Source organism: Pleurodeles waltl, chromosome 1_1 (assembly GCF_031143425.1).
Source record: "Pleurodeles waltl isolate 20211129_DDA chromosome 1_1, aPleWal1.hap1.20221129, whole genome shotgun sequence".
NCBI classification, from domain to species: Eukaryota; Metazoa; Chordata; class Amphibia; order Caudata; family Salamandridae; genus Pleurodeles; species Pleurodeles waltl.
In genome coordinates, this window is record NC_090436.1 from 262794638 (window position 1) to 262866726 (window position 72089).

Here is a 72089-nt window from a genome sequence, read left to right on the forward strand (position 1 = left end):
AGCCTTGCCAACTGTGACGAAGGCAAAAGGATGTGTATAAGAAGACTTATTATGGTGTAAAGACATGCACACTAAAAATATCCTCAGTAGCCTCACCCACCAGTCATGTCATGGCCTTGGCATGGGAACAACATTCATCCTAGTTATCTATGTTCAATGAAAGCTGACTTTGTGTGAAGAGAAAGCCCTAGTAGACATCCATGTCACTAAACCATGTGGCATACCTGACACTGTACTTGAGACTTCTATGTTATGAGCAGTAAAACATATCCGGTATGCCAGAACTGATGACACCAGGAGCACGGCAGCACAAATTCACGCCACCAAGGGATAACAACCTTGCACCTTACAGCCTGTTTGTGCCTCAATATCAAATTATTTCGACTTGCGTACTTGTGAAATAGACAGGACCTGGATTGTGTTCAGGTCCTCTGTTGTAGTAGTCCAGGCAGCAAAATATGTATACTAGTGCCCATCACTATCTTCAGTCAAGCATCAGGCTCCTATCGCCTTACTCAAGATTGTGCTCCTCAGTTTCCCATTGAGTTCAAAAAATATATGATTGACCTTTTGTTAACTATATCTTTTCGCACTGGCAGCTTATTAGGGATCATTCCTCAGTACATATGTATGAGCCTCATAAACCCCATCTGCAACATTACCGAACTTAGTCGGTGGCACGTCTACTACAGAGGATAAGGAAGAAGTGAATGGTGTCCCCAGGCAAGGGAAATGCCGGTGTAATTGTAAACCAGGAGAATTGTCGGTACACTTTATTTGATTTAAAACTTTTATTTAATTGTGCAACCATGTAAACTTGATCTCAAATCATTTCAGTTATGATTTCGAAGAAAAGTCAATAATACTCCATTTTACTAATTTGATTTGAGCATTTAAAAAAAGCGAATACGACGCTTTGTTCCAAGTCAAGAGGGACGATCGCACAAAATAACTAGAACTCATTGTTTTGAAAGGATCTGACATTTGTGACTGTTGTAAAATGAGTTATGATACGGTTGAGGGTTTTAAAACTCCTTGATGCCGTGTAAATGTTTTATAATTCATCGCCATAGTTACAAATAGACGAGTAAAAAATATTTCTGGCAAAAATACAGTCGAAACAGTGCGAAGGCTAATAGGTCTGGCGTTTTGTATATTTCTGGCATAGATAACTTCCATGCAAACATGGACATGTATCCTAAAGGAAGTAGGTGGTTAATGTCACTTCATGTGTTGTAAAGGGACAAAATAACGTAGGTGTCCAAACTGTGACCAAAATGAGTGCCACTTTCATTGGTGAGGTTGTAGAAGGAAGGTCATGCACATATGTGGATAGGGAAAGCATGTAGGCATCCATGTACAATAAACAAATAAAAAGGTTATCTGGGAGCCCAGCAGGACTAACTCAGACGTTACCTAAATAGGAGGACCCCCTACACTTCACAATCTGTGTGTAGTCAGGAATTAAGTATAATTTTATAAAAAGACAGAGCCTTTACCGCCAACCTAGGTGGCATGCTTCCTCATTGGGTTGTCTCATCTGCCCGACACTTTTTAGGGCGACAAATGGGATGCCTGAAGGTTCAGAAGTGTTTTTATTGGAAGTGGACGAGTGTCAATTGGTTGTGAGATGTCGGATCCTGAAAAAATATATATTAAAAATCCCTTTCGATCAATCATGAACCCTATTTATTGAAGATTTCTAGAGGGATATTAAAAATACAGAAGTCAGGAATATTGAACATAACTATTGTTCCCGTATTCTGGTGGTCCACATGTTTCAACCAGTAACTGTGGCTCCCTAAAAGGTCCGGGGCTCTGTTCCAGACTGGGATCCCTACGTAAGGCAGTCACTCATACATGACATGCAAGCACACAAATTAATGCGTAGTGCGTCTAATACTTGCTGTATTACTCAATGTCCTCTGGGGAGTTCCTTTGGGGATATGATAAAACATTTGAAACACACAGACAAATATGATGTGAGGCAAACAATGAAGCTCACTTCACTCCATGTGTACATCATTGTGCCATACTAACTGATTGGTAAGATCCCACAATTGAGATATCTTTTAGTTAGGAAAAAGATATACAAACTGAGTCACTTAGGTCCAATTCAGCACACTTTTATTTTAGGAGAAGTGATATGATCCAATAATTAGGTTTCAAATTTGAGGCTGAAACTTTGTTGAACTCTGTTAGTAGTGCTCTTCGTCAAAGGAGGACTAGGGCCCACGTCCTCCGGTTTCAAGCTCCCACAGCCTAGGCAAATTGGCATTTTACACAGGAAGTTAACCCGTTTGGACCCTCCTTTCTCTTTGGACACATCATTCTGCCATAATCAGGCTAAAGAGAAGACTCAGAAGACAGAGCAAGATCAAATGTCTCTTTTTTACACATCAAACACATGCATCAGAGGGATGACGGTAGTCTAAAACACACACACACATTGCACACTGTGATATATATATATATATATATATACATTCTCTGAAAAAGCCAAAAGTTACAGGGACGTTGTAGCTAGGTTCAGAATTTACTTGTACACAACCATAGAATCTCAGCATTCATAGTTACAGTTATTTCAAGAAACTACAACTCGCACCCTAAGGTAACCATAACTCGTGCCCTTGCCACGCACAGCTTTTTCTTCAAAAATTCGACTGCTAATGTTTCATTTATAGTTTTAAGGATGTGATAGAAGTTGTCATGATTGCTGTAATATCTGGTGTTATTAGCAATGAATGGAGAGGGCCCGAGTTACAGTTACCTTAGGACACATGTTATAATTACTTTAAAGACCTCTAACTACAACTGCTGAATTTCTGTGGTTTTGTACAAGTAATATTAGAACCTAATTATAAAGCCCCTGTAACTTGTGTTTTTTTCAGTGCATTTCTGAGGTTTTTCAAAAATTCTATTTCCTAACTATAACATCCCTGTAACCTTTGTTTTTTTCAGTGAATTTCTAAAGTTTTTCTAATGTAAAGTAATTTTCATTACTGTGCATTAATCCAACCACTGACATGTGCAGAGGCAGTTGGCACAGAACGTGGCCTGCGCCAGACCCTGCAGCTGACCCATGTAAAAAACCAACCACGCACTGCGCACAGTCAAAAGATGTGTGCGGCAGGGGTTGGCCGCAGGGCCCTGTGGCCAAGCCTATAACAACCCAACCCGCATGGCCCCACACCCCAGGCTGATCTCAGCTCTGGGGACCCCATCCCCCAGGGCCCAGCCTAAATATTTATGTTTTTTGGGGGTGGGGGCCATGCAGCCCCCTAGGCCGATCTTGGCCCCAGGGATCTCCTCCCCTGGGGCCCAGTCTAAACATATTTTTTTTGGTTGGAGGAGTGGGGCTGTGTGGCCCGCCTCCCCAGGCCAATCTCGGTGGGATTTTAGATATCAAAAGTGTATCAACTGCAAATAGTAGGGCCGGAATTTTATGTGTGCCTAATGATGGTACATCAGCCTCCACTCTGACTAAAGAGGAAACAATGTCATTATATTCCCAAATACATCCCAGCTAACACGTGCATAGTTGTCCTCGTGAAGCCGTATTAGTAATGCAAGAATATGCTTGGGGATTGCCATCAGAGAAAGAATTTCCCACAGCTTATTACGAGGCACTAGATCAAAAGCGGATTTCAAGTCCACAAAGGCGACATACAGATTCCCTTTGCAAATTAAAACTGTCCAATTTAAAAGCAGGAATCTGAAGGCTTGTCCAAGAGTGTATATTTTCTTCCAAAACCCAGCCTGTAGTGGACTAAGTGCAACACCTTCTGTCATCCAATCTTGAATCTTGCCCAGAAGGCAGAGACAAAACACTTTCTGCACACAGTCTAATAGGCTAATTGGCCTATAATTACTTGGGAGGGCTATAGCACCCTTTTTTAAAATTAGGGCTACAATAGCACCCTTCCAAGACTCACAGATAGGTGACCCAGTCTCTATTGCATTTGATATGATAGTAATATATTGTGACCAGACTTCAATGTTAGTTAAGAATAGGCCTGCCGGAACACCATGAGGACCAGGCGCCCTACGACGCTTTAGAGTACCCAATGAATATAATATATCCGCGTAGGAGAACAATTGCATCAATGGAGGGGTGGTGATTGGGTTAATAGTTGAGCAAGAAACCTTATGCTGAAGAGCCATGCTACAGTGATTAGGAGAGTATAATCTGCTAAAATGGTCTATTGAAATTCAATAGTCAAAGACTTTGCCTGAACAGCAACTTGCGACCACCTTTTGATTGTCGGAATGTCCAAGGCGGGAATAGACCATGCTCGATCCTCCTCATGAGTAAACCTTAGATCATCCCAATCGAGAGGTTCAAACGTGACATTGAAATGGCATGGCACAATGATTTTATAATGCCGGGGACAATTCCACAGAAATGTCTCCAGGGCACAAGGGGTTTTGGAAGGCCGGCCCCCGATCCCTCTAACGTAGATGTTAAAAATGATCATAACTGCGTTTGTCCCAAATGACAGTCGAAGACCTAATAAATCGGGGGAATTGATGGATGGCTGAGATATACGACAATTTAGTGGTGTTCTGGCCCAAATAGTTAAGCCACCAGAAGGCCTACCCCTGGTGCTAGGAAGAGCAGGAATATAGAAATTTAAGTAACCAGTCCGAAAGAGTTGATCAATTGACCATGTCTCCTGGAGGGGACATAGGTCATGTTCCTGGATAAAAGAAGTTAAGGTTGGGAGGGGGGGGGGACAGATCTCAAACCAGTCATGTTCCAAGAGACATATCGCACCCCAACGCTTTGGGGAACAGCCCTGACTACGAATGTGATATTCAGATTATTGGCTACCAGATTTTGATTTGGCAGGTGGCGTTGGTGGGAAGGAGGTGCATTACTATCACAATTGCCCAGTAGGTCCTGGGTTGGCGCGTGGAGTCTATCTAGGGGAGCTGACTTGACCACAGATTTAATGTTCTCACACTCAGCTGCCTGATCCTGGACTGACAGGTGTAATTCATGATCAAATGAGAGTACAATGTTATTACAGTTGAGCAATTGATCCTGAGTAGACTGATGAGGTCTGTCAAAAACAGGAGTGTGAGGGCTTGTGGCGTCAATGTCAGAAGAAGCAGCCAGACCAGAGACGATTGTTTCGTGTGAGTCAGAGGGTGGTTCAACAAGGGTTTTTGGTGATGCTCCAAGTCAATCATTCTCATTGAGAACAGATAAGTTACCTGCTGAATAGTGGGCAAATCCGGCCCCAGGGTGCAAGGGAAGCCTAGAATATTTAAACTGAATACAAGATTTCCTAGGAGCACTTTTCCTTGTGTACAGGGCTACCAAATTATCCACCATGCTCCTGTCCCTAAATGTCAGCATTATCATATCATAGGGTGTTTCAGGATCGGGCCTTCTGACTGCTCCAATTATATCTTCACTTATTACAGAACAGCAACCTTTCACATGGCGAATCCAATGGATTGCCTTGTTTCTGACAGAATCTTCCCCTTCCCTTTGGACCAATGGATGTAATTTAGGGACATTAACCATTACAACAGTGTTGTTAAGCTGGGGTCTGTCAGTGACAGGCTGTACAGCGCGATTTGGAACAGTGTCATTCGTAGGTTTAGAAATTTGACAACAGAGCTTTGGTACCTCGCCTACGCCTAAGCTGTTATGTGGGGAAGGATGATAAGAGTTCTCAGTCTTGTCACCTGCTGGAGGTTGGCCAGCACAAGGTGCTGAGCCAAAGGCAGTAGGACAGGAAACACTAATATGACCATTATTGCAACTGGTCACTGGCATTTTGGGCAACTTCACTGTGGGTCCCGGAAGATTGAGCATAGGACTGCAAATATGATTCATGATGGTCGTGGCATCTGAAGGGATTAACTGCTTGACTATTGAGATTAAAGAATTTACCATAGAACTTACCATGGATTTAAGTATTGTTGTGTGGGTCTAAAATGTTGATTAGGGGCGCTGAAGCGGTTGGTACATTGAAGAATGTCCTTAATAGCGAAGGCTCATTCGCTGATATTAAGGGAACATGAGTGATGACATTTTTGCTGTCCCCCTGCCCTGTAGTAGCTGAAACCTGTAGACCAATTTTTTTAACATATCTGGAATTTTCTTGTGATACGCCTCCTTCCTAACTGGGGTGCGTTCTCACTCAGTATCATTCAGGATGCTATCCGGGGAAAAGGTTAAAATTTCTTCACAGTCACCCAAGAGATTATCAGTTCTATCCATAACATAATTGCTAGCTGCATGCTTTTGCCTTTTCCATTACTTTTTTTTAGTGCCACCCCTGTGCTCAATCGCTTTTCTTTTGCCCATCAAAAATACTTTGATCGATGTATGAGTACTTATTAGTCAGTTAGATCAATAGACCAGCCTGCAAGTGGTTAAAACAGTAAAGGAAAATACCAGCAAGGCCTACATGATAGTAAATGTTAGGGGGGTAGCCTAGCCTAGCCCTCTTCGGGCTCCAAAGGGCGTGAATGGGCCTGCCCTTGGCCCGGACGTGTCCCCCGCACGTCCCACGCTGCAGAGAGCTCCCTAGTGCTTTATAGCGCTTGTTGGTGTGGCAAGTGGGAGCAGCTGTGGCAGAAAATGGCCGCCTCCTGGGGCCAAAGAGCAGTCTGGGATATATAGTCCTCCTCCTGGATTTATTCTTTTTCTCTGGGTTTGGGTTTCAGCCTAGTTCTAAGATGGCTGCCAACACTTCAACAGCTTCCTTGTTGAAGTTTTGGCAGCCAATCAGATCTCAGCACAAGATCGGGAGGGGTTGCAAATCTTTTGTGTCCCTAGGTATACAAATTTGGATTTTCTTTCATTCCTCGAAATCTACTGAACGGATTTACACCTAGGGTGATAGCTCAGTGAAGTACACATTTACAACAGACTTATCTCTCTGCTCACACCTTTCCCCAGGATGGAGAATAATTTTACTAGTGGTTTGTGACAAAGTAGCCAGTCTGGTAAGACCTCTCTACTGGTTGTATGTTGGAGTGGTTTGTATAAATCTGACATGAACACTAAAACCTCTTTCCAGGTTAACAAATGGTATTGTTGTGGTTTGCAATAGACTAGCCTATACAGATAGACATTTTACTTTGGTCATTAGTGTTTAGAGTAGTGGTTTCGAAAAAAGACAGGACTATCTGCTGGGAATTGTCTCCTACATGATAAGTGAGTATAGCAGTAAGATCTGTGCTGTACATCTCTCGCCTCTGTCTTCTTCTGGCTTTAAAAAAATCAATCAGTGATGTAATTTGAGATTTCATCATTGATGCCACTGACAATGTCATGAGTGATGTAATATGTAAAGTCATAAGCAGTACATAATTAGGAAACAGAATTAAAACAACCATAGAAATTCACTTAAAAAAACAAAGGTTACAGGGACATTATAGTTAGGCTCATATTTTATGCGAACAAAACCATAGCAATTCAGCTGCTAGAGTTATTTCAAGTAACTATAACTCATCCCCTATAGTAACTATAACTCGCACTCTCACCATGCACAGTTTTCTCATCAATAATGTTACTGCAAATGTTACAGAGACATTATCAATGTTGTTATAAAAGATGTCATGAATGCTGTAATGTCTGGGGGCAATTCTCAGTGCATGGTGGCTTTGAAGTTTAATTTCTGTGAAATGAGCATCATCCCAGAATGAATCCTGCACTGCATATTTATCCAAGAAGAGGCCAACATTTTGAACAGAATGTCTACCCAACTGGAGTACTTTCCAGTGGCTAATAAGTAAGTGCTACTTCATTAGGTAAATGTATAGTGTGTCTCCTGCACTACAGCTGGGTAAAGGAAGCTGAGGTAATGTCTCCAGTGACTTTGTGTGTCTGTAACTTTGCCAATGTGATTGTTTCACCCGCATTTTCATTAGATAACTTTACAGGGTGGAACTGCAGAGAAAACACTAAAATATGCTTTCTCTGCAGATGCACCTTAAAAAGTTTTCTTTTTATTTATCAAAGGAACCGCAGGGGGAGTCTCAAGGCCCCAGCGACCCCAGCCAACTCCCCGTCTCCTGCTGGAGACAGCATTGCTCCTACACACAGTGAGCTGCTGGAATAACATCTTCCTGCATGTAGGAGCAATACTTTCATCTTTTTCCCTGCCCGCATTCATGCAGGCAGGGAAGGAGAAGAAATCTCTGCTTCCAGCAAGCAGAAGCATTTTGACAGCTCACAATTGCTTGAAATGGAGTGTTTGCTTTTGCTTGTTGGGAGCTGACAGAGTTCCCACCAAGCAAAAGTAAACAGCTATCTCCCGATGTTGGGTATATCAGGAGATAGCTGAGTTGACCCTGGGGGGGGTGCCGGTCCCAGGGTCGTATAGGGCTGAAGAAGGGGGGCCACGCTGGGGAGATGGTGGTCTCTAGGGCCATGCCTGGCCTGAGAAGGAGGGCCATGTGCCCTCCCTCATTTTATTTTAAACATGAAGTCGCCCTGGGGAGGTGGTGGTTCCTTGTGACTTGGACAGTTATATTTACCATTGATGGTTCAGGTGAAAGAATCTAGGACGTTCTAGACTTTTTAAGTCAAAGCAATTAAATGTTCAGAGATTCAAACTGAGGATGGAAGAACAAGTTTCAATGTGACACATTTCTCACTGTATAATAATATTGTCACTTATGTTTGTCATATTTATGAAGTTAGATAACTTCACAGTCCACTTATTGCTCCTGACCTTTTTGTTGAAGGGAATTGTTTGTATGTGGTATCTTCTTTTTCTTTTATCACTATTCCCTGATGTCCTGATGTGCCTGGTGCATTAACTGTCCTGTCTACAGAAACCAACTTCTGAATTACTATTTCAACTCAAGCCACTATATACATCCAGGTGGCTGCATAATGTTTTCAGGTTAAAAGCTGCTCAACCTGCAAGGTTATGCTCAATGTACCAGTGACACTGCTTCTGTGTCAGGGAAATCTGATTGTTCAACAATCCCCACAGGCCGACGTGAAGTTCATGGAACCAAGTGTAATGCTTTCTATCAGTGTACCAAGGGCTGCTCCTTGAGTCAATGTGTACTGGGACAGGTGCACTTCTAAATATGACATGAAATGGTCATTGTTTCAAATGCCTGCTCAAAGTGTCAAAATGGTGATCAAAGAACATAGGAGTGTCTCAATTATTGCATGGGTGTACTACTTCTTTCTGGATGCCAAGGATTTGGAGATTTATGGGTGAGCTAAGTCCTGTTCACTCTTTGTTAAAGGTCTTTCCTTCACTCTTGATGGTGCCCATTTTGCAATGAACTGCCCACCTGACGTTGTACCAGGCAACCAGGCTAATATTCCGGAAAGTCAAACATTAATACCTGAAACATATGCCATCTGCAGTAGGCTTGTCCTATCAGACCTATCTCGCCTTATTTAATTATTAATCCTTTTTTTCTTAAAATTACTTACCTATTGAGTTTGGATTTAGAGTTCAAATTTTAAATTAGAAACAATAGATGTCATTGTTTTTCAATTTATGAGAGATGCAATATATTATCCTTATTCTAGAGATTTAATTAGATAATTTCAGGTTCTGGAAATAACTCAAGTACATTAAAATAATTGCTCTGCTGAACTAGATTCTCTCTATCAGTTTCAAAGAATTCCTAAACAAAGATAAAAGATTAGGTAGTGGTACTAGCCTGGCCAAGTTTTTCATGCCAGCAAAGTTTTAAGTTTTCACCTCATGATATCCAATTGTGGGATTTTTCTAGACCAAGGATTCACTCCTTGACAGAGTTGCTGCCTGACAATCTTTTTCCACTTCTGCTACAATGATCTCTTTCGAAATGATAAACTACATCACATTGCTGGAAAGATTGAAGTGGTTACTATGGCCCAGATTCACAAACAATGCACGGAACGCAGCACAGAAAGACCAAAAAGGCTGTACTGCATTGTGTGACAGGGAGGGAGCAGAAGAGCACCATATTTACAAACATATGGCACTCTCCTTCCCTCTCCCTAGCACTGGTGCTGATTTCAGCTACCATGTGTCACGCACACACATTAGCGCCATAGTGCTATGGTGTGTGTGTGAGTCTAGCATAGGTTTTGTACTGGAGGGAATAGCACAAAATACTATGCTTAGACACACTTTAAAACTTTTTATGTGTGCTGCATAGTGCAGCACGGATCAGTGCAGCACGGATGCAAAGTCATAAAAGAAAGGAGAAACAAAAAACATTCAACCCTGCTTTCAAATGGAGTAAACTTTTGATGCAAAACCCTGTCTACTATTGTTTGTAGATATGGATTTGCATTGAAAGGCATGAGTGGTTGCATGGGAATTCCCATGGTCCACTCATGTAACGCCCTGTCAGTGCTAAGTAATACAAAGCAATACTTTGTGTTACTTTTAGGGTACATTCAGTGTTACTTTTAGGGTACTTTCAGCGCAAAATAAGTTTTGCGCTGGAAAGTAAATGAGGAAAAAAACATTTTTGGGCTGGTTAGCGTCACTTTTCCTGATGCTAACCCAGTGTAAAATGTTTTTAAACCTCCCCTATAAGTGTCAGTTAAGCATTACTGTAGGGCTGTGTATTTTTTCAATTAAAGAGCACACATTTAGCCCTGTGGGCTTTCAGATCAGCACTTGAAGCAGGGAATAGAGGAATAATCAGTGCCTGCTAAATTGAAAAATATCTGCTTTAACACAACTAAGATATTCTCAAGGTATAAAGTTGAGGTTAAACTAAATAATTTATTTCAGATACCTACTGTGCTAATAACAAACTCTCATTACTACCTCAACAATTTTAGCTATTCACACATTGTAAATGACCTTCTTTCCGCAGCATCCATGCTGTAGAGTGCACCCATAGGAAGGGAGTAGGTCTTGCTGCCATCCATACGTTCTTTTGGTTCTGCATCCTATTCAAGGGAGTTATACCCAACTCCATGGGGCTGCTGACATGCTGTTTCCCTGTCTCTGAAACTCAGATCTCCATCTTTCACCTCATTTACAGGCCTCCCTTGCAGAACAAGAACTTAATTGATTAATTCACAGATCTTCTCAAACACTCTCGTCCATCTGGCATGCACAGACCACCCTCTTGGTGATCTCCAATTTCTCAGACAACACAAGCTCAAAACAAGAGAGACACCCCCTTCAACATCACTGATACACTCAATGTGGTATAGCATTCATAGAACCAACACAATCTAAAGGCCACATCCTCCACATTGCCTTCTCAGCCTCACACACAATTCAATGCTTAGCATCCATACACTGGGACTAGACTGACCACTTTGCCATCCCTATCTTCATGCTGAGCCTTCACCAAACCAAGGTTACACACTAGAGAAGACTACATCTTCAGATTCTTCTAACAATTCTCTATGGACTTGTGAAATAAGGCTGCGCCCTGGGAGCAAAGACTGAGTCCGGGGAAGCATCATACAAATGTTATGCCTCATCAGAGAGGTGTTCACATATCTTTACTGATTTTTCCTGTCAAGTGTCAATGCAATTTGATAGTGCCAACAATTCTTTGGAAAGCTGTGTGAATATCTACGTCCCAGTTGCAACATGCAAGTGCAAGCTAATGTCTTCATCGCTGTAATATCTTAGAGACCTTGCTGACAATAAACTATCTCTCTTCAGACAGGAAAGGAAATGGAAGACAAACAGAACTCTAGAGGCCCTCTTGATACTGACGTTCCACTGATCAACAAGCAAACAGCTCATTACATCTGCCAAAGCAAAGTACTATGCCAACCCCACTAATAAAGCCTCCAGCAGAAGCAGTATGGTGTTTATTCTAATGAAGCACTGCATCAACCCTCCTGCTGGACCCATTTATTACTCAGAGAAATAATACAGAGGATGCAACAGCACATCAACAACACCAATCCTACTTCAATTCTTCCAGCCACCTGTTCCCATAGAATTCTGCAATTGTCAGCCTTCAAAGCCATATCTCTCCCTGATTTCACTGACAGACTCAACTCTCTCAGTCACATCTAATGAAGATGGTGTCTTACCAATATATTTCAGTAAAGCTCTCTCTGGAGATACTACCTTAACCCTACTCAGCACTTTCAACTCCATCACTGAAGGCATCTTCCCAGAAGCTTTTGAGACAAGCCATATCCTCCCACTCCCAAAGAAACCTACACTAGTCTATCTCCTGCACAACTACTAGTCTGGATTTAGATTACACTCTAGCATGGAAACCACTACTGTAACCTTATGCAGAGTAGATGATGACCTCTTGATCACAGATCTTGAGATCTTGCTAAGCCTAATTGTTGCCTTCGCCACAGTGAACCATTGTACTCCTGGATCTACAATGGGCTTCATTGATTCTCCTTCTGCTTTTCCAACTCATACCAGTTTATTCGTGTGAGCTAGCTTAGGACATAAAAGATCCCTATTACTCATGGAGTCTCGCAGAGCTTCATTCTGTCTCCTATGATCTTCAGTCTAAACATGGAGTCGCTTGGTGCTCTGTTCACTGATAACAGCATCAGAATTCACCCATATGCTGATAATACACAACTCAGGAAGTCTCCTCTGCTTCTGACATCCAGCACCTTAAACAGTGCTTGCACATCATTCAAACTGGATGTCCAGCATCTACCTGAAGATTAGCACAACCAAGAAAGAACTCTTATTAGTTGCTAAGAACAATAAATAAGACTACATAACTGCTGTTTAAGCCCTTGTACTCTTGTATCTGGATGGTTGTGATGCTCTACTCCATTGCCTCCCAGAGCCGTCACTGTGATCCCTCAAGGGCATCCTTCATGTTGCAGCACCTTCTTTCAGAGCTTGAAAAAATGTGATCTTATTATCACCCTCCAGTCTGATGGAATTACATTGGCTCCAGTTTCCATACCACACCATCCTCAAAGCCGACTGCATCATTTAGAAAGCTATCACAATCAGCACTCCTGCTTATCCTGCAGACAAGATTACCATTTCTGGTGGATCTCGGTACATCTGCAGTGAGGACACCATTAGACTGCAGACTAAGATGAGTAAAAAGCAAAAACTAGACAGCAGGCATTTTACTTTTATGCAACCAGCATCTGGAACGGTATCACCGTACCCATCAGGACAGTCCAAGTGCTATTCCACTTTGGGAAAGCATTGAAGACTCACCTCTTAAAAGAGCATTAAATCACGAAGCATTAACCACTCACAACCCAGCTTCCTCTCCTCTTATTCATTGACTTTATGCTTGTCTTTGACCATGTACAGCACTCTGCTGCATTTTAGATAGGTTCACACCACAGAAATATCATATACATGCATGCATCAGAGGATACAGTCCTTAATTAAAAGTCAAGGAAGTTGTCAGGAATCATAAGACTCATCCAGGCAGTTTCTTCAACATTTGATCGTGGTCTGGTAAACATGATTTTAATTATTGTAGATGCGGAGGAACATTTGTAGAATTGTTGTGAGTGGCGTATAGTTTGGGCAATTCCTATTGTCTTTTTAGAATATAAAGAATGTCTCTTTAGCTGAGAATGAACACTGTCTGTGACTCAATAATTTTGTGTGAAGAACAGAAATGATTAATCTCTGAACTAGTTCTGGAGTTGCACCTACCGCAGTACAAATGGTCTCTGGAAAGCGCTTAGCTCGCCCCTGAAGCTAGATTCATGCTGTACCAAATACCTTGAATAAACGTTGAATTTCAGGACTACCAGGCTTTCTATTGTGGCCCCAAACAGGACTAAATTGCATCAAAATGTTCACCAAGTTTAGGGACTGAGAGACTTTGCCCTCAGGGCTGTCGGTCAATGGTTTCCCTCAGCAGAGCAATCTTAGGTTCTGCCATACAGAACATGGTGGTTCTCTAGACTTAACCAGAGCAGGGAAACTGCAGGTTTGGCAGACCAGGTATTTGGCTACGCCTTTAGCAGAGTACTCTCTCCAACACACTCCATATAAGCTTTAGAGTTCAGAGCTACAATCCTGATTCACTAAACATTTAGTAACAACAATGTAGTTGTGCAAAAAGTGTCAATGGCAAGTGCAAATGACAGTCACAGAAGAAGGATCCTTTGACTATTTAAAGTGGGTCTGACTACCTTTTAAAATACACCAATGTTCTACGTTCTTCGCAGCTGAGATTTAGAATTAAAGGTGACAATTCTGGTGTTCACGGGGGGGCTACAGAATATCATGCAACATCCAAAGTTGTAAGTCAAGTGGTATTCACAGACATTCCCAATGGATTTCCATACTCAATTTATACTTTAATTTTAGTGCCAAAAAGGTTGGAGGTAATTCTGCAAATTGGGTGATAAAGCATATATCCCAAAGTGCATTTACGTATGCACATATTTGTTTATTTATTTATGTATTTATTTATTTAATACGGTGGTAATGTTGTGCTTTGAAATGAAACAAAGGATGAGAGTACAGAGAAAACAACTGTAATATTGCACACGACTTGAATAGACACCTTTCAGAATAGAATCAGAAACTGCTTTAGAGCTTGCCAGAGCATCCTGTATGCCAAACTGACTGTCCACTTGCTCTGTTTGCCAACAGCAGTGCCCCCACTGGTTCCGTCGTCAGAAACCCGATTCTGACAGCCCGATGGAGTTGGGGCTGTAGGTGAAGATACATCAGACTGTCCACCCTATTTAGAGCACAAGGCCTGATGTATACTTTTTTAGTTTAGGACTGCCAGGGAAATCTTGGTATTCGGGATCTGAAAAATGAATGTAATAATCCAAAGATCATGGGAGAAAACTCCCAGGGTGTCACAGTCATTTATTTTGTAGTGTATTGTTTATAAATGCAAAACCAAAACAGCATTTGCAATCCAATGGGTCTCATATTTGCTCGAGTTAGAGCTATTAGCGCTGTAAATTCCTAACTGGACTTTTCTTGGCGCTTAAATTGAAAATGAAAAGTAAAAATGTTGACATAAGCGAGCCGATTCAAAGAGCCATAGCCGCCATGAACAAGAGCGCGAAGGAGAGACAACGAGTCTTTTTAAAGTGTGCGTGCAAGTCGAATTACCTTTATTAAAGTGGACCGTGCAGTTATTATTCATGCCAGTGGAACCTCTTTACAGATGTCAGTATGTTGCATACGCAGCAGTGATGCTGTCACGTGGATGTTGCTTTAAAGCAGTTTCCATGGATTATATTGTAATGGAAGCAGAATGCACATGAAAGCAATAGAAGAGAAACAGCAACCAGTTTTTGGCTTAAGATTAGTAGTATTTTTATCCAGACGGCACTACGCAAAGTACAATATGGCCACATGCTATGTGATCTACTGACTGTGCTATAAATCTTCTTCTACAGTGCAGCAGTAAATAATGTGTGTAGTTTATAGCCTCATTAAAGTGCACTGTGTAGCTAGTAACTGTGTGACTGGAGCCTCTTTACAAAAGTAAATATGTTGCTGGAAACTGGATGGTGCATTTAAAGCGCTTCCCATGAATTATATTCTCATAGAGGAGGAGTCAATCTGAAAGTACTTTAGGAGGAACCTCGAATGAATTTTCGATACCACAGGAGTATTTTAATCCAGATGACACTGGTCACCATTTTACAAAGAACTTGGGGCAAAAAGAGAAATGTGGTGACCATAATCAGCATATTTTATTACATTAATTATAATAATGTGATTTAGAAGTACATGGAGATTTCTCCAAATTCAAGGACAATGACGCCCACTAACTTCAAGCCAGTAGTCTATCAGCCAACTTGTTATCAGCTTTGAAAAAACGCAGCCTATACCGCGATATAGAGTGCTTTAATAGTTGAAACCCGGCCTGAAGCATGTAACTGGACTGCTTGTGCATAGGAAAACAAATGAACTAAGTTAAGATTCAAAGTGCTAGACACAGTGTAGTCTTGCTAGCTATTAAAGTGACTTTGAATTTGTTAAGTGTTGCATATGTGTGAATGTGTTAGAATGTGGGTTGCATATCAAACCACATGTCCTAAAAGTACGTGGTTTCACTTGTTAATAGTGTGTTAATGGGAAAATGGCCCTGTAGTGTGAAAATATATTAATATAATGCGCCTCAGAGACTGTGTGATGAAGGGTGAGTCTTTAATGGCAGCCTTAACTGCAAATGTACTTGATTTTTTCTTGTTGAACAACTGCTGTTTTCGATTACCTATAAGGCAATTGGGTTGATATGCTTGCTTGTCTAATAGTATTTATTTTATTTTCTCAATTAAGTTTATAAATCAGGTGTAAGGATGTATTAGGAGTGTAACAAAGAGTTATGTTTTAAATATTCATGTAGTTTTAAATTTACCATATTGTAATGAAGACACAATTTATTGCAAAGTACTTATGGAAGTAAATTTTTAATTCTCTTAGTAAAGTGCATCGTGCAAGGAGAATTAATTTTATTAATGCCACCGTGCACACAGTAGCCACATTAAATGACCCATGTTTAGTAATAAAAAAAACATATTGCAAATGCAGTAGTGGGACTGTCATTGGGATGCTGTGTTAAGGCTTTTCATGGATTACATTGCCACAGACGCAGAGTACATCTGAAAGCAGTTTACAATGAAGTGCAAGTGTTTTGCCGATCTGAAAATAGTGTCAGCTGACTGCCGCTTTCAAGCTCTTTTGCATGGACTATATTAACCCTTTTACTGCCAGGCATTTTCCCCCTCAGATGCCAAGACTTTTTTTGGCTGTTTGGGGCAGTTCGCACTTAGGCCCTCATAACTTTTTGTCCACATAAGCTAGCCGTGCCAAATTTGCATCTTTTTTTCCCAACATCCTAGAGAGTCTAGAGGTAACCATACTTTGTGGGTTCCCCTGAAGGAGACAGAGAAAACAGGCAAAATACAATAAAAATTTCGTTTTTTTCAAAGAAATGAGAAAAAAGGGCTGCAGAAGAAGGCTTGTGTTTTTTTTCCCTGAAAATGGCATCAACAAAGGGTTTGCAGTGCTCAAATCACCATCTTCCCAGCTTTCAGGAACAGGTACACTTGAATCAGAAAACCCAATTTTTCAACACAATTTTGGCATTTTACTGGGACATACCCCATTTTTACTATTTTTTGTGCTTTCAGCCTCTTTCCAGTTAGTGATAGAAATTGGTATGAAACCAATGCTGGATCGATCCCAGAAAGATAAACATTTCTGAAAAGTAGACAAAATTCTGAATTCAGCAAGGGTTAATTTGTGTAGATCCTACAATGGTTTCCTACAGAAAATAACAGGTGAAATAAAAAAAATATTGAAATTGAGGTAAAAAACACCGATTTTTCTCAATGTTTTACTCTGTATCTTTTTCCTCTGATGTCAGATTTTTTAAAGCAATTTACCGTTATGTCTGCTGGACTCTTCTAGGTACCCAGAGCCAATAAATGAGCTAGCTGCACCTTGCAATGGGTTTCATTCTATACCAGGTATACAGCAATTCATTTGCTGAAATATAAAGATTGAAAAAAGGTATCAAGAAACCCTTAGTATTTCCAAACTGGGGACAAGATAAGGTGTTGAGAAGCAGTGGTTGTTTGCACATCTCTGAATTCCAGGGTGCCCATACTAGCATGTGAATTACAGGGCATTTCTCAAATAGATGTATTTTTTACACACTGTCTTACATTTAGAAGGAAAGAATGTGGAGAAAGTTTTATATTGAAATCTGATGTGTTTTTTGCAAAGTGCCTAGCTGGAGATTTTGGCCCCTAGTTCAGCTGGCACCTAGGGAAACCTACCAAACCTCACATTTTTTAAAACTTGACACCTAGGGACTCTCACCAGGTTCTGTTACCCAGAATCCTTTGCAAACCTCAAAATTTGGCCAACAAAAACACTTTTTCCTCACATAACGGTGACAAGAAATTCTGGAATCTGAGAGGAGCCACAAATTTCCTCCCACCTAGCATTCCCTCAAGTCTTCCAATAAAAATGGTACCTCACTTGTGTGGGCAGGCTTAGCTCCCGCAACAGGAAAGGCCCCAAACCACAATGTGGACACATCACATTTTCCCAAAGGAAACAGAGCTGTTTTCTGCAAAGTGCCTAGCGGTGGATTGTGGCCTCTAGATCAGCCGGCACCTGGGGAAACCTACCAAACCTGCACATTTTTGAAAACTAGACACCTAGGGGAATCCAAGATGGGATGGCTTGTGGGGTTCTCACCAGGTTCTGTTACCCAGAATCCTTTGCAAACCTCAAAATTTGGCCAAAAAAACACCTTTTCCTCACATTTCGGTGACAGAAAGCTCTGGAATCTAAGAGGAGCCACAAATTTCCTTCCACCCAGAGTTCCCCCAAGTCTCCAGATAAAAATGCTACCTCACTTATGTGGGCAGGCCTAGCGCTTGCGGCAGGAAATGCCCCAAAACAATATCTGGACACATCAAAATTATCAAATACAAAACTACCTGCTTTTGCAGGGGGGAGGGGCACCTGTGTTTTTGGTCCTGGGCTCAGCAGCCATCTAGGGAAACCTACCAAACCCAGACATTTCTGAAAACTATGCACTCGAGGTAGTCCAGAGAGGTGTGACTTGCGTGGATACCCCAATGTTTTCCAGAATCCTCACCAAACCTCAAATTTAGCTAAAAAATCAAATTGTTCCCACATTTCTGTGTGGGATCACCGCATCAGGGCAAATTTTCTACCACCTAATGTTCCCCTCAGTCTCCCAGTAAAAATGATATCTCACTTGTGTAAGTGGCCAAGTGCCTGTGACGAGCCAAAAACATGTTGAAATTGAGGGGGAACCGAAGTGGGTCCAGAAGGGCAGTATGAAATAAAAACATTTTGAGGCTGACAAGTGCAGCAGAATTTTTATTGGTATAGATGAGACAATGTTGGGTGGTAGGAATTTTGTGTATTCCTGCAGATTCTGGAAGGTTTCATCACAAAAATGTGGGAATAATGTGGGATTTCCAGGAAAGATGGAGGTTTGCTGGGGATTGTGGGTAAGAAAATGGTGCGGGGTGCATGTGAAGCACACCACCCTGGAATCAACCAGATGGTTAGTTTTCAGATGTGTCTAGGTCTTGTGGATTTTTCTACATGGCAGTATCCCAAAGTCCCAAAAATGCAGCCCTCACCCTTCCAAGTGGGACGATTTTGAGAGTTAGCCAAGCTCTCATGGCCCAGATGTAAAACCAAAATCCCAAAAAATCAAATGTCCTCTTGCTTGCCATGAGATAATATGTTTTAGTGTGCGGGGGAGAGCTGAAAGACTATTACCCCCTTCAGTTGGGGTGGGGGAATAACCAGGCCCATACTGGTTGGTAGCCACCACCCCACTATTTTTATTTGTTGAATTCCCTGGCATCTAGTAGACTTTTAGCCCCCTCCTGGGTGTGGATTGGGGGTAGTTGCCCAATTTGCCCACTGGTGGGCAGAACAGCTTTGACCCCATTTATTTGGGGTGGGGGTATGGCCATACCCATGCCCTCTTATTTTGAAAAAAAAATCTTCCCTGGTCTCTGATGGGCTTACTGCCCCCCTTTGGGGGCTGATGGGCCTTCTAAAAATAGGTTCATCTGCCCCCCAAGGGCGGAAGATATGGCCAACAGTAATGTGCCCCATGGGGAGTGACCCTTGTCCAAGGGGCTGCCCCCCAATAAAACACACACACTCCAATCCCTGGTTTCTGGCCCTCTTAGGGGCAGACTGGCCTAACAAAAATAGGCCGATCTGCCCCAAAGGGGGGCAGAAATGGCCTAAATACAATTTGCCCCCCATGGGAGCGACCCTTGCCTAAGTTGTCGCTCCCCATACATAAAAACGCAAAGAAAAACGTAAATACAAAAATATATATTCCTGGTGTCTAGAGGTTTCTGCCCATCGGCCTAATTACATTAGGTCGCTCTGCCTCCAGGGGGGCAGAAATGGCCTAAAAATACTTTGCCCCCCCTGGAGAGCAGCCCTTACCCAAGAAGGCCGCTCTCCTTATGCGTAAGCTTAAAAAAAAAATTCCCTGGTGTCATGTGGTTTCTGCCCCCAGGGGGTGCAGAAATGACCTAAAAATAATTTGGCTACCCAGGGAGCGACCCTTGCCTAAGTCGCTCCCCATATTTAAAAAAAAAAAAATATATATATATATATATATATATATATATCCTTAGTCTGGGGGCAGATCGGCTTAATTGTATTAGGGCGATCTGCCCCCAGGGGAGGTAGAGATGGTCTAAAAATATTTTGCCGCTCCCCTTATGCATAAGTATAAACAAAAAAAAAAAAATCCTTGGTTGTTGGGGGTGCGGGGGGGCAGAAATGGCCTAAAAATAGTTTGCCCCCCCCCCAAGGGAGCGACCCTTGCCTAAGGGGTCGCTCCCCACATAAAAAAAAAAAATGAACAAATGACATTAGGCTGATCTGCTCCCAGGGAGGGGGGACAGAAATGGCCTAAAAATAATTTGGTCCCCTGGGGAGCGGCCCTTACCCAAGGGACCGCTCCCCTTATGACAATTACAAAAGAAAAAAAAATCCCTGGAGTCTAGTGGGCATTTCTGCTGCCCAATCGCATCGCGATCGGGCAACAGAAATGCTGAGAGAGACATGAAAGGAGAGGAAGCGATTTTCCTTCCAACCCTGACCTGGGAGAGTGGGGGGACGGCCCTCGGGGGGAGCACTAGCGCTTCCCCCGAGGGCCGGTACACAGACGTAATGGTTATATCCGTGGCGCCTTAGAGGCTCAGCCACGGACATAACCATAACATCCGTGGCTTACAAGGGGTTAAAGCTGTTTGATTTATCTGTGCCATGTAAAAAAGTCACATAGAGGAAAATGGTGTTCCGAAAAAAAAAAGCTGAGACGAAGAAAGCTAAAAAACAAATGCATGCAGCCACACATGCTGCTTCACCAATCCATGTAATTGAAAGAAACTGAGGTACAACAAAGTGAAATAGGTAAAGATTTGAAATAGCGAAGCAATGACGATGCTAAAAAACGCCTATTCAATACAAACTTAAAACTATGTGAAATTTATGTGTAAGCATTCATCTATATGGTGATACAATGCAGATTCGAAAAGCAATTGCGATGTGAACAAAAATCCCATTTGAAACACTAAAAACAAAGGCCCACATTTATACTTTTTTAGCGCTGCATTTGCGTCATTTTTTGATGCAGAATCAGCGCAAACTAACAAAATACAATTGTATTCTGGAAGTTTGAGCCATTTTTGCGTCAGAAAATGACGCAAATGTGGTGCTAAAAAAAAGTATAAATAGGGACAAAAGTGTTGCTAAATGTTCTTGGCCCCAAAAAGTTCTCAAAAGCACAAGTATGGGGCCAGTAAGAGGAACACAAGTTAAACAACATTATTCCGATCCCAGTGGCAGCTGGCTGCTGATTTGAAGCACTTTGCATAGATCACATTGTAACCGCTTGAACAGTCCATTCGATGTAAGAATGTGACATCAAACAAAATGCAAAATGGAGATCTGAAAAACAAGCTGAGGTGAAGACTGCTAGGAAAACAAATGCATGCAGTCAGAAGGACTGCTTTACTAATCCATGCAATTAAAAGAAAGTGAGATACAATAAACTGAAATATGTAAACATTAAAAATGCTGAAGCAATGCCCATGCAAAAAAATGCAGATCCATACTAACTTACAACTAAGTGACATTTATGTGCAAACATTAATAAATAGCAAAAGTCAGTGAAACAGAAGAAGGAAGGGTTGTTTTTCTGATGCACAATTTAGGAAGTGTAGAATGACAGGAGGAAGCCTCACCTGGCGTGTTTGTTACACACACAAAGACCTGTTCCACCTAGTGTTTTGAAGGGTGTGTTAAGACCAAACACAACAAGCCCATTCATAGTGCAACGCCCACCACGAGCTACAGCACGAAAGAGACACACAAAAGGAAAAATGTAAAGTGAAACAGTTGACATAAGTGAGCCAGATCACAGCGCCTCGGCCGCCATTAGCGCGAAGGAGTGACACAAAAACAAAGAAAAGTTTGCTCATAGCCAAACATATCGACAGCGCTATAATTATCTATGTAACAGGGTTGGTTCCCAAAAGGGTAACAAAACCGCCCCAAGTAGGGACAAATGTAAAGCATTTACCAATGATAATAAAGGATTTTTTAAAGGCAAGCCCACAAATGAGTGAAAGTGATGGGCGTGAGGTGGGAATGGTTAAAAGCCCACATAGATACCAAGACGTCATAAAAGCAGCACTTGCGCACTGCTGTGCTCAGCCTAATAGGTTTGTTGAGTAGCTGCATGAAACATGAGGGCCGCTCACCAAACTTTCAGTGTCTTCAGAAAAACCATTGTGACAACAGATCCTCTGAAGGCACAGAGATCTCAGACATGCCGGCAGAGATCTCAAAACATGCTAGGCGCCAGTTCAGCCAGGGTGGTGCATGAAATTACCCATGCCACCTGATTGTTAGAGGACCTCTGCAATAGTCTATGAGAAGCCCTTCAAAGGAAAAATTATAAGCCCGATTGTGAAGGTGGTCGGTTTTTAGTTACTTACGAAATGCTTAGATCTGCTGAAAATTCTAGTAGGTTGTAGAGTTGCCAGATAAATTTTGGTTCAGTCACAGTTCTTGTGATGTGTGGCCTCTGTGTCTCCAGGAGTAGAGAGATTTGCTCTGTAGATCTTAATTAATCTCACCAGATAAGACAGTCAGTTTAGGTGAATGGCTTTATAAATGAAGCAACAGGTCTTGAAATTCACTCTAGCTTAGATGAGAATTCAGTGTATTGTCTCAGAATGGATGATAGAAATTTTAAATTGACAATAAATGAAGAACTGCTTTCATAAGTTCAAGTAATGACTGTGATACCTCAATGAGATGGGTGCTGCCATAGTCTAGCCAAGATGTACAGATGTTTTCCATGTTAAAGTAGGTGTTTGATCTTCATTGATAAAATGCAGATGAAAATTGGTTGATGTTGCAACTCCCTTAACATGTGGAATAACTGACTGTGTGGTGTTAAAGATGTTCCATTAACCAAACTGATGTAGGCAGTAATAGAAACCTTCCAACTTGAGTTATTCAATCACTACTTGTTCAAATGTTTTTTTTATGTTTGGAAGAGATGAGAAAGAGTTCAATTTTCAAGGTACTAAGAAATAAAGCAGCAACATCATTGTCTGACATCCAAACCTGTAGCTTGGTGGGGAGTGTTGGATGGAGTAAAGTTTGTGAATGCATGATGTTTGGATATACAATTAGGTGGCGTCTTAATACTGGTGGGCAAATTCGTGTTTTATTGAGCTCTGAACTTAGATGCTCAATGTGCAGACTGAATAAAGTGGGGCAAAGATGGAGTCCTAGGAAACACTATACATTGTTTTGCCTCATCAGAGAGGTATTTACTTATCTTTACTGATTTTTTCTTGTCAAGTGCCAATGCAATTTAAAATGTAATGATAGGTAGAGCTTTCTAATACCTTATAGCCTTGGAGAGTGAAGTGTTGTAGAGTGTAGTAGGAGGGAGTAGAGTTCAGTGGTTTGGTAACAGAGAGTGTAATGGCATGGCATGGGGTGGCATGGGTTGGAATAGGATATTGTGGCTTGGGGTGGATTGATCTAGTGAGCTGGATTGGAGTAGAGTATGGTGGATTGGATTGAAAAAGAGTGGGTGGATGGGAGCAGGGTGGATTCAAATGGATGTGGTGGATGTGAGTGGAGTATGGTATTAGGCTGGATTGGGGTGGGTGGTTTGAACAGAAGTGATAGGACTATGGTGGGGTGTTTTTGAGTGGGTTGAAGTGGAATGGGGTGCATTGGAGTGGACTGAAGTGGGGTGGATTGGACCAGAGTGGATGGATTTGAGTGGGGTAGGGTGGGTGGATTGAACTGGGTTGGGTTGGAGTGGGGTTGACTGGATTGAATTGGGGTGGGGTGGACTGGAGTTGGGTGGTTCGTCTAGCAGGGGATGGATTGAATTGAGGTGGAGTGGGTGGATTGTAGTGAGGTGGGGCGGGTTGTAATGGGTGGATTGCAATGAGGTGGGGTGTATTAGAGTGGGGTGAATTGGACCAGAGTGGGGTAGATTGGCTGGAGTGGGGTGGATTCGTCTGGAGTGGACTGGATTGGTTGGAGTGGGGTGGATTCATCTGGAGTGGACTCGATTGGGGTGAAAATGAGTGGGGTAGAATGAGGTGGGGTGGATTGGATTGGGGTGGACTGTATTGGGGTGGACTGGATTTGAGTGGGTTGGATTGGATTGAGGTGAATTGGATTGGGGTGGCATGAATTGGGGTGGCATGGATTGAAGTGGATTGGGTGGGGGGTTGAGTGGAATGGGTTTTTGGAGTGGGTGGAGTGGGTGGAGTGGGTGGATTGGGTTAGATTGAACTGAAAGTGAGTAGAGTGGATAGGACTGGAGTTGAGTGGGGTGGACTGGACTGGAGTGGGTTGAATTGAAGTGGGTGGATTGGAATGGATTAGATAGAGTGGGGTAGATTGGTTTGGGGGTGGATGTCATTGGTGTGGGTGGATTGAATTGGTGTGGGGTGGATTGGATTTGTGTGGGTTGTCTTGAGGTTGTTTGGAGTGGATTGCAGTGGGTTGGATAGAAGTGGGGTGGTTAACCTCTTGGGTGCCTTGGACGAGATGATCTCGTCCAAGGCTACAGTTCCCCTGTGCCTTGGACGAGATCATCTCGTCCATGGCACAGGGGAACTTGGGGGCGCGCTAGCGCGCCCCCCGTGCACTCCCCTTCCCCCCCCAAGTCGGGGATGGAAGGGGAAGACCTTCCCCTTCCACCCCGACCCCCCCCACCCCCCCTGTGACGTTAGCGCGCGCGTGCGCGCTGATGTGTCACAGGGGCCTCCCTCGTCGCGCTGGAAGCTCTGCTTCCAGCGCGATTGAAAAAGAAATGCAAAAGCATTTCTTTTTCAATCACTTGGGAGGCCCGGAGGGGCTTCAAGGGGAAGGAAAAGTATTTCCTTCCCTTTGAAGTCCCTCCGAGGGTTTCAAAAGCCGGATTGCTTGCAATCCGGCTTTTGAAACCCCACTAGACACCAGGGATTTTTTTTTTTTTCTTTGAAATTGACAAAAGGGAGCGTCCCCTTGGGCAAGGGTCGCTCCCAGGGGGGCATTTTTTAGAAAAGGCCTTTTCTGCCCCTAGGGGGGGCAGAAACCTCTAGGCACCAGGGACCATTTTTTTTTTTTGATTCATTTTTTTTTATTGAGGTGGGGAGCGACCCCTTAGGCAAGGGTCGCTCCCCTTGGGGGAAAATTATATTTTGGCCATTTCTGCCCCCCTTGGGGGCAGATTGGCCTATTTTGATGAGGCCAATCTGCCCCCAAGGGGGGTAGAAACCACTAGACACCAGGGATTATTATTTTTTTTTATTGTTATTGACAAAAGGGAGCGACCCCTTGGGCAAGGGTCGCTCCCAGGGGGGGCATATTTTCGGGAAGGCCTTTTCTGCCCCCCCTGGGGGCAGATCGGCCTACTATTAGGCCGATCTGCCCCCAGGGGGGGCAGAAACCTCTAGGCACCAGGGACCATTTTTTTTTTTTTTTCATTTTTTTTTTTTTGGTGGGGAGCGACCCCTTAGGCAAGGGTCGCTCCCCTTGGGGGAAAATTATATTTTGCCCATTTCTGCCCCCCTTGGGGGCAGATTGGCCTATTTTGATGAGGCCAATCTGCCCCCAAGGGGGGTAGAAACCACTAGACACCAGGGAGTTTTTTCTTTGCGTGAATTTCACGCAAAGGGAGCGACCCCTTAGGCAAGGGTCGCTCCCTGGGGGGGAGGGCAATTTATTTTAGGCCATTTCTGCCCCCCCTGGGGGCAGATCGGCCTATTATTAGGCCAATCTGCCCCCAGGGGGGGAAGAAACCTCTAGGCGCCAGGGCGAATTTTTTTTTTGTTCTTTCTTTTTTTTTTTAGAGATGGGGAGCGACCCATCAGGCAAGGGTCGCTCCCCTGGGGGGCAAATTGTATTTAGACCATTTCTGCCCCCCTGGGGGCAGATTGGCTGATTTTAGGTCAATCTGCCCCCAAGGGGGCAGAAACCACTAGGCACCGGGGATTTGTTTTTTGGCGCCAATGTCACGCAGGGGGAGCGACCCCGTAGGCAAGGGTCGCTCCCGGGGGGGGGGGGGGGGGAGGGTGGGGGTTGGGGGGGCAAATTTATTTTAGGCCATTTCTGCCCCCCCGGGGGACAGATCGGCCTATTATTAGGCCGAACTGCCCCCGGGGGGGGGGGCAGAACACTCTAGGCGCCAGGGCAATTTTTTTTTTGTGTTTTTTTTTTTTTTTGTTTCTTTTTTTAGAGATGGGGAGCGACCCATCAGGCAAGGGTCGCTCCCCTGGGGGGGCAAATTGTATTTAGACCATTTCTGCCCCCCTGGGGGCAGATTGGCCAATTTTAGGTCAATCTGCCCCCAAGGGGGCAGAAACCACTAGGCACCGGGGATTTGTTTTTTGGCGCCAATGTCACGCAGGGGGAGCGACCCCGTAGGCAAGGGTCGCTCCCGGCGGGGGAGGGTGGGGGTTGGGGGGGCAAATTTATTTTAGGGCATTTCTGCCCCCCCCCCCTGGGGCCGGCTGAGCTACAGGCCAAACACCACAGGTAGGCACCTTGCAAAAAACACCTCTGTTTTCTGTGAAAAAATATGTTGTGTCCACGTTGTGTTTTGGGCCATTTCCTTTTGTGGGCGCTAGGCCTACCCACAGAAGTGATGTACCATTTTTATCGAGAGACTTAGGGGAACGCTGGGTGGAAGGAAATTTGTGGCTCCTCTCAGATTCCAGAACTTTCTGTCACCGAAATGAGAGGAAAAAGTGTTTTTTGGGCCAAATTTTGATGTTTGCAAAGGATTCTGGGTAACATAACCTGGTCAGAGCCCCGCAAGTCACCCCATCTTGGATTCCCCTGGGTTTCTAGTTTTCAAAAATGCACTGGTGTGCTAGGTTTCCTCAGGTGTCGGCTGAGCTACAGGCCAAAATCCACAGGTAGGCACTGCTTTTTATAAAAAAATGTGATGTGTCCACGTTGTGTTTTGGGCCCTTTCCTTTCGTGGGCGCTAGTCCTACCCACACAAGTGAGGTATCATTTTTATCGGGAGACTTGGGGGAACGCTGGGTAGAAGGAAATTTGTGGCTCCTCTCAGATTCCAGAACTTTCTGCCACAGAAATGTGAGGAACAAGTGTTTTTTGGGCCAAATTTTGATGTTTGCAAAGGATTCTGGGTAACATAACCTGGTCAGAGCCCCGCAAGTCACCCCATCTTGGATTCCCCTGGGTTTCTAGTTTTCAAAAATGCACTGGTGTGCTAGGTTTCCTCAGGTGTCGGCTGAGCTACAGGCCAAAATCCACAGGTAGGCACTGCTTTTTATAAAAAAATGTGATGTGTCCACGTTGTGTTTTGGGCCCTTTCCTTTCGTGGGCGCTAGTCCTACCCACACAAGTGAGGTATCATTTTTATCGGGAGACTTGGGGGAACGCTGGGTAGAAGGAAATTTGTGGCTCCTCTCAGATTCCAGAACTTTCTGCCACAGAAATGTGAGGAACATGTGTATTTTTAGCCAAATTTTGAGGTTTGCAAAGGATTCTGGGTAACAGAACCTGGTCCGAGCCCCGCAAGTCACCCCTCCTTGGATTCCCCTAGGTCTCTAGTTTTCAGAAATGCACAGGTTTGGTAGGTTTCCCTAGGTGCCGGCTGAGCTAGATGCCAAAATCTACAGGTAGGCACTTCGCAAAAAACACCTCTGTTTTTTTCCAAAATTTAGGATGTGTCCACGTTGCGCTTTGGGGTGTTTCCTGTCGCCGGCGCTAGGCCTACCCACGCAAGTGAGGTATCATTTTTATCGGGAGACTTGGGGGAACGCTGGGTGGAAGGAAATTTGTAGCTCCTCTCAGATTCCAGAACTTTCTGCCACAGAAATGTGAGGGACATGTGTTTTTTTAGCCAAATGTTGAGGTTTGCAAAGGATTCTGGGTAACAGAACCTGGTCCGAGCCCCGCAAGTCACCCCTCCTTGGATTCCCCTAGGTCTCTAATTTTCAGAAATGCACAGGTTTGGAAGGTTTCCCTAGGTGCCGGCTGAGCTAGAGGCCAAAATCTACAGGTAGGCACTTCGCAAAAAACACCTCTGTTTTTTTCCAAAATTTAGGATGTGTCCACGTTGCGCTTTGGGGTGTTTCCTGTCGCCGGCGCTAGGCCTACCCATGCAAGTGAGGTATCATTTTTATCGGGAGACTTGGGGGAACGCTGGGTGGAAGGAAATTTGTAGCTCCTCTCAGATTCCAGAACTTTCTGCCACAGAAATGTGAGGGACATGTGTTTTTTTAGCCAAATTTTGAGGTTTGCAAAGGATTCTGGGTAACAGAACCTGGTCCGAGCCCCGCAAGTCACCCCTCCTTGGATTCCCCTAGGTCTCTAGTTTTCAGAAATGCACAGGTTTGGTAGGTTTCCCTAGGTGCCGGCTGAGCTAGAGGCCAAAATCTACAGGTAGGCACTTCGCAAAAAACACCTCTGTTTTCTCCCAAAATTGTCGATGTGTCCACGTTGCGCTTTGGGGCGTTTCCTGTCGCGGGCGCTAGGCCTACCCACGCAAGTGAGGTATCATTTTTATCGGGAGACTTGGGGGAACATAGATTAGCAAAACAAGTGCTATTGCCCCTTGTCTTTCTCTACATTTTTTCCTTCCAAATATAGGAGATTGTGTAAAAAAGACATCTATTTGAGAAATTCCCTATAATTCACATGCTTGTATGGTCACCCCGGAATTCAGAGATGTGCAAATAACCACTGCTCCTCAGCACCTTATCTTGTGCCCTTTTTGGAAATGCAAAGGTTTTCTTGATAGCAATTTTTTACTCTTTATATTTCAGCAAATGAATTGCTGTATACCCGGTATAGAATGAAAACGCACTGCAGGGTGCAGCTCATTTATTGGCTCTGGGTTCCTCGGGTTCTTGATGAACCTACAAGCCCTATATATCCCCGCAACCAGAGGAGTCCAGCAGACGTAACGGTATATTGCTTTCCATAATCTGACATTGCAGGGAAAAGTTACAGAGTAAAACATAGAGAAAAATTGATGTGTTTTTTACCTCAATTTCAATATTTTTCTTTTTCAGCTGTTATTTTCTGTAGGAAACCCTTGTAGGATCTACACAAATGACCCCTTGCTGAATTCAGAATTTTGTCTACTTTTCAGAAATGGTTAGGTTTCTGGGATCCAGCATTGGTTTCATGCCCATTCCTGTCACTGACTGGAAGGAGGCTGAAAGCACAAAAAATTGCAAAAATGGGGTATGCCCCAGTAAAATGCCAAAATTGTGTTGAAAAATTGGGTTTTCTGATTCAAGTCTGCCTGTTCCTGAAAGCTAGGAAGCTGCTGAGTTTAGCACTACAAACCCTTTGTTGATGCCATTTTCGGGGGGAAATCCACAAGCCTTCTTCTGCAGCCACTTTTTCAATTTTTTTTTTAAAAAACGAAATTTTCACTGTATTTTGGCCAATTTCTTGGCCTCCTTCAAGGGAACCCACAAAGTCTGGGTACCTCTAGAATCCCTAGGATGTTGGAAAAAAAGGACGCAAATTTGGCTTGGTTAGCTTATGTGAACAAAAAGTTATGAGGGCCTAAGCGCGAACTGCCCCAAATAGGCAAAAAAAGGCCTGGCACAGGAGGGGGAAAAGGCCTGGCAGCGAAGGGGTTAAGGTGGGCTATATTAGATTGGAGTGGGATGTATTAGGGTGAATTGCACTGGAGTGAGATTGATTGGAGTGGAGTGGATTGAGTCGGGTGGACTGAACTGGAGTGGTGCAAATTGGATTGGGGCAGAATGGGGTAGATTGGAATAGAGTGGAGTGGGCTGGATTGGAGTTGAGTGAGGAAGATTGAAGTAGAGTGGGATGAGGTGGAGTGGAGTGGATTGCAGTGGGGTGGATGGGGTCGATTGAATTTGAGTGGGGTGGATTAAAATGGGGTGGTGTGGGCTGAATGGGATGGATTGGATTGGATTGGGGTGGGGTGGGTTTGATTGGACAGTGGTACGGTAGGGTGAATTGGAGTGAGGTGGAATGCATTGAGGTCGGTGGATTGAATTGGAGTGGGGTGATCTGGATTGGGTGAGGTGAATTGGATTCAGGTGGATTTAAGTGGGATGGACAGGAATGAAGTGAGGTGGGTTGGATTGTGGTGCAGTGGACTGGACTTGAGTAGGATGAATTAGATTGGAGTGGGTTGGATTACAGTGGTATGTAGTGTGGGATTGGAATGGTGTGGAGTGGAATGGGGTGGATTGGAGTGGGGTGGGGTGAGGTGGATTAAGGTGGTGTGGGGTATATTAGTTTAGAGTGAGGTGAATTAAGGTGAACTAGATTGGACTGGGGAGGATTAAGGTGGATTGGTTTGCAGTGGGATGAACTGGAGTGAGACGGTTTATTGGAATTGGGTGGATTGGGTAGATTTGATTGGTGTGGGTTGGATTGAATTGGCGTGGGGTGGAGTGTTTTGGAATGGGTTGGATTGGAGTGGATGGGATTGGTGTAGATTGGGGTGGATTGTGGTGGATTGGCATGGGGTGAGTTGGGATGGAGTAGGTTGAATTGGGATGGAGTGGGGTGGAATGGAATGGGGTGAAGTGGAATGAATTGGAGTGGGCGGACTGGAGTGGGGTGGACTGGAGTGGGGCAGATTGTTTTAAATTGGATGGGGTAGATTGTTTTTTATTAGAATGGGGCAGATTGTTTTGGATTCATGTTGGACAGATTAGAGTGGAACAGGTTGTTTTGGATTGGAGTGGTTCAGATTGTTGTGAGTTGGAATGTGTCGTATTGTTTTGGATTTCAGTGGGTCGGATTGTTTTGGATTGGGGTGTGACAGATTCTTTTGGATTGGCATGGGCAGATTTCAGTGTGGCAGATTGTTTTGGATTGAGTGGGGCAGATTGTTTTAAATAGCAGCAAAGCAGATTGTTTTTATTGGAGTGGGGCAGAATGGTTAGTGGCAGATTGTTTTGGATTTGGGTGGAGCAGACAAGAGTAGGGTAGATTATCATGGATTGCAGTGGGGCGTATTGTTTTGGATTGGAATGGGGCAGGTTGTTTTGGATTTGAGTAGGACACATTGTCATGGATTGGAGTGGGGCACATGGTTTTGGATTGAAGTGTGGCAGATTGGAGTCTGGCAGATTGTTTTGGACTGGGTGGGGCAGATAGTTTTGGATTACAGTGGGGCAGATTGGGGTGGGGCAGATTGTTTTGGATTGTACAGGAAAAATTGGAGTGGGGCAGATTGTTTTGAATGGTGGTGGGGCAGATTGTTTTGATTATGGGGGCAGATTTTTGGGACTGTAATGGGCAGACTTGAGTGGGGCGGAATATTTTGGATTGGAGTGGGGCTGACTGTTATAGATTGAAGAGGGTGGACTGTTTTGGATTGGAGTAGGGTGGACTTTTGGATTGGAGTGAGACAAATTGAAGTGGGGCAGATTGTTTTGGATTGGAGTGTGACAGATTGTTTTGGATTGGGGTGAGGCAAAATGCTCTGGATTGGAGTGGGGTGGGTTGGGGTGGAATGGGGTGGTGTGGATTGGGGTGACGTGGACAGAATTGGAGTGGGGTGGATTGGATTAGAGTAGAGCAGATTGGGTTGCACTAGGGCAGTTTGTTTTGGATTGGAGTGGGACAGATTGTTTTTTATTGGAGTGGGGCAGATTGTTTTGGATTGGAATGGGGCAGATTATTTTTATTGAAGTGGGGCAGATTGTTTTGGATTGGAATGGGACAGCTTGTTTTTTATTAGAGTGCGGCAGATTGTTTTAGATTTATGTGGAGCAGATTGGACTGGGCAAATTGTTTTGGATTGGAGTAGGGCAGACTGTTTTTAATTGAGTGGGGCAGATTGGAGTGTGGCACATTGTTTTGGATTGGAGTAGGACAGATTGTTTTGGATTGAGGACTGGCAGACTGTTTTGGATTGGAGTGGGTCAGATTGTTTAGGATTGAGTCGGGCAGATTGTTTTGGTTTGCAGTGGGGAAGATTGATTTGGTGAGCAGTGGAGCACATTGTTTTTTGTTAAGGAGGAGGAGACTGGTTTGGGCAGATCGTTATGGAGTGGAGCAGATTGTTTTAGACTGAAGTGTGGCAGACTGTTTTGGATTGGAGCAGGGCAGAATCTTTTGAATTGGAGTGAGACAGATTGGAGGGGGCAGATTGTTTTGGGTTGGAGTGTGGCAGATTATTTTGGATTTGAGAGCGGCAAATTGTTCTGGATTGGAGTGGGACAGATTGGAGTGAGGTGAGAGGATTGGAGTGTGGTGGATTGGGATGGATTCAAGTGAACTGGGTTGGAGTGTAGAGTATAGAGGACTGGACTGGAGTGGGGCAGAATGTTTTGGATTGGAGTGGACAGATTGTTTTGGATTAGAGTGGGGCAGATTGAAGTGGGTGTAGCAAAGTGGCAGAGTTATATGGTATGACTGGGAGTCTTATTATCTAGTGCTAGCACTTTACCCAGAAGTGGACCTCAGGTTCACAATAATAAACCTTAGCTCAATCCCGGTAGAGTGGCAAAGAGCAGTCAGGCTACTATGAGGAACATGTGTAAAGTATTTCACAACACCCACATGGATGATAAGCAAATGGCACGATTTGAAAGAAATCCTACACCAATTTAGACAAATAAAGCAGATTTCTATTTTAATTTAGACACCAAAATGAATTTTATATCTTACATAGAACGGGAGTTGTGACTTTGTAAAGCTTTGAAAAATAGAGTACCTTTGATGGTCAAACGACTACCATTGCAGTCAATGGGGAAAATCACAGTGTGCAATAGGTCACTAGTGGGACGAGCTCTGGGAAACCCACTTGGAGTTAAAGTCTTGCAGGTCCCTAGACCAATTGTCAACAGTCAGTTTCTAGTTACCGTGAACAGGGAGTCTGGGTACTGAGGTGCTCTGGCTATCGTTGCTGATGAGGGGATCCACGGGAGCCGTCAAAATTGCAGCATTTGACAAAAGCACTCTTCGAGGGAACCCACATTCTACCCTCAGAAAGTAGAGGCCTTTGGGGTCCCAGGACCTGGACTCCACATCCGGAACTTCACCACCACATCAGGCAGGTCCAGGTGGACAGGTGGCCTTGCAGCTGTCAATCACTGGACTAGTTGTGCCAATGCTGCTTTGCTGCTCCTCTCAAAGTCACCTCCTTCAGGATGCATGATCTCAGGAGTGGGGTCATTGTTGACATCCGTCACTGCTCTCGAGTCGGTGATGTCTGAGAAACCGTTGGTTATTGGGCTGGTGACAGACAAGTCTTGGCAGCGGCAAAAGTTGGCTATGGTTACTTCATTGGCTGGAGGTCATCTGGAAGAGAGTAGCAGCTTGAAACTTGGTGAGAGCCTCACTACCATGCCTGGGTTGCAGGTCATTGACTTTCATTGCGCTCACTCAAGAGGAGCTCAAAGGGTTGCACTTCATGTGATGCAGCATGACAATTCTTCTGCAGGTTGCAGGTGACTGGTTCCACCAGTCAGGGGAGTCTGCTTTAGTTTCTGGTATCCACTGGAGTCCCTCTTGCTCGGAGCAATGAGTTTTCACCATGAGCACACATTGATCACACAGTTCCAGTATATGGTCTCCTTAGCGGACTTAAGTGTCCTCTCTTTACAGGGCGGTGGAGTTCCAAGTCCTGTTTTTGGTGATGGCATCTTCTGTGTGCCTCTTCTCAGATTCAAGGTCAGAATTCTGGTGTGAGATTGTGGTGGCAAGGGAGCGCTCAAAATCCTAGTTTAGGGGGCATTAAGGGTGTTGAGCTACTGGTCCAAGCGACTAGTCTGACCCTGAGGTGATGACTTTCTGTTGGAATATGCCACTTTTCTACCCAGAACCCTCTAATTTTAAGGTTTGCCAACATGGCAGAATCTTCCCTCGGCTGAACAAACCTCCTAGCCCACACTCAATATGTGGCTAGCCTCTCGAAGGTGTATGCTTTCTGCACAGCTAATTTTTTCACCTGCCAGCCTGGTCAGGACTGGAAGGACTTTGTCCTCGAGTGGGAACAAGAGATTACACATCAAGGGTGGTGAAGCCTTTGAGGCTCACCGCCTTGATTACTGTAAACCCTAGCCATCCTGGTAGAAAGGAGGTGTGACCTCCTTCCTGCCCAGGTCCTTTGTTTCCATCCAGGGGGAAGTATTAGTATGACCAGTAAAAAGGCAGACTCTTGCCTTGGGAGCAAATGTCTCAGGAGAGCCCACCAAGGAAGGAGAAAGCTGGTATCTTGATAAGCATTGTCTCTGTTGCCTTTCTTCCAGTGTTGGAGTATGGCCTTGCTGCTGCTTTGAGTCAGAGGTTTCCATCCTCTGTGTTGGTGACTGGGTCTGACGCTTTTTGTGTCCCTTCTTTTTTGGTTCAGTTCTCCTTGCCATTTTTGCTACGGCAGAGAATGCCTTCCTTCTCTGCTTCAGCAGTCTGGTCCTGTCCTTGTGAGCTTGGGCAGCAGATGTTCTGGCCTGTTCCGTAGCCTAGGGTTCTCCTTTATTATTTTCCACCTGTCCCTCTTCTCCCTTGGGTGGTTTAGATGCCAGGCTGACTTTTTGTTGATTGCCCCGGCTTGGTCAAGGCACCCTTGGTTCCCTTATCTTCTCCATTATAATGAAGCACAATAGATTTTGCCCCATTAGATTTTGCCAACCCATCCGTCCCTGCTGCGTCTACTTCTTCTGCTGGTTGCCCTTTGCTGGTTGGGGCTTGCAGTTTGGCTTTTGAGGGGTGGTCCCTCTTTTCGCCTGGGGTGTTCTTTGGCTGTTGTGCAGCTTCATCAGTTCCAATGGACGTCTGCCCTTGAGGCTTTTGGACATCCTTGTGGTGTATTTCCATCTGGTGTCCTGTTGTAGGGGTCGTCGATTTCCTCTTGTACCCCTGCAGTTGTTTTGGAGGTCCTTCAGGTTGGTTTTTCAGCTTGGTTTGGCTATATCAACCTTCTTTGGTCTGTGGAGAGATGTTCCAGCTTTTTAGCTTTTTAGGGTTTCGTCTGTTTCGTCTGTTGCTCCTTTGGTGGCTCACTTGCTACAGAGCTGTTGTCTTCTGCGTCCGGTTGTTCCCTCCCTGGCACCTCTATCGGTCCTTCCTCTGGTGTTGCAGCATGCTTCATTTGCCCTTTGGGGGACTGCTGCCTTTGAGTTTCTTTCGGCCTCAGTTGTTTTCCTGGTGACCTTTTCCTGGGGAGGCTGATGGGATTGGTTGGGGAGTTGTTATCCTCCCCTCCTTTCCTTAGTTTTTTTCTGGACGAGGTGATGCATCATTCTAGTCAGACTCTTCTCCCTAGGGTGGTGTTGCCTTTTCCTTTGGCTTCTGTTCCTGTTTTGCCTCCCTTTTTCCCATCTCCTGTGTTTTACATGGTGGAGCATTGGCATTCCCTTGTTGTACATCATGCACTTTCAGTGTATTTGCACTGTGCTGCTGTGTTTTTCACATCTGTCGCTTTGGTTTTCTCCCATGGTTTGGCACTGTAGGGTCTCAAACCTTCTCTATCGGCCTTGTCATTTCGCTTCCTATTCCTTAGCTGGCCCGCTTGTCTCATCGTCTTTCATGGGGGGTCTACTGTGGGTGTTTGTACCTCCTGCGAGGTTTTTGTGTGGGCTTCTGTTCCTGCCCTTTGCTTTGCATCACTTGGGCTTTGCCTCACGATTTTGTGACCCATTTCCGTTTCCTGCTGGGTGGCGATGTGTCCTCTGATTTTGGTTCTGCCATTTTGGGTTCTGTGGATCCTCCTCCTTGAGTCAGTGCATCTTGTATGCTTCTTTATGCTTCAATGTTGTTGGGTTTTGTTTTGAAATCATTTGCTTGGCTTGGGTACATACCCATATGTAAGGACTGCGAGAGGAAGACAGGTAATGCCCGGTTACCAGTAATTTTCATTATTCTGAGTCCATATCTTCCGGTACCCCACCTTCCTGACCTCCCCCGCTTCTCCCTGTTGTTTAACGTTTCCCTCTCAATTGAAGACTGGTGGCGAGCCATACACACTTTAGCCCTTTTGAAGTAAGACACGTTCCATGTATTTTGTTTTATTTACCACCATCCTATTTGGCGATTTGTTTCTGCAGTACCGGGTAAAGCTGGAGATTAAAAGTTACTGCCCTCTGCTAATGTAATTAATTATGCATCTATTTATGGACTGAAGATCTCTAGTTGGAAAAGAGCATTTGGCAATCACAATAATGAAATCAGTTTATTAATTGAAGTATGTCTCCCATGAAGAGGATGCAAATGGGAAATGAAACAAAGTTCGACCTGTAGAATTCAAGGTATCCACGTGGGAGCTATAGATGTACTGCTAAACTTGCAAGCACCATGACCTGCTGGTAATCTGTGATAAATGAGACCACGCCAGTCTGACCTATTGAGTTACATTGTGTCATTTTTACTTAAGAGGATGTGCTGGCAGCTTGATGTTTGGAGTATTGACAGTTCACAGAAACCTGTATTTTTAAACCAAGGGCTGACCTTTAACTATTCATACAGCTTATGGCATCTGGATCCTTAAAAAAGAGACTGAAATGATCCAAGCAAACAAATATCAACTTTCACAATAAGACACAGACTGATGATATTAATGTCCCGAAAAGTTGAAATGCCATTCTCAGTTTTTCTTTGTTTTTCACAGCAGTCATTGCTCCATAATTAGATATCAAACTATAACTGGCGCTCAGAATGAAAAGTACTGTGTTTCTCTCAGTCTCCCCATAGCTAACTGTCACTCTTGATCTTTTCCTGCATGCATTTCATTTAGAAACAACACTTTATCCTGTTTACATCGCAAATTCGCTTTACAGCAGCCCAGAGAAACAATACCAGAGAAAATAACCAATAGTTACTAGAACTTGCATATACTTTATAATTAGAAGACACACCAAATACAGTACTAAAGAAGTCGATTGGAACGGGTCCATCAGATAGAAAGCGAGCAGAATAAATACATATGTCCTGATACATCTAGATCCAGAGCTGGTGTAAGGGTTAGTCCCATGCTAGGCATAGTGGTATCTCTCGAGATGTAAAACTAACAACTCCCCAATGTCTATCACAGTGGCTCTACACCATGTCTAAAGGAAACACTGTGCCGCCTCCTACAGCTTCACCTCCACAACTAAATTTCGCACAAGTTTTCGATGGGAACATCTTTTTCCATGAATATTCCTAAATACCATTTACATCGACACTTCCTATTATCGCTTGCCCCTACCCCTTTTCTCGTCTCCTGCCATTATGCTAGGGATACCCACATCACCTACTGCATCTTTTCTTTTATTCTGTGGTCTCTTACCCTTCAGCTTTCCAATACTATCTTAATTTTCCTCTAGCAGGTCTGTGTTTTTCCTTCACCTTTTAGCCTAGAGCTCTTTCAGCTCTCCCCTTTACTTCGAATAGATCCCAATTACTATTTTAGCAGACAACTCTACCCACCATGCTCAACCCTCTCTTTGTCTCTTCTCCCGAGCAACATTCCCTACAAATCTCTCATTCCTTTTGAAGTTCACACACCCTGAATTGTGTTAGGCACTTGTAATGCTGGAGTGTGTCCTCTCAGGCGGCTCCATTTGGCAGCCTTCGTTTCACCCCTGCATGTTTTCCTCCTTTTTCTAAAATGTCCTTCTGAAGCTCTTGATGCTCCATACTGCAAACAATCGGAATTGAAATGGAGACCCAGCAAAGGGTAAGTGGAAAAAGACTTATTCAGAGATACCACCAGGTCATCCGAGAAATCAAGAGGAAGGCCCTAACCGAATGAATAAACATCACTTCCAACAGCAGCAAAGAAATCTTTACAAACGTCCATCACTTCACCATATCCACAGCTGTCATCAGAAACATAAACCCAGCACAAGAACCATACAAAAATAAAAATAAAAATAAAATCTCAACCATATAAAGTAACTTCCCCCCACGACCGCAAGCCCTGGCCCTCTCCAGAAGTCTCCCATTGACGAAGGAAGTCAACAAAATCACCACATGGGACACCATTACCATGTAGGAAATCAAACCAATCATGGAGACAATTTACTCTGGTGTCCTGACGGACCCCTTTACCCACCACAACTTCAACAAAGGTGCAATCTTTATCAGCCAAGCCCACATCTCAATCCTCAACACCTCCATCAGTATAGTCACCTTCCCAGAACCATGGAAACACATAGCCATCAATACTTTTCTAAAGAAAACCTCAGCTGAGCCGACCGAACTCGCCAGTTACCAACCAATATGCTTCCTTCCCTACCCAGCCAAAGTCCTGGAAAAAGTCATCAACAAGCACCTCTCCAACCACCCCACAAACACCAGCTTCTTGACACCACACAATCAGGATACAGTCCCAACCACAGCCCGGAAACCACCTATATAGCAGCAGTGGATGACATTCAGGTGCTCCTCAAAAGGGGGGGAACCACAGCCCTCATCCTTCAAGGCCTATCAGCAGCCTCTGACACCGTTTCCTACCCCATCATAATCCAATGACTCCACAAAGCATGCAACCAGGGACTCGCCCTTGAATGGGTCTGCGATTTGTCACTTGAAGAAACAAAACCATCAGCATGCCTCCCTACACCCCTGAAGCATGAGATTCTATTCTATGAGAGTCGCATAGGATGCCTCATGGAGCCCAGCACTCTTTAACATCTACATGACCCCACCGGTTGATGTCACATGAACACACAACATAAACATTCTCATTTACCCCAATGACACACAGTTGATACTGTCCCTCTTGCACTAAAAACCAAACACCAGGAACATGTTCACCACATGCATGACAGAAGTGGCCACCTGGTGGCCAATAGACCTTCAACTCATCCCCATGCCTTGCTCACAAGCGAGAAACCTCAGACTCATCATAGACAACAAACTGGACTTGACCGCCCTACTCAACATAATGGCCTCATCCTGCTTCAACACCCTAATGATGCTGACGAAAATCAAGTGACTACCTGGTGACACCAGGAAAGTGATCACCCAAGCTCTTATCACCAGCAGGCTAGACTATGGGTGCACCCTGTACAGACATAACCAACCAGCTCTCAGAAAGACTTCAGACCATCCAAAAGACTGATGCTGGACTAGTCTTCAAACTCCCAAGCAGAGTCCACATCACACCGCACCTTAGAAAACTCCACTGGCTCCTAATACACAAGCCCTCACACTTCTAACTCCTCAGCCACACCTAAAAGGCACTTCACAACACTGGATCTGCCAAAGTGAACAGCTGCATTCATTTACACCAACATTCCAGAGACCTCTGCTCTGCAGTCTCTCACCAGCACACACCACACACATACACACAAGCAAAGCAGGGGGGGCTGCCTCTTGCACCTGGACCCTAAAGCCTGGAACAGTCTCCCACAATACATCAAAGCCTCCTCCATTTTTGTTGACTTTTGCAAGAAACTGGAAACCTGGTTTTTAAAGTAAGCTCCCAGGGTTGACCTCACAAACCTTCTACAGAGTGCCTGGACACCCTCAGGGGTGATGAACTTGCTCAAAACACCAATAACATAACAAAACATCCTTTCATCATCACTCTTCTTTCTGACACCTCTGCCCTTCCTCCCACTTCTCCTAATTTGGCTATCACTCCTCCATATCACCTCTAAAATTCAGCTCTCCTTCCTTTATTTTATCTTTCACTCCAGATGTTATTACTTCTCGTCACTGTCTTGAAAATCTTCCTTCTCCATTTTCACCTGCAGTCATTCCTCCTGCTCCTCTCCTCTTCTAAATATCTTTGTTTTCTCCCTGATTGCTCCCTGTAGAGATTCTCTCACCACTTTCTCCAACTCCTTGTTCATATTTCCCCTTATTCACCTCTCCCACAGACTGCTGTTTTGACTGCTCCTTTATTTGGCCTTTCTCTCCACTGTGTTGTGTCCATGGAGTACCCTGGTCATAATGTTCCCATATATTAAAAACCAGAAGTAACTCTAGGGCATCCAGAATTATCATAGTTTGCCATAGCTGATAGTTGACAAAATCAAATGTGCTATTCAAATACATAAAACAACAATGTAAATGCCCAGCCTTAACCCTATTATATTTCCCCATTATAAGGGTTTAAGCTTAGGCACTGCTCAACGCTACCCATACGCCTCCTGAAGCCGTATTGGGACTCTGTTTGTATGGAGCTTTCTTCTGCCTATGGAAACTCCCAGTCCCCACCACATTTAAAACCAACGTTAAAACTGGCTCCCACAGAGTATATAGGTTCTTATATACTTCTACGGGGATGCCATCTAGGCCTGCAGTCTTTGCCCAAACACTGCTATCCGTAAAAAAAAGTCCCTGCATTTAAGTTGTTGGTGACTGTATTCACCAAAGAAATTGAGAGTGGTGGCATCCCATTTTCTAAAGTGACACACTCATTTTAGGAATTAAAATTTAAGGAGAACTGACCAATCCAGTCTTAAGAAGAGAACAATGAGTCCAGCCGGGGAGCTGAGCTGTCGCTAAGAAAGGGCATATTTATAGCCTCCCAAATTTAGGAGTTATCAGTTGTCTCAGCTGCCAGCATCAAGTTTGCCTAGGCCTTTGCATGTAATTCAGTTTCTTAATTACTAAGGCCCTCATTACAATCCTGGCGGTCGGTGTTAAAGCAGCAGTAATACCGCCAACAGCCCGGCGGAAAAATAAATGGAATCATGACTATGGCGGAAACCGCCAACATAGACAGACACTTTAACACTCCGACCGCCACGGCACTAGAAACAAACACCACGGCGGTAAACGCCAACAGACAGGCAAAAGACAATGTACCGCCCACACTATTACAAGAGGCCTATCCGCCACTTTTCCAGGGCTGTACCAACGCTATCAAAAGCACGGCGGAAACAGGAATTTGCATGGAAACCACTCACCTCTCGACACCCAACGAAGAACCAGGACGCCATGGAGCCCGAACTACAGGTCCTGCCCATGCTGGTCTTCCTGCTGTTGTATCAGGAGCAGGAAAGACGCCGTCGATGACCACGGTGAGTACTGCACCTACAACACAGGGTGGGGGGAGGGAAAGAGAGTGACACACACACGCAACAGGCAACACCCCCACCCCCACCCTCACCCACAACAGCATACACACAAATACATGCAGCAACATTAGATATACACCCCCTCAGCCCCTGGAAGAATGCAAGGACAAAAGAAAATGGTTGTAACGAGTGTAATCAATAAAAATCAGATAGGGCAATTTAAAAAATCAGTATATACAAATATGTACACCAACTACACAAATCCGGATATTAATCAAATCATTGTCCATGGATCAGTGTCCCAAAATGCATGGGCGAAGCTACCTGACTTGAAACGGAGAGAACACTGCAGGGGCATCAGATCGAAATGAAACAGGCACCTCAGGAGGAGGGGGGCACCTAAGCCGGATAAACGCACAACGCTACTGCTGCACAAGGGGGCTTCATGCCCACTGCTGCATCCTGGGGAGTGCAAAGCCACAGTCTCACCAGTCTTTCCAGTGGGTGGTTTGCCCACTGCTTGGTCCTGGGGAGTGCAAAGCCACAGTCTCTCAAGTCTTTCCAGTGGATGGTTTGCCCACTGCTCTATCCTGGGGAGTGCAAAGCCACAGTCTCTCAAGTCTTTCCATTGGGTGGTTTGCCCACCGCTCAATCCTGGGGAGTGCAAGGTCACAGTCTCTCAAGTGGATGTCCGTCTCCACTGGTTCTGGAGGGGGCTTTGTGCCCAGAGTGCTTCACATGCAGTGTGGCAGGTCCCATTCCCTCACCTGGGTGTGTGTGCCACGAGATTGCCTGGGAACAGATAGCATGATACGACATGGAGGCAGAGACACACTTCACCCTGCTGCGACTTCGCCTGCCACCTGCTGGTACAAACAGTGCTGGGAGTCATGCCTCATGGATGCTGGGCAGGGTCCAGGACATCTCCTGCAGCCTCAGACGGCTGCCCGCTGGGGGTGATTGTTAGCTGTGGTGGCACTGTCTGAGCACATCGTGGGGCTGGCGGAGGTGGTTGCGGCGGTGTCTGTGGTGGAGGTGCTGGCGGTGATGCATGTGTCTGCACCTGTTGAGGGACACAGCAGGACGTCTCCTACAGCCTCAGATGGCTGCCCACTGGGAATGATGCTGGGGACTGTTGGTGAGGCAGCAGACGTGCAGGTGGCGGTGCTGGTGGCGGTTCAGGTGGCGGTGCTGGTGGCGGTGCAGGTGGCAGTGCAGGTGGCGGTGTCCACCGCCGTACAGGTTGATGTACTGGTTGACAGAAGGGGTGACTCTGGTCGCTCAGCCAGAGTCACCGTGCCCTGTCCTGACCTTCTCTTCAGCTTGTGTCCCTTCCCCACCTTTGATGTTGCTGCTGGTGTCTTGCTTTTTGGTTTGGAGGAGCCCTTGCTTGCTGGTAGGTGCGGCTTCTCCCTCCGGCATGGAGGCACCTTCTTCACCTTGGCAGGTGGTAGAATGGCCTGCTCCTTGGCCTTGCTATGTGGCACACTGGCAGCCCTAATGGGGGGCACCCTCGATGAGACCAGAGTTGCTGTGACCACTGTGCTTGGGGATTTGGTGGCTGAGGTGCTGGGACCTGGACAGCCTGGCCCTAAGGGAAGAACGGGGGGGAGGTGTAGGGAAGAGGTCAATGTTAGCCAGGAAAAGTTTCTTAGACACACTGGGACGGTAAGATGGGGGGTGTTTGGGAGTGGAGGAGGAGGTAGTGGTTGTAGGAGGTGTACGTTTGCTGAATTTGGGTGAAGGTGCATGGGCCGGAGGCTGTTGTGAGGTGGATGGCTATTGGGTGGGTGTGTGAATGCATTTGTTTAGTTTGGGAGGAGGGCTCACAAACACACTGGGAGAGGACACAGGGGATGTGTGAATGGCAGTGGGGGTGGTGAGTGCACATGAGCGGTTTCTGGTGATGGGCGTGCTGGTGATGGAGGTAGTGGCTGAGGATGTAGTGCATGCAGGTGTGAGTGGAGACGAGACAGGGAGGGAGGAGGTGGACGTGGAGGAGGGGGACACAGGGAGGCAGTGGATGTTGCTGTGTCTTCATGGGGATGGTGCTTGTGTGAGTGCCGGTGGGATGTGTGGTGCTTGTGTTTGCCATGTCCACTCTTGTGTGTTGATGAGTGTGCATGCTAGTCTGATGGTGTGCTTGGGATATGCTGAGGTACAGGGGATTGGGTCTGGGTGGAGGAAGTTGGAGGGGGGAGGCTGGACACAGGGACAATGGCTGCCATCAGTGCTGAGGCCAGAGCCTGAAATGCTCTCTGTTGGGCCGCCTGCCCAGAATGAATGCCTTCCAGGTATGCATTTGTTTGCTGCAAATAACTCTCAACACCCTGGATGGCATTCAGAATTGTATACTGCCCAACAGTGAGGGATCTCAGGAGGTCAATGGCCTCCCCATTGAGGGCGGCAGGTCTGACTGGGGCAGGGGCTGAGGTGCCTGGGGAAAAGGAGATGCCCACCCTCCTGGGTGAGCGGGCACGGAAACACGCTGAGGGGCTGCTGGGAGGGCGGTGCTGGTAGGGGGGTGGCGGCTGTACCTGTTGATGCGGTGGGCACATAGGTGCCCGCCACCGCAAGGGAGCTTCCATCAGAGGAGGAGTCGCTGTCGCTGGTGTATGCTCCTGTCCCCGTCGTGGAGCTCCCCTCGCCCTCTGTCCCACTGGTGCCTTCAGACTCCGTTACTTCACCCTCCAGGGCCATGTGGGATGCAGCTCCCTCCTGCTCCGGTGCCACTGCTCCTCCGCCAGATGATGCTAAGGCACACAGGAAAGGGTGACAAAACAAAAAGGGGGGGAGACAGAAGAGACACATGGTCAGTGCATGCAACACCACTACCGTTGGCAGACACAACACACAGGGAGCAGCCCTATGCACTAAGCCATGCACTAACAGTCCAGGGGAAAAGCACATGCCCAAGGGGGACTCTGTGTAGACCCATTTCATGCACAGCTGGAACCCATCAGAGCCTGACTAGGTGTAGAGGACAAATACCCCCTTTGGGGTCAGAGTGGGAATGATGCTGCAAAACAATGGATCTACCTTTGCGCGTCTGCCCTTGCCTAGGGGAACCCACAGGCCACCACCCCCACCCCGACACCTCGTCAAGCATGCAGAGTCAGCTGAATGAGACAGTACTGACCCCCTTGTGGCTGCTGGGATGCCCTCAAGCACCCATCCAACTCCGGATATGCCACCGCCAGGATCCGGTACATCAGGGGGGTCATGGTGCGAAGGGCACCCCTTCCACGTTGGGAGGCCATCCCCAGCTGGGCCTCCACCGTCTTCTTGCTCCAGCGGCGCAGGTCCTCCCATCTTTTTCAGCAGTGGGTGCTCCATCTATGGGAGACCCCCCAGGGTCTGCACTCCCTTGGCGATGGCACGCCAAACACCCTTCTTCTGTTGGGCGCTGACCTAGAAGAAATGTGAAGTTATAATGGAAGTTACTATCCCGTGCAGTTCTTCACATACATTGCCTAAAAACCTTCCACCCTGGCCCAGACATACATACATACACAGTATCCTCATATTCTGGCCTGACCCCCTTCCATCCACGACACTCCATACAATCATGGGCCATCCACCATGCTCACAGTGTACTCACCTGTTTGTCTGGAGGACTGTACAGTTGCGTGTACTGTGGGAGAACCCCATCCACTAGTTTCTCCAACTCCTCCAAAGTGAAGGCAGGGGCCCTTTCCCCAGACACTGTAGCCATTGTCGCTTTCAGACACAGGTCACAGCAGCACTTGCAGTGTAGGTCCTCTCCTGCTGAAGGTCAGGTTTCAAGTGAGTGAACAGTTAGAAAATGGCGGCTACGTCCGCGGCGGTGCGTACCGTCACCGCTGGTGTACATCGTCATTGGCTCCTGGAACCCATAGGGCCCAATGAATGCTGAATTGCGCTGTGGTCTTCGACCGCAACAGTGTACAACGCCACTGCAGTTACCTCATTTCCCCTTGTCCCACCTTATAGGCCAGGCAGCCGCCATTTCAGGGGGCCACATGGCAGGCCAAATAACTGTGTCACACCTATTTAGGCCAGGAATACGGACAGACAAAGGCACATAGAGAAAATGTAAAGTTTTTGCAAAACAGCATTGTGATACCTAAGTGTTGGATGACCCTCTGCTCACCGTTCTCCTCCATAGGGCACACTCGCTGGGGCAGGTGATGAGATGGCGGCATCTTCCGGTGTACAAACCCCTGGTGGACCTGCCGACTATGGAAGAGAGACACATAATTATCACTTACAGACTTGATTGTGCAACAATCCAGGAACTGTGTGCCCAGTTGGAGGCAGACCTGATTTCAGCTATCCGCCATCCCACAGAAATACCCCTTCTAGTGCAGGTCCTGCCTGTACTCCATTTCTTGGCCAGTGGGTCTTTTCAAACAACAGTGGCCATGGCATCAGGGATGTCCCAGCAAATGTTCTCTAACGTGTTGTCCAGAGTGTTGTCTGCCCTTCTGAAACACATGCACAGCTACATTGTTTTCCCTCAAGTGGGGGATTTGCCCACAGTGAAAGGTGACTTCTATGCCCTGGGAAATATCCCCAACATCATTAGTGCCATTGATGGTACTCATGTGACATTTGTCCCCCCCCCTGCAGGAATGAACAGGTGTACAGAAACCAGAAAAGCTACCATTCTATGAATGTGCAGATGGTGTGTTTGGCAGACCAGTACATCTCCCACGTGAATGCCAAGTATCCTGGCTCAGTGCATGACACTTACATTTTGAGGAATAGCAGCATCCCTTATGTGATGGGGCAACTCCAGAGGCACCGGGCGTGGCTAATAGGTGAGCCTAAAGCCCCCACACAGTTTCATTTGCTGTCTGGTTATAAGAGATTCCCTTATGTTTTGAGGATGTCTAACAGTTGTCTGTCGATATTTGCAGGTGACTCTGGTTACCCCAACCTGTCATGGCTACTGATCCGAGTGAGGAATCCCAGGACAAGGGAAGAGGAACGCTACAATAAGGCACATGGGCAACTAGGAGGATAATCGAGCTCACCTTCGGACTTCTGAAGGCCAGATTCCAGTGCTTCCATCTGATAGGTGGATCCCTATATTACTCACTGAAGAAGGTGTGCCAGATCATTGTGGCCGGCTGTATGTTGCACAACCTGGCTTTGCAATGCCAGGTGCCTTTTCTGCAGGAGGATGGGCATGATGCTGGTCTTGTGGCAGCTGTGAAGCCTGTGGACAGTGAAGAAGAGGAGGCAGAAGAAGAAGATGTAGACAACCGAATCAACATCATCATGCAATACTTCCAGTGAGACACAGGTAAGAAGATGGAACTGCTTCCCACATCTCATACTATTGTAGGACCTAGCAGACTTCTGCCTTTTTACCTCTGTGTATGGACCCTGACTTGTCACTTTGGCTTTCCAATTCACAGATCTGGGTCCCAATTTGTGCCCCTGCTATGTTTACTCCTGGCCTACAGCTGTGTAACATTGGTATGTGAACAAGTACATTGACATTGCTATATTCCAGAGATTTTGCAATTACACATTTGTGAAAGCACAGACTGACTCTTGATTGTTTTGTGATTCAAGGGTGTTTATTTCTGTGCAAATAAATGGAGGGGGTGTGAAATGGGCTGGGGTGATGGTAGAGGAGTGTCCATGGCAGAGTATAGTCTCTTGGTCTCACAGGTGCATTGTCCAATGGGGCATAGGAAGGGGAGCTATGGCAGTTTAAGGTGGTGGACAGGAATGTTCAAGAAAACAGTTTGAACAATAAATCAAACATATCTTAGAAAATAGTGTAACAGAGAGATGGGTTCTGGCATTTTCCTGTGTCTCTTAAGAAACCCCAGAGCCTGCTATTGGTCATAGCTGATTTAAACCACATTCCAAGCAGTCCTACACCTGCTGAACCCGTCAACTCACAGGGCCCGAGTCAGGCAGAGAAAGGCCAAAGGAAGTGTGTGCTTGCCCACACGTGGTCAAAGGTTCAAGCAGGTCACAGAACCAAAAGTTCAGTCAAGAGTTCAACAGTTTAACTGTAACAGTTCATTACATAGGAGTTTGATATTTCATTTGATTTTCCCTCTCAATTCCCCCCTTTGAGTCAAGTGAGCCCATGCTCCTGATGGCTCACACATTGCATGTTTATTGACATCAGTCCATTTATTTCTTGCCTTTCATGATATTTGTCCTCCTGCATCCTCTGCTACATCCAAGCAATCTCGTGCTCAGTTGGTGGCCATACCATGGCTGACGATGGAGTGAATAGACCTTGTCGGCAACACTGCTGTATCAAAGTGCAACAACATTGCAATAGGCACAATCCCAGGATGATAGCTATGATGATGCCTGTAATTGCTATCACCACCTTTATTATCCACCCTGTGGGCAGCCAGGACCGCAACCATGAAAAATCTAGGCCCTCAAATTTCCTTGGCTCTCCTTTGCGAATACTTCCACAGCTCCCTTTATTCTAGTGATGTTGGTCACCACATTTCTAGATCTGTTGATATAGTAAAAACAACTTTTATTGATGGGTCCACAGACCCCCCTGCTGTGATGTTAAAAATCAAGCGCCAATCTGTTCTGCACAGTCATGTCAGCTACAGAGTTAACTTCCACCTGCAGTCCTTGAATAGCATCCCTGGTGGCATTGAAGGCAATGGTCAACTCCCCAGGAATGTATACAACAGCTTGTTCTAGGTCATACATCCCAAATCCTGGAACATACATTCAGAGGACCTTATAAAACACATTGGGACAGATTTATAAGCAGTTGGCGCTACCGTTATTTTGGTGCAACAGTGGCGCAAACCCAGCCCCATATTTACAAAGTGGCGCTAGACATGTATAGCACCACTTTTACAAGGCTTGTGTAATTTTTTCAGAGTGCCGCCTCACCTTAAGTCATTTACCGAAAATGATATGCAAGGTGGGTGTTCCCTCATAAAAAATGATGCTAGCCCGCTAGCATCAGATTTACAAGCCTCTTGAAAAAATGGATCTGCTACTGCTCCAAACCCACAGACAATGCCAGCAACAATGACAGCCACCACTAGCATCACCGCATCACTCACCATTACCACCACAGCAACCAGAAAGGCAGCGCAGGAGGAGGGAGCATATATATTGCGAAGAACAACAATTTTTGAGGTCCGAGAGGAAAACATCACAAGATATTACCATTTGAAGTGGGAATCAATCATCTGGCTGCTCCAAGAAATTGCACCAGCTATTACAGCAAGAGCAGGAGGGCAAACCAACATTCCACAACTCACAAAGTTCCTGGCTGTGCTGCACATGCTGGCCTCTGACTCCTTCCAAAAACGGCAGCACAAGTGGGTGGAATATCCCAGTCCTCCTTCTCACAATTCCTGCCTACTGTACTGGGTGCCATCATCCACCTAACTCTCCACCACATCCTATTCCCCAACACTCAACAATTCCAGCAGGAGATCAAAGAAGGATTCTATGCCGTCACTGGGTTTCCTCACATTTTGGGTGCCATGGACTGCACACATGTGCACCTTGTCCCTCATGCTGCTATGGAACACCTGTACCTCAACAGGAAACATACACATTCAATAAACGTGCAGGCCATTGTGGACCACTGGGGATTCTTTACAAATGTCCTAGCAAAATGTCCTGTAAGCATTCATGATGCCTTCATCTTCAGGCACTCAATCATCAATTAACATTTCCAGGATGGACAATATGGAAATGGCCTGCTTGTGGGTAAGCCAGCAGTCACTACATAACACATATGTTATAAATGGGGTCTTTGGTTGGCAGTCAGGTTACCCCCTGTCCAAGCAAGGACCCTCTCTCTAGTCAGAGTAAGTCACACACAATCCAAATTATCCTGTGCCCACCCTCTGGTAGCTTGGCACAGAGCAGTCAGGCTTAACTTAGAGGACAATGTGTAAAATATGTGTGCAATAAATCATGCAATAACACAGTATAAACACCACAAAAATACACCACATAGGTTTAGAAAAATATTCAATATTTATCTGATTAAATGCACGTCAAAATGATCAAGATTTGATAAGTACACGTTGAGATATCACTTTAAAAATGATAAAAAGAGTTTTTAGTTCTTAAAAAGCAACAAGTGCCTCTTGCAAGCACAAAGTACCTGGTTTGCTTTCAAATTCTCCGCAAGGGACCGCAGAGGAGGAGATGCTTGGGAAACAGGGAGGTCTGAGTCGGTTTCTCCGGGTGCACACAAAGGATGAGGCAATAATTTTCCATTCAGGGAAGGCTTTGCGTCACTTTACGGCTTGCGGACTTGGATCCTCTTTGGGTTGCAGGGTATTTGGACGCCCCAGGGATAATGCGGAGAAATCCTGGGTGTGCAGGACGAAGTCATAGGAGCTGCGTCGATCTGGTGGGCGATGAGGGGAAATTTCTGTTGCACGGCAGGCGCTGCCTCGAGTCTTCTCACAGGAAGTCAGGCTGCGTTGTTCCGGCTCTGCTATGTGTCGGTCCAGTGAGCCGTGCGTCGAAGTTCCAGTCGCAATGCTGACGCTGCGTCGATCTCCATTCGGGGAGCCAGGCTGCGTCGTTCCGGTTCACCGTGCGGTGATTTTCTCACCGCGATGCAGGCTGTGCATCGTTACTGGCAGGCTCTGCATCAAAATTTCACCACACAAGGAGTTCTTTGCAAAGGTGAAGTCTTTTTGGCCCGGAGACTTCAGAAAACAGAAAACAAGTTCAATCCCCGCCCTTTAAAAGCACTTCTCAGCAGAGGGCAGCAAGGCAGCAACGCAACAGCAAGGCAGCAGTCCTTTTCAGCAAAGCAGTCAGGTGAGTTCTATGGGCAGCCAGGCAGCTTCTCTTGGTAGGTTGCAGGTTCTGGCTCAGAGTTTCTTCCCCAATCTTGTCCAGAAGTGTCTGAGTTGGTAGGGTCAGAGGCCCTGTTTAAATACCCAAATGTGCCTTTGAAGGGGGGAGACTTCAAGGAGTGGCTTAGAAGTATACAAGGTCATCTTTCAGTACCATCCCATCTGCCAGGGTCAAAGTAGGTGGTGTGGCAGTCCATTGTGTGAGGGCAGGCCACTGTCCTTTGACATGTAAGTGCCAGGCCCTTCACCCTCCCAGCCCAGGAAGACCCATTAAGTATGCAGATGTGTGCAGGTGTGACTGAGCATCCTGTGTGTGGGGTTGTCTGAGTGGAATGCACAAGGGAGCTGTCAACTAACCCAGCCAGACGTGGATTGTAAGGCACAGAACGTTTTAAGTGCAGAGAAATGCTCACTCTCTAAAACTGGCATTTCTTAAACAGTAATATTAAATCCAACTTCACCAGTCAGCAGGATTAGGATTTTGTATTACCATTCTGGCCATACTAAATATGACCTGGTTACTCCTTTCAGATCAGAATCTACCACTCAAACAGTATATGATGGTAGCCCCAAAGTTAGCCTATGAAAGGAGCAGGTCTCACAGTAGTGGAAAACTAAATTAGGAGTTTTACACTACCAGGACATATAAACTACACAGGTACATGTCCTGCCTTTTACCTACAGAGCACGCTGCCCTATGGGTTACCTAGGGTATACCTTTAGGGTGACCTATATGTAGAAAAGGGGGAGTTTAAGGCTTGGCAAGTACTTTGAAATGCCAAGTCGAAGTGGCAATGAAACTGCACACTCAGGCCTTGGAATGGAAGGCCTGAGGCATGGTTAAGGGGTTACTTATGTGGGTGGAACAATCAGTGCTGCAGGCCCAATAGAAGCATTTAATCTACAGGCCTGGGGCACATGCAGTGCACTTTACTGGGTCTTACACGTAGATTAAATGAGCCAATTGGGTATGAACCAATGTCACCATGTTTTAAGGGAGAGAGCATATGCACTTTAGCACTGGTTAGCAGTGGTAAACTGCATAGAGTCCTAAAACCAGCAAAAACAGTGTCCAAAAAGTGGAGGGAGGTAGGCAAAAAATTAGGGGTGACCACCCTAAGACTGACAAGTCTAACAACATACAACACATAAGACAGATGGGCCAAACAATGCACACAACACACTCTGCACTCATTGATAGTTACTCATAGATGACTGCTCAACAACACGTATGCAACATGCATTACTCCACATATCCAATGCACATCACCCACACTTAGGGCCCTATTTACAAGACTCTTGCACCACTAGAGCATCACTTTTGCTGATGCTCTGGTGGAGCAATGCCTATTCTGCATTTACAAGACAGTGTCAAGCCACTTTTTATGTCTTAACATTGTCTTGTAAATGCCGCACCTTCACACACATCCCTTAGGGACATATATACATGCCCCTGGTGGTGTCTTAGCACCACCATAGTGTCATTTCTATGATGCTCAGGCAACGTTAAGGTGGTCAGTCACCTGTGTCATGTAACAAAGTAGCGATATGCATACATTGTGCCATTTTGCAAACTCTTGTGCCAAGTCATGGCTGCGTCAGGCATAGTGTATGCAAGGGGGGCATTCCCAAGTACTAATGCCTGAAAAAAGTGTCACGGGGAAAATCACAAGATTTAATTGTGCAATTCTTTTACCTTAGATCAAATGCCTACTTGGGGCAGGCGTAAAAATGATGCCCCTTATCATAGTCTATGGGTCTCCCTGACCTTTGCTGCACTAGCATCCAAATCATTTCTTCATCAGTCCAGCTAAATCACCATACCTACATGAAACTTTCTGACTCTGTCTTGGTAATGACAGCCATGTTGCGCTAGATAATAAATACTGCACAATCATGGTATAGTTTGGCGTGGCAAGAGGGATGCATGAAAATAGGTGCATTGGGAGCAATGCACCATGTCCTAATAATATGGCCCTTAGGGGCTCATATTCGAGCCCCTAGCACCATTCTAGCATCACTTTTTGTACTGCTCTGGTGGCGCTGTGCACTGCACCATATTTACAAGGTGGCATTGAGCCACTTTCATGGCTTAAGGCCACCATGTAAATAAGGCCCCTTCACACGCAGTACTTTACGTGGAAAGTGCATGCAATGGGTGTTGCTGTGGGTGTTCCATCCACAACATCCATTGCATTTTTGCACAGACCCACATTTACAGAAACATGGGGCCAGATGTAGCAAAAATAAAAATTGCGACTCGCATTTTGCGAGTTGATGCGACTCGCAAAATGCGAGTCGCAAAGTGGAATGCCAGAAAAAAAAGCGATCCGATTTTGCGACTCGCAGCCGGACTCGCAACGCTGTGTGCGAGTCCGCAGTTTGCGAGGTCGCTGTTTGCGAGTGTGCAAAAACGAACTCGTAATTAGCGAGTGGGTGTCGCAAATTGCGAATACCTTCAAAATTGCTTGCAGATGCAGCAGAACACTCCAGAAAGCATACCAGAACACCCTGGAAACACTTCCTGGCACATGATGATGACATCACAGCCAGGAAGTTAACAAATACACCTGGGAGGAGGGCTCAACAGTGAGCAGTGTCTCTGCCACTCACAGTAGCGTGCTGAGGAGTGGTAGGCACAGTACCATAGACGCAGCAGGGACCAGCCAGGCTGGCAGGAGGGGCAGGAGATCATAGATAACAGCCAGGACAGATTCATGTGGCACATGGCGTTAATGTGCCACATGACTGGTTGGCATTTTCCTGCCCATGGACAATTTCAACTTGTATATAGTTTCTTCATGACATTAATAAAACAGTTATTTTTGTTCCACTTAACAAATGGTTAATAGGTGAGTATGGTGGGAGTTGACACGTACCGTCCAGAATATTGCGTTGCAATGTGGTCCCGTCTCAGTCTGCCTTGATTAGCTAGACTCCTATCCCCATGATGGCGATGTGGTTGTTCTTGCTCTTCATCATCAGGATCTGGGTCTGCAGGGGTGAGAGGTAGCCCACGTCGGGTGGCTATGTTGTGGAGGATGGCGCATGCGACCACAATTTTGAAAGCGGTAATGGGGGTGTATTGGAGGGCGCCTCCGCTGCGGTGGAGGCATCGGAATCTTGCCTTCAGGAGTCCGAAGGTGCGCTCTATGAGGTTCCTGGTCCTCTTATGCGCACTGTTGTATTGCCTCTCTGAATCATTGCTGGGTGTTAAAAATGGAGTCATGATCCATGGCCTTAGAGCATATGCACTGTCACCTGTTGGGCACAAAAGTACACTGTTAGGAAGTCCAGATAGTCGTGCACAGTGACCTGTGTGTATGTCTGCAAGGTGTATGCAGCTCTACCTAGGAGGTATCCGTCTCCAAACTCCCCACGTTCCAGGCGTTGATGTATCCCACTATGTCTAAAAATGTATGAGTCATGGGTACTGCCTGGAAACTTAGCTACGATGTCCGTGATGACGTAATGGGCATCACAAACAACCTGTATGTTGAGTGAGTGGGTACACTTTCTGTTGCGGAAAATATGTTCCAGATTAGCGGGGGGCATATTTGAATGTGTGTCCCATCTACACATCCAATGACATGGGGGAAGTGGGCAATGCGGTAAAAGTCCAGCTTCGTGCTGTTAATTTCTGCCTCATTCCTTGGTAAGTATATGAACTGAGACCTGTGCGCTACTAAGGCATCTAGGAATGCCCTGAGGAACCTTGACACTGCACTTTGGGATACCCCACCTGCCACGGCAATGACCCCCTGATAGCTCCCTGAGGCCAAGAGGTGCAGTGCGCATAGTACTTGCACATGCGTAGGGATGGCGCAGCCACGCAGAGTCTTGTGTTCTAGCTGTGGTTTTAGTAAATCTATTAATTCTAGAATGGCAGCGCTGCTAAGGCTGTATTTATCATAGATCTCCTCTTCAGTTTGCTGGAAAAGGGTCTGCCTTGTTCTATATATCTTCTCCTGTCTGTGGCCCCTCCTCCTCCTCTGCTGGGCTGCGTAGACTCTCCTCCTCACTGCTATCAGGTATATGTCTGCCATCTTGAGTGACCCAGATGCCTTCTGGGTCTCCTTTTATACTTTGGTAATGGTTACCACCTGCTCTGAGTTAGTGGTAAATGCGACTTGCAAACTGGGCTTTTTGCGACTAGTCGCAATGTGCGAGTTGCAATTGCATAAGGTTTGCGACTCGCAAATTGCGACTTGCAATTTGCGGGTCGCAACGGATGCGACTCGCAAACGGGTCCCATCGCTTTTTGCGAGTCGGAAATGGGCTTTTTGCATCCCATTTCCGATTTTGCACTGTCGCAAATTGCGAATCGGCCCGTTTGCGAGTCGCAAACCTTTGCTACATCTGGCCCATGGTAACATAATGCAGTATCTAAAATGTATACTCTACCCTATGGGTGGCATTACCATGGTGCAAGCAGGGTAAATACCTAATGTATCTCAAGTAATTTCCATCTTCCTATGTCTGATGCTTTTTGCAGCACACATAGGAATACTACATATCCATCACTGATTGGATGTGTGAAGATAGGGACATCTCCCTGCAAATACTCAATCACAGCCACAACACAGGCATCTGTGCACCATGGTGCTATGGTGCCCATGTTGAAGCTTGACACCTGACTCTGTGTCAGTGCAGGGGTTGAGGACAGAAATGCAGTGTATCTGGTGGATATTGGGCATTACTGGCAGTTCATGGTGAGGCAGGGTAGTGCAACACATTTCATGCCCTGCCTTAAGCCACAGGGCCTTGTAAAATAGCTTCATACCTCACAATAGATCTGAAGCCACTAAGCCACACTTTGCATGATGTTTATGCATACACATGCATGTCTGCCAGAAAATATGGATAACAGCTCTGTGTGCAAAAAAGGTGTACAGTGTCCAGAGGGGTGGGAGTGCGGTCATGCAACACACAGTACACAACCCCTGCCTCATGGTCCCCATATCACAAACTAGACGAACACTCACACAGCATGGCTGATTGGCAGGTCCCATGTTATGGAACACAAGTACAAGCATCTGCAACATCACACACATTCCATATGGTCAAACTGTCATGCCACACATTAAACACTATCAGCAAGCCCCTAAGCCTGTAATCTTGACTGGAAGGTGCATTATCACACACAACTACAATCATGAATGGAAATAGTAAATCACACAATGCCAGAAGCAAGTCTGCATACATACTTCACAAATACATACTAAGCAAGGCCAGTTGTTACAAAACACAAGGGCAAGTCTGACACTGTCTCTCCTCTTCCATTGCAGCTGATCAAGTTTATGGCATTCAGCTCTGGGCGATGACACCTTATGTAAATCGCATACAATGTGGTGCTAGTCCGCACCAAGAATATAGTTGAGCGTACATTTGGTATTCTCTTTTTTTTTTTTTTTGTCCTCATAAAATGTCACCATTAAACTCTATTTAGGTGACACCAGCCTCGTGAGTCCAGGGAGACACTACGCTCTCAGTCATAGGGCGAAACCAGCTCTCAACCTAACCAAGTCACGGGGTACACAATCATTGGACAATACTTACATACATACATAATAAACACCTCAAATCTTTAAAGATTCCCAAATCTGATTTCCCAACCTATTTACCTCTCTTCTATCTACTTCCTTAAAAAATAGAACAGATCTTCTCCATTCCCTCTAATTAGGGGGGAGGGTTGGACCCAACTTTTGCAAACTTCCCTTCTTGCAGGTAATATCAAATAAAACACCCACTTTCTTTGATATTACGTAGGGAAAGGAAAAGAAGAAGAAAAGGAGGAGGGCATATCAGAATCCAAGGTCAAAATCCCAAACATAATTAGAAGGGGGTCATTTCACCTGAGTAACCCAAAGAGTTAGAGATTTTCTTACCCACCACCGACCAAAATTCCTTTAGTTTAGGGCATGCAGCAAATATATGAAGATCATCTGCCCCTAAACTACCACACCGTTTACACTCTGATACTGAACCACCTCTCTTTATCTTCGCCAACCTCCTGGGGGTCCAAAACACTCTTTGAAGGGTAAAAAGGTGGCTCCTTCTTAATGCTGCAGATTTGACCACTGAATAGAAGGTAACAAAGGATTCTTGCCACAGCTGTTCCAGCTGCTCCTCCGGCAAAAGTCCACTCCATACTCTTGACAAAAAATGTTGGTACCATCAAGAGACTTCCTTCTTCTTGACATCAACTACCTGTAACTCCTGCTCCATTTGGATGGGGTTTGGACTAAAACCCCCCTGACTTTTTAGCCACCTTTTTGAATCTAGATATAGGGGGTCATTACAACCCTGGCGGTCAAAGACCGCCAGGGTTGTTTTGGCGGACTGAAATCCTTTGTATTAAGACCGCGGCGGAAGCGCTGCGGTCGCACCGCCGGTACTGGTCACCGCCCACTTTGGTCCCGGCAGGAGTAATCCTCCAGGGCAGTGCTGCTTGCAGCGCTGCCCTGAGGTTTACGAGTCCCCCTCCCACCAGCCTTTTCATGGCGGTTTGCACCGCAATGAAAAGGCTGGCAGAAAGGGGAGTCGCGGGGCCCCTGGGGGCCCCTGCACTGCCCATGCCACTGGCATGGGCTGTGCAGGGGCCCCCTGCTACAGCCCCGTGCAGCTTTTTACTGTCTGCTATGCAGACAGTGAAAAGCGCGACGGGTGCAACTGTACCCGTCGCACGGCCACAACACCGCCGGCTCCATTTGGAGCCGGCTCCTGTGTTGCGCCCAAGATCCCTGCTGGACCAGGGGATCTCCTGATGGCCATGGCTGGAGTGCAGTAGCATTGGCGGCCGCCCGGCGGTCAGACCTTGGCGGGCAGCTTCAGCCACCCGCCAAGGTCGTAATGAGGGTCATAGTCCCTTGTCTCTTATTATTCGAAAACTCCCAACTCAAAGTTGGCCCATCTTCAGTTAACTGTCCCCATCTTGTTACTCCACTATTTCTATGGCTCAGCCAAACTATCCAAAAAGCACTTCAGGGTCCCCGGTGAATCCCAAATAGGAGCTAAATTACTATAATAACCAATACCAAAAAAAGATCTAATTTTGCACCAACTATCAGCAGCTGCTCGTAGACATTTCAATCTAACTTTTTTGAAAAAAATGAGGGCCCCACACTTATGGGAAAAGCCACTTACAAGATAGCCTTTCAAAATAGACCTATACATAGATCCAATTACTGAGCCATCTGGAGTCAACAACAGCATCCTATTATTCTTTAGTTGATAAGCCCAACAGCACAACTGCAAGTCAGGAAGTGCCAAATCCCCAGCGCCCACCTGCTGCCTCAATGTTTTTCCAAGAAAGCTGAATACCTTTGCTGGCCCAGATAAATGAAGATATCTTTGCCTGCAATTTTAAAATAGCCTCTTTATCGAAGTGTAAGGGAATATTATCAAATAACAAAGTAATCTTCGGGACTATAGACATCTTAATCAAATTAACATGTCCAAAAATTGAAAGCAGCAAATTTCCCCACTTTCTTAGGAGAGCCTCAACCTCCTTAACCACCTTTTCTAAATTCTTAGAAGTTAACTCTCCTAGATCTTGCGTTATCCTTATACCCAAATACCTTATCTCAGAGGCCTTCCTCGGGTCTTCACAAGCTTGATTCCAGGCCATTATCTCAGTTTTCCCTTCATTAGCCTCATAACCAGCTAATTTTGAGAAAATCCTCAATTCCTTCACAAGGTTAGGGATCGCTGGCATGATATCAGAAGTACATATCATCAGGTGATCGGCACGTCTTTCCTATAAAAATCACCAACCACAAAAGGTCTCATACATTCATTTCACCTCAAACTTTCCCCAAAAGGTTCAATATATAGATCAAAAAGGATCGGGGAAAGAGGGCAACCTTGTCTGGTCCTTCTTCCTATCTCGACTTTTGGTGACAAAACGCCATTAACTAAACTTTTTTGCAGATGGAGCACTATATATCTTTGTCAAAGCATTAATTAGGGGCCTACCGATTCCAAAATGAGCTAAAACCACCCTAGGAGGGGGCCTTGTGCCCAGAGTGCTTCATCCTGCCAAGGACAGAGGTAGTGGATGTGATTCTCCACTGGTTCTGGAGGGGGCATGGTGCCCAGAGTGCTTCATCCTGCCAAGGACAGAGGTAGTGGATGTGATTCTCCACTGGTTTTGGAGGGGGCCTTGTGCCCAGAGTGCTTTATCCTGCTCGTGACGGACTCAGTAGCATCAGTGCCGTTGGCGCTCATGGGCCAGCGGTGCTTGTTGCGGCGGTGTCCTTGGTAGCGGTGCTTGTTGCGGCGGTGTCCTGTTCAGCGGTGCTTGTGGCAGCAGTGTCCTGTTCAGCGGTGCTTGTGACGGCGGTGTCCTGTTCAACGGTGCTTGTGGCGGTGGTGTCCTGTTCAGCGGTGCTTGTGGCGGCGGTTTCCTGTTCAGCGGTGCTTGTGGCGATGGGGTCCTTTGCAGTGACTCAGCTGCTGGCAGTCCTTCATGGCCCAGCGGGACTGGTGCTAGCGGTCCTGTATGTCCCAGCGGGGCTGGTGCTGGCGGTCCTGTCTGTCCCAGCGGGGCTGGTGCTGGCGGTCCTGTCTGGCCCAGCGGGGCTGGTGCTGGTGGTCCTGTCTGTCTCAGCGATGCTGGTGCTGGCGGTCCTGTCTGGCCCAACGGGGCTGGTGCTGGCAGTGGCCTCCTGGGCAGCAGGGCTGGTGCTGGTGGTGGCCTCCTGGGCAGCTGGGCTGGTGCTGGCGGTGATCTCTTGGGCAGCAGGGCTGGTGCTTTCAGTGGCCTCCTGGGCAGCTGGGCTGGTGCTGGTGGTGGCATCCTTGGCAGCTGGGCTGGTGCTGGCGGTGGCCTCCTGGGCAGTAGGGCTGGTGCTGGTGGTGGCCTCCTGGCTAACGGGGATGATGGCGGTGGCCTCCTGGCCAGCGGGGATGATGGCGGTGGCCTCTGGGCAGCGGGGATGATGGCGGTGGCCTCCTGGGCAGCAGGGATGATGGTGGTCTTCTCCATGGTGCTGCTCTTCCCAGACTTGCAGACTTTCTTGTGGCCCTTCCCCACCTTGGAAGGTGTCGCAGCTGACTCCACACTCCCACCTGTACCCCTGGGAGCGGCTTTGATGGCTGGAGTCTTCCCCCTCTCCAGCCGGGCACTGGACAACTTTTGATGTTTGACAGGTGGGGGACTGTCTGTGCTGTGGCTCCGTGCCACACTGGCTCACCCTGGTGGCCGGTGCACCCCAGATTCCGGTGACTACAGGCACCACTGGTCCCGGAGATGTTGTGGCTGAGGTGCTAGGTTGGGACCTAGAGAGTCGGGCCCTAGGAGACTGACGGGGTGGGGGAGGTGAGGGAAAGAGGTCAAGGTTGGCCAGGAAAAGTTTCTTCGGGACACTGGGACGGGTAGCTGGAGGGGGTTTGGGAGTGGAGGAAGAGGTAGTGGTTGTAGGAGGTTTTCGTTTGGTGACTTTGGGTGAAGGTGCATGCGCTGGAGGCTGTCGTGAGGTGGATGGCTGTTGGGTGGGTGTGTGCCTGCGTTTGTGTATCTTGGGAGGTGGTGTCACAGACACACTGGGAGAGGACACAGGGGACCTGTGAATACCAGTGGGGGTGGTGACTGCACGTGAGCAGGGTGTGGTGGTGTGTGTGCTGGTGATGGAAGTAGTGGCTGAGGATGTAGTGCATGCAGGTGTGAGTGTAGACGAGACTGGGAGGGAGGAGGGAGACGAGGAGGAGGGGGACACAGTGGAGGCAGTGGATGTTGGTGTGTCTGCATGTGTGTGATGCTTGCATGAGTGCCTGCGGGATGTGTGGTGCTTATGTTTGCCAGAGCTTCCCTTGTGTGTTGAGGTGTGTGCATGCTGGTCTGAAGGTGTGCTTGGGATAGGCTGAGGTAGAGGGGATTGGGTCTGGGTTGAGGAAGTTGGAGGGGGGAGGCTAGACACAGGGACAATGGCTGCCATCAGAGCTAAGGCCAGGGTCTGAAAAGCTTGCTGAAGGGCCGCCTGACCAGAATGAATGCCCTCCAGGAATGCATTTGTTTGTTGCAACTGCCTCTCACTGAGGGCAGTAGGGGTGACTGGGGCAGGGCCTGAGGTGCCTGGGGCAAAGGTGATGCCCACCCTCCAGGGTGAGCGGGCACGGGGCAAAGGCTGAGGGACTGCTGGGAGGGCGGTGCTGGTAGGGGTGGTGGTGGCTGTACCTGTAGATGCGGGGGGCACAGATGTTGCCGCCACCACAAGGGAGCTCCCACCAGAGGACGAGTCCATATCACTGGTCTCAGCTCCTTTTCCCCACCTTGGAGCTCCCCTCGCCCTCTGTCCCACTGGTGAACAACGAGTCCGTTGTCTTGCCCTCCAGGGCCATGTGGGATGCAGCTCCCTCCTGCTCCAGTGCCACTGCTCCTCCGCCTGATGATGCTAATGCACACAAGAACAGGGAGACCACAAAAAGGGGGGGACGACAGAAGAAAGACATGTTGAGTGCATGCATTACCGCTACCGTTGGCAAACACGACAGACACAGAAGCCCCCTGCACTACGCCGCGCACTCGGAGTCCACTGTTCAATCCTTGGGACATGGACTACAAGGCTATGGCTGACATCTGCACACATGGATGACACAGGAGCCTGACTAGGTGTACTTGGCACTGTACACAGGTTGGGTGGGGTGCCACAGGGTCTGCCAGAAGAAGGGGACCTAACTAGCACACTCGCCCTGGCCTAGGGAAACCCACAGCCCACCTCCCCCACCCAGACACCTCCACTGCACGCAAAATCAGCAGAACAAGGGTGTACTCACCCTCTTGTGGCTGCTGTGATGCCCTCAAGCGCCCATCCAACTCTGGGTATGCCACCGCCAGGATCCTGAACATCAGGGGGGTCATGGTGCGACGGGCACCCCTCCCACGTTGGGAGGCCATCCCCAGCTGGGCCTCCGTCATCTTCTTGCTCCAGCGGCGAATGTCCTCCCATCTCTTACGGCAGTGGGTGCTCCGTCTGTGATCACAGTCATTGGCCCCCATCTCTACCCTTGCCATGTGGCACATGCATTCACCATTGTTTCATGCACGCCTCAATCTCCCCCCCATCTTTCATCCACCCCACTACACACAGGCATAGCCCATACAGCATGCTCCCAGTGTACTTACCTGTTTGTCTGGAGGACCGTAGAGTAGTGTGTACTGGGGGAGGACCCGATCCACGAGTTTCTCCAACTCCTCCGATATGAAGGCAGGGGCCATTTCCCCAGACGCACGAGCCATTGTCTCTTCCAGACTGAGGTCCCAGCAGCACTTGCAGTGTAGGTCCTCTCCTGTCGAAGATCAGGTATCGAGTGATTGAACAGATTGAAAATGGCAGTCATGTCCGCGGCAGTGCATACCGTCACCGCCGGCGTACATCCCCATTGGCCCCTGGGACCCATAGGGTCCAATGTTAACCAATGTAGAATTGTGTTGCGGTCTTCGAATGCCTACTGCGACGGTGTACAAAGTCAGCGCAGTTACCTCACATCCCATTGTCCCACTTTACAGGTCAGGCAGCCGCCATTTCAGGGGCCCACATGGCTTAATTTCTCACTGCATCACACATACCTAGGCCTTGCCTCAACACTCATACAGGCCTAATTTCGGGCTATGATTCACGTTGTGTGTAAGCTGTGGGTATGTACCTCTGAGTTGGTTGACTCTGTGCTCACTGTTGTCCTTCATAGGCACCGTCCGCTGGGACATGCGAGGAGATGGCGGCATCCTCCGGTGTACAGACCGGTGGTGGACCTGTCAACAATGGAGGAAAGACATGTGATCATCACCTACAGGCTTGATCGTGCCACAATCCTGGAACTGTGTGCCCAGCTGGAGCCAGACCTGATGTCAGCTATCCGCCATCCCACAGGAATCCCCCCTCAAGTGCAGGTTCTGTCAGTACTCCATTTCCTTGCAAGTCGGTCATTTCAAACAAAAGTGGCCATAGCATCAGGGATGTCCCAGCCTATGTTTTCCAACGTGTTGTCCAGAGTGATGTCTGCCCTGCTGAAACACATGCGCAGCTTCATCGTTTTCCCTCAGGTGGAGGATTTGACTGCAGTGAAAGTTGACTTCTATGCCCTGGGACATATCCCCAACATCATAGGTGCCATTGATGGGACACATGTGGCTTTGGTACCCCCCGCAGGAGTGAACAGGTGTACAGAAACAGGAAGAGTTATCATTCCATGAATGTGCAGATGGTGTGTTTGGCCGACCAGTACATCTCCCATGTGAATGCCAAATTCCCTGCGGAATAGCAGCATCCCTTATGTGATGGGTCAACTCCAGAGGCACCGTGTGTGGCTATTAGGTGAGCACCTGGAAGCAAGTCAGTGGGAATGGTTGTCTGGGTCTGGGGAGATCCCTACAGGTTAGTGTGTGTCTAACAGTTGTCCTTCGCCATTTGCAGGTGACTCTGGTTACCCCAACCTGTCATGGCTACTGACCCCAGTGAGGAATCCCAGGACCAGGGCAGAGGAACGCTACAATGAAGCCCATGGGCGAACTCAGCGGATTATAGAGTGGACCTTCAGCCTCCTGAAGGCCAGGTTCCGGTGCCTCCATATGACAGGTGGATCCCTATTCTACTCACCACAGAAGGTGTGCCAGATCATCGTGGCCTTCTATATGCTTCACAACTTAGCTTTGCGACTACAGGTGCCTTTTCTGCAGGAGGATGGTCCAGATGGCGGTGTTGTTCCAGCTGTAGAGCCAGAGGACAGTGAAGACGAGGAAGCAGAAAAAGAGGACATGGACAACAGGAACTCATTGATCCTGCAATATTTCCAGTGAGACACAGGTAAGAATACAAACCTGCTTACTATATGTAATTTAACACTACTACCTCTCAGCTGTCTGTCGTTTTCACCCAGTGTATGGTCACTGAGTTGTCACTTTCCCTTACGATTTCACAGATGTGGGTCCCACTGTGTGACATCTGCTTTGTTTCCTCATGGACTAGAGCTGTGTGACATAGGTATGTTGACATTACATTTGAAAGAGCATTTTGACACTGTAATTGCTAATACACTATTTCGAAATCACAGACTGACTCCAGATTGTTTTGTGCTTCAAGGGTGTTTATTTAAGTGCTCAATATTGGAGGGGGTTGTAAAATGGTGAGGGGTGATGGTGGAGGAATGTCCATGGCAGAGTCCAGTCTATTAGTCTCACAGGTGCATTGCCCAAATGGGCACAGGAAGTGGAGCTGGGGCAGTTTAAGGATGGACAGGGTGACAAAGTGGGACAGATGGATGACATTCAGGGTGGTCTAATTTCTTGGCGGGGGTCTTGGCATCGTTCTCTGTCTTTGTCCTGGATCTCAGGGACCGTTTGCGGGGTGGTTTACCCTCTGCAGGGGGTGGGGTGCTGGTGTGATGGTCCTGTGGCGGTGCCTCCTGTCCACTAGCGCCGGCGGAGGTGGTGGGCAGTTCATCATCCAGGCTACTGTCAGGGGCTCCTTGTTGTGCCACTGTGTCCCTCCTGGTGTTGAGGACTTCCTTCAACACCCCTACGATGGTGCTAGGGTGGAATTGATGGATCTGAGTTCCTCCCTGAAGCCCAAATACTGTTCTTCCTGCAGGTGCTGGGTCTCCTGAAATTTGGCCAGTACCGTTGCCATCGTCTCCTGGGAATGGTGGTAGGCTCCCATGATGTTGGAGAGGGCCTCGTGGAGAGTGGGTTCCCTTGGCCTGTCCTCCCCCTGTCGCACAGCAGCCCTCCCAGCCCCCCTGTGTTCCCGGGTCTCCGCCCCCCGGACCGTGTGCCCCCTGCCCCCAGGTCCCTGTTGTTGTTGGGGTGGTGGGTTAGCCTGGGTTCCCTGTAGTGGTGGACACACTGCTGATTGACGTGTCCTGGGGACAGAGGTATGGGCCCGCTGGGTGGGTGCTGTGCTGGTGTTTCCAGAGGGGGGAAGCTCTGTGGTGGCCTGTGACTGTGTCAGGGGAACCTACTGTCCAGAGGTCCCCGATGGGTCGGGCTGGTCATCTAGATCCAGTTGGACAGAGCTGCTGTCATCCCTGTAGGCCTCTTCTGTTGGTGATGTGGACATGTGTGGACCCTCCTGTCCGGTAACGTTGGGTAGGGGTCCTGCAGGGGTATAAAAGGATGTTTATTACATCTGTGTGTGGCATGTTGTGCAATGGGTGGGTGACCATGTACCCCAGTGCTTGCATTCTTGTGTGGGACCTTGTGTGATCATTTTTTAGGGGTGTGTGTGGTTATGTGCAGTGGCCATGCATTGGTGATGGGGGTCCTTGCTTTGTAGTTGCATGCAGGGCTTGGTGTTGGGATCGGTGGGTTGTGATAGTGGGACATTTGTTAGGAGTTGGAGTTGGAGTGATGGGGTGGAGGTATGTGATGGCATGCAGGTAGGGCGGGGGGATGTAATAGTTAAGATTTGACTTACCAGAGTCCATTCCTCCATCTACTCCTGCGAGGCCCTCAGGATGCAGAATCGCCAAGACCTGCTCCTCCCATGTTGTTAGTTGTGGGGGAGGAGGTGGGGGTCCGCCACCAGTCCGCTGAACCGCTAGGTGGTGTCTTGAGACCACGGAACGCACCTTCCCCCGTAGGTCGTTCCACCTCTTCCTGATGTCATCCCTATTTCTTGGGTGCTGCACCTGTGATCCGAATAGCTGTGGCTATACCCAGATGATTTCCTCCACCATGACCATGAGCTCCTCCTCAGAGAACCTGGGGTGTCTTTGCCGTGCCATGGGGAGGTGTGGGTGATGTGTGGGGTGGTGTGTGTAGTGATAAGTGGGGTGATCTGTAATGGTGTGTTGTGTGAGGTCTGTGGAAGTTATGTGGGTGATGGTATTGTGTGCCTGTGGATGCTTGGTAGTTGTTTGTAGTGTCTCTCTCTGGCCTTCTCTCTGTACTTTTGTCATAGGAGTTTGTGGGTGATGTGGGTGTGTGTTTTATATTGTATTGAGTGTGTGTGAGTGGTGTGTGTATGTGTATAAGGTGTGTGTATTTCGAATTGTCCAATGTGGTGGTGTTTTGGAGATGTGTGTGTATTTTGAGCGCAGCGGTGTGTACCGCCAATGGAATACCAGTTGAAAGACCACCGCGTGGATTTGTGGGTCGTGATAGTGTGGGCGTAGTTCTGTTGCTGTGACGGTGGAGGTTTTGTTTTTGCCAGTTTATCACTGTCCTTTGGTGTGGCGGACTTGTGTGTGTGTCTGAATTTTGGCGGATTCCGAGCAGTGGGTCATAATTACTGTGGCGGAATGCCGCGGCGGTGTGTTGGTGATCTTCTGCACGGCGGTAAGCAGCTTTTACCGCCAATGTTATAATGAGGGCCATTGTCACAAAATGCAACCTTAATTCCCCCCCTAGGTGCCCCAGGCTGTGTGTGGCCCACAATTGTGAGCATGGGCAATTCTAAGATGCATCATATCTCCAGGTGTTTGGGGGTACACTTACAGACAGTAGCAATGTATCTACAGAGGGAAACATGTTAGTAACTGACATGAGCAAAGATGTTGTTCTGAAGGAGCGCTATGACCCCTGAATGGATCATGAAGATTGGTGAACTGGTATCCCAGATTGACCACTGTAGTAGGCAGAAGAAACCACACATGTCTGTCCTGCGAGGGAGAAAAACAACGCAACACCGACCCGACCGGAGAAGAAACGACGCACGGCTTCCCTCGCACGGAAGGAATTGACGCATCGATGCCTTTTCTAATGCACGTTCGCCTGTGCAGCTTTACTTTTTACGCTAACCAGGTACTTTGTGCCAAATCATCGTTTCCATTGTTTTATTCTTTTGAAAATTCATATTGTAACTTGAGTATGTTCTATTTTTGTTGTTTTGGCCTTGTTTGATTTAGATAAATATTACCTATTTATCTAAACTGGTAAGGTGTCCATTTTGTATTATTTTCACTGGATTACTGTGTGTATTGGTACAAATACTTTATACATTGTTTCTGAGTTAAGCCTGCATGCTCATGCCAGGCTACCAAAAGGGTGAGTGGGGGTTAACCAGGTGTGTTTCTCCTTTGGCCTGACTAGAGTGAGGGTCCTTGCTTGGACAGGGGGTAACCTGACTGCCAACCAAAGACCCCATTTCTAACACAGACATACCATGGGTACAGCAGAAGAAATCACGCATAAAGAACGCAAAACAACAACATGCATGGCATGACCAGCACATCCATGGCACATGTATGTCCTAAAAATCACAACAGTTGCCTGATTGGGGAACTGTAAGTTATCCATCTTGCTTGTCAGGTTGGTGTCTGCTCCATTGGATACACATTAGACTGACACAGAAATGCACTGTCATGGGGTGGGATAGGTGGTCACAATCTAGGGAAAACCTACTGCATTCCAGGAAAAACACTTAGCAAATGTATCATGTGAGTGAACATGTCTAACACATGGGTTATCTACCCTAAGCTGTGTGGCTACACAAACAGTGTTAATGTCCTATCTGTGTAGTCAGATCCCAAAAAAGCATGTACCTCCACATACATACACTTACAGAATAAATGGATCATGAAGACTGTTGAACTGGTATCCCAGACTTTTAGACTTGGCATGGTCTCCCCTTACTTTTTGCCTCTGCTTCCCAGGTGGTTGATGTGTGCTGCACTCTGTTTTTTCTGTTTTTGATACTCTGGGCACTTTACCACTGCTAACCAATGCTAAAGTGTAGGTGCTTCTGTGTATAATGTATGTGTAATTGGCTTTTCCATGACTGGCATATTTGATTTACTAGTAAGTCCCTACTAAAGTGCACTAGTGGTGCCCAGGGCCTGTAAATCAAATGCTACTAGTGGGTCTGCAGCACTGGTTATGCCACCTACAGTAGTGGCCCTGTAAACGTGGCTCAGACCTGCCACTGAAGTGTCTGTAAGTACAGTTGTAAACTGACAATTCGACTTGGCAAGTGTACCCACTTGCCAGGCCTAAACCATCCCTTTTTATATCTGTACGGCACCCTAAGGTAGGCCCTAGGTAGCCCTCTGGGCAGGGTGCAGTGTATGTTAAAGGTGTGATGTGTAATTGTGTGGTTTTACATGTCCTAACAGTAAAATACTGCTGAATGTGGGTTTCACTGTTGCCATGCCTATCTCTCTCATGGGTTAACATGGGGGCTACCTTTAAATGTCTTTAAAGTGCAGATTCCCTCTGAGAGCAGACCGAAATATGGAGTTTGGGGTCTCTAAACTCACAATATCTTTTAGTGAAGTTGTTTTTTTGCATGTTAGTTTGAAAATTTAACTTTTAGAAAGTAGGCATTTTCTAGCTTAAACCATTCAGAGAATCTGCCTGTTTGTGGATTCCCTGTCTGGGTCAGTTTGACAGTTGGGCTGTTTGTGAATCCCCTCTAAAGAATGAGACAAAGGGAGCTGGGGTGAGCCTGCATATATTGATGAGCCAAGTGAGCTAGAGTGGAAAGAGGAGTGGTCACTTACACCTGAATTGGCTGTGTCCACCCTCTCACAATGCAGTCTGGTGTGTTTCTGTGGCCTGGCCTGGGCAAGGCAGGATCTTGCAAACAAGAAAGACAGGCAGAAAGAGGTATAAGCATTAGACCCAAAACCCCTGGAAATTGGATTGCTTCTGGATTCAAGTGGAAGCTCTGCCAAGGAGAAGAGCTGAGGAGAAGTGTTTCCCCTGTCTGTGACTATGCTTTGTTGGGCTATCCTACAGTTGCTGCATCTATCGGTGACAGGGGACAAAGACTGGACTTTGTGGTATATTCCTGCTTGTGAAAATTCTCCAAGGGCTTGAACTGAGCTTGCCTCCTTTTTTGAAATCTCAGGGCCATCAAATACTTCCTCTGCCAGCATCTGGACTTTCTGTTGAGATGCCTTTCCTGCCAAGTGGTGCCCTATCCAGTCCCTAGGCCCTTGAAAGGGGAAGTCGGTAGTAGAAGAGCTGAAAATCCATGCACAGAATGCTGTGCGGGGAAATTTTTGCCGCAACATCTGCAACGCGGCTGATAAACGACACGCCGCTGGCTTTGTGGCTGAAATCGATTCTCCACCTGCATGGCGGCTGGGAGATCGATGCATCGTGGCTGGAGAAATGATGCTCAACACCCGCTTGCAGCTGCTGATGATGACACAATCCCCAAACAGCGTGGTTTTCTAACACGGTGCAACCGGATTTTTCACGCATCGTCCCTGGCCACATCGCTCTCTTGCGAGGGAGAAAAACTATGCACCACCGACCCGACCAGAGAAGAAACAACGCAAGGCCTCCCTTGCGAGGAAGGAATCAACACATTGCTGCCTTTTCCAACGAATGCTCACCAATGCAGCTTTATTTTTTACGCTAACCTGGTACTTTGTGCAAAATCATCATTCCCAATGTTTTCTATGGAGTAAGACTCTTATTCTTTTTAAAATTGGTGTGGTATCCATTTTGTAGTGATTTCACTGTATTACTGTGTGTGTTGGTACAAATACTTTACACATTGCTTCTGAATTAAGCCTGCCTGCTCGTACCAAGCTACCAAGAGGGTAAGTGGGGGTTAACCAGGTGTGTCTCTCCTTTGACCTGGCTAGAGTGAGAGTCTTGGCTTGGACAGGGAGTACCTGACTGCCAACCAAAGACCCCATTACTAACACAGACATACCACTGTGTAAGGCAGACGAAATCACACACGAAGAATGCAAAACCACATGCATGACATGACAAATACATACATGGCACATGTCTGTCCTAAAAATCACAACAGTTGCCTGCATGGGGAACTGTATGTTATCCATCTTGCATGATAGGCTGATGTCTGCTCCACTGGACATACATTAGACCTACACACAAATGCATCATTATGGGTTGGTTTAGGTGGTCATAATCTAGGAAAAATCTAATGCATTTCAGGAAAAATACTTAGGAAAAGTGTTACATCTGACAGCCTTACAATGGTCATCCCCCAACGTTTTGCCTGCCTCCCTCCACTTCTCTGACACTGTTTTTGTTGGTTTTAGGACTCTGTGCTCTTTACCACTGCTAACCAGTGCTAAAGTGCATATACTCTCTCCCTTAAACATGGTATCATTGGTTCATTCCCAATTGGCACATTTAATTTACTTGTAAGACCCTAGTAAAGTGCACTACATGTGCCCAGGGCCTGTAAATTGAATGCTATTAGTGGTCCTGTAGCACTGGTTGTGTCACCCACATAAGTTCCCCCTTAACCATGTCTCAGGTCTGCCATTGCAAGGCCTCTGTGTGCAGTTTGACTGCCACTTCGATTTGGCATTTAAAAGTACTTGCCAAACCTTAAACTACCCTTTTTCTACTTATAAATCAAACATAAGGTAGGCCCTAGGTAACCCATAGGGCACGGTGCTATGTAGGTAAAAGGCAGGACATGTACATGTGTGTTTTATATGTCCTGGTATTGTGAAACTCTTAAATTCGTTTTCCACTACTGTGAGGCTGCTACCTTCATAGGATAGCATTAGGGCTACCCTCATATACTGTTTGAGTAGTAGATTCTGATTAGAAAGGGATAACCAGGTCATATTTAGTATGGTCAGAATAGTAATATAAAATCCTTCTTATTGGTGAGGTTGGATTTTATATTACTATTTCAGAAATGCCAATTTTAGAAAGTGAGCATTTCTCTGCACTTAAAATCCATCTGTGCCTTACAGCCTGTCTCCAGTCCACGTCTGGGCTGGGCTGGTGGACATCTCCCATGTGCATTTCACCCAGACAACCACAAATACAGGATACCCAGTCACACCTGCACTCATTTGCAGACTGAATGGGTCTTCTGGGCTGGGAGGGTGGAGGGCTTGACACTTACATTTCAAAGGCTAGTGGCCTGCCCTCACACAATGGACTGCCAAACCCCCTACTGGGACCCTGGCAGACAGACCTTTACTGAAAGAGGACCTTGTGCACTTCAAAACCACTCTTTGAAGTCTCCCCCACTTCAAAGGCATTTTTGAGTATATCAACTAGGTCTCTGATCCACCAACTCAGACATTTCTGGACATGAACCCACAACCTGTCAAGAGAAACTGCCAGGCTGCCCAAAGGACTCACCTGGGCTGATTTTCTGTGAAGGCCTGCTGCCCTGCTGTTGTCTTGCTGCCCTCTCAATTTGCTGAGAAGTGCTCTCCAAAGGCTTGGATTGAGCTTGCCTCCTGTTTTCAGAAGTCTCAGGGCCAAAAAAACTTCATCTCTTCACTGAAACTCCTTGTGCACCAAAAATGTATGCAGAGCCTGCCGGAAATGAAGCACAGCTTGCCCTTCAATGAGAAAATTGCTGCACAGCCGAACCAGAACGACGCAGCCTGACATCCCGAGCGAAGATCGATGCAGTGCCTGCATTGCGAGTGGAAATTTGACCCACAGCCCTACCAAATCGACGCACAGCTGAGCCGGAACGATGCAGCCTGACTTCCTGAGTGAAGAATCGATGCAGCACCTCCTGTGCTACAGAAAATTTGATGCATCGGCTACCGGATCAACGCAACACCTGTAACAGTGAGGAACCAAGACTGTGCGCCAGAAATCAACACAAAGGCCCTCATTCTGACCCTGGCGGTAGAGAACCGCCAGGGCCAACGGGGGCGGGAGCACCGCCGACAGGCCGGCGGTGCTCCCTTGGGCATTCTGACCGCAGCGCTTTGGCCGCGGTCAGAAAGGGAAAACCGGCGGTCTCCCGCCGGTTTTCCACTGCCCCTAAGAATCCTCCAAGGCGGCGCAGCTCGCTGCGCCGCCGAGGGGATTCTGACAATCCTTACCGCCATCCTGTTCCTGGCGGTAAGGATTGTCGTGGGGCCCCTGGGGGCCCCTGCAGTGCCCATGCCAATGGCATGGGCACTGCAGGGGCCCCCGTAAGAGGGCCCCGCTAGTATTTCACTGTCTGCGTAGCAGACAGTGAAATACGCGACGGGTGCAGTAGCACCCGTCGCACCTTCCCACTCCGCCGGCTCGATTACGAGCCGGCATCCTCGTGGGAAGGGAGTTTTTCCCTGGGTTGGAGACCGCCCGCCAGCCCAGGGAAAAACTCATAATACCCTCCGCGGTCTTCTGACCGCGGAGCGGTATTATGGAGGGCGGCATTCTGGCGGGCGGCCTCCGCCGCCCGCCAGGGTCGTAATGAGGCCCAAAGTCCCTTGCTGAGTGGAAAGAAATGATGCATCATCTGTGCCACGTTGGCAGAACCGTTGCACACCTTATTTTTCCACGCATCTCCTTCCCTATGGTCTCCGTACATGGTACTTTTGACACAAACCAGGTACTTTATGCAAACAGGAGATATCTGTTGATTTCTAAGATTTAAGACACTTTTTAGTCTTGCAAAAGTGATATATCAACTTGTCCTATTGAATCTTTTTTACCTTAATTTAACCAGATGAATATCTTATATTTTTCTAAACCTGTGTGGTGTATTTTTGTGGTGTTCTCACTCTGTCAATGTATGATTTATTGCACAAATACTTTACACATTGCCTTCTAAGTTAAGCCTAACTTCTCCGTGCCAAGCATCCAGAGGGTGGGCACAGGATAATTTGGATTGTGTGTGACTTACTCTGACTAGGATTGTGGTCCCTATTTGGGCAAAGGTGTCTACCTCTGCCAACTAGAGACCCCATTTCTAACATTAGAGCTCAGTGGTGAGGATAGGACTTGTGTTTGTACAGTGACATAGCTATGTGTACAATACCTACCCACAGCTAGAGGTCAATTTGATTTGTTCTCTTTTTGCTGCAATTTTTCCTGCTTCACATTTTAATCTAATACTAAACAGCATTTCTCTGGCTGGATCTCAAGGTGGAGCTGGAGAGTTTGACTTCCCTAAGCTGGAGACATACACTGTCAGCCAGCTGATAGGGTTCTGTAAGGAGATGGGTGTTCTCACTGTTTTACTGTATGATTTATTGCACAAATACTTTACACATTGCCTTCTAAGTTAATCATGACTGCTCAGTAACAAGCTACAAGAGGGTGGGCACAGGATAATGTGGACTGTGTGTGACTTACCCTAACTAGGATTGTGGTCCCTATTTGGACAAAAGTGTATATCTCTGCCAACTAGAGACCCCATTTTTAACAAAAGGCATCATGTGAGTAAACATGTCTAACACATAGGTTATCTCTCCTAAGGTGTGTGGCTACACAAATAATGTGTAAGGTTCTATCTGTGTAGTCAGATCCCAAAAAAGCATGTACCTTCATATACATACACTTACAGAAAATATGTTTTATACAATTATAGACAGAAATTAGTGAAATGGTGAAGTTGCAGTCAATCAAGTCACTTGACAGTTACATCACCACACTTGCTATCACCATGCAATTTAAACACCACCACCTCTTGGGTGACAGCCTGCTGTTTGTACACTGGGGCACAGCACAAATTGTC